Below are 71,604 nucleotides of genomic sequence, written 5' to 3'. Positions count from 1 at the left end.
GATGAATTATTTCAGCTTTTGAATATCTAAAAACATCTTTATTTTGCCTTGGATTTTAAAAGATATTTTCACTGGGTATAGAAATCTTGGCTGTCATTTTTTTTTCAGTACTTTAACTGGGTTTTACTCCAGTACTTGAAAGATGTTGCTGCATTGTCTTTGCATTTGCATTGTTTTTTTTGTGAGGAGGACGAGCCCTGAGCTAACATCCATGCCAATCCTCCTCTTTTTGCTGAGGAAGACTGGCCCTGGGCTAACATCCGTGCCCGTCTTCCTCCACTTTATATGGGATGCTGCCACAGCATGGCTTAACAAGCGGTGTGTTGGTGTGTGCCCGGGATCTGAACTGGCGAACTCCAGGCCGCCGCAGTGGAGCGCGCGCACTTAACCGCTTGCACCACCAGGCTGGCCCTCATTTGCATTGTTTTGGATGAGAAATCTGTTGTCATCCTTATCTTTGTTCCTCTGTACGTAATGTGTCTTTTTTCTCTGGTGCTTTTCAGTTTTTCTCTTTTTCACTGGGTTTTGAGCAATTTCATTGTCATGTGCCTTAGTATCGTTTTCTTCATGTTTCTTGTGGTTGATTTTTCTCCTCATTATGGGTCATATTTTCCTGCTTCTTTGCATGCCTCGTAATCTTCTATTGGATGCCAGGCATTGTGAATTTTAACTTGTTTGGTGCTGGGTCTTTTTGTATTCCTATAAATATTGTTGAGCTTTGTTCTGGGACATGGTTAAATTACGTGTAAATAATTTGATCCTTTGTGTTTTGCTTTTAAATTTGTTGTACAAGAGCAGGGTAGCCTTTAGTCTAGAACTAATATTTTCCACTGCTGAAGGAAGGCCCTTCTGAGTACTCTACTTAATGTGTGAATTACGTGAATTTCCAGAGTGGTTTGTGGGAACGGGCACTCTTCCTAGCCCTACTGGACACCTTGCATTGTACCCTCTAATCGTCTCAGATGATTCTTTTCTCAGCCTTGGGTAGTTTCCTCATACACACACGTGCCAATCATACTCTGCTGAAAAATCAATTAGGACTTTCTGCAGATCTCTCTCTGTGCATCTCTCTTCTTTCTGATATTTTGCTCTTTGAACTCTAGTGGTCTTGTTCTCCTTGGACTCTCACCTCCATCTTCTCAACTCAGGGAATCTGCGAGCCTTCACTTGAATTCCTCCTCCCTGCGCCATGGCCTGTAAACTCTCTCAAGGCAGGAAGATGGGGCAATTGTTGGGCTAACCTCATTTGTTTCCCATCTTTTATGTTTTACTGCCTTTCATTGCCTGATGCCCACTGTCTTGTAAACTGTCATTTCATGTGTTTTGTTTGTTTTCAGTTGTTTCAGACAGGAGGGTAGATCCTGTCTCTGTTACTTCATCTTGGTCAGAGGTGCAACTTTATGATTTACTCTTAAATTAGAGGTTCACAAACTGGTGTATATAAGAATCATTTGGTGGAGCTTATTAAAATGCAGACGATCCTACCAGTGATACTTGGGTCTGGGGCGGGAGCAAAGGATCTGCATTTCAGTGAGGTACACTGACCACAGTTTCAGAAGCCCTGACTTGGGCCTTCTTCCGTTTTCAGCCTGCAGCAGTAGTGTTCTCTGTAGACCTCAAAGTGCTCTGGAGTCAGATTGCTTGGTTCCAGGCTGACATCTACTTGTAACTATCTATAATCTTGGACAAGTGTCTCAACCTCTTTGGATCATCTATCATAACAAATTCACAGGGTTATAATAACTATTTAAGAGGAAAAACCATGTAAAGCTCTAGCACTTGGTAAACACTCAGTTGATGCTAGTTATTATTGTATGTATTATCTCACTTGATGGTTATACGAGCCTATTTTAAAGATGAAATTGGAGTCTTTGATGGAGGTTTAATGACAAAGTCATTTGGCCAGCAAGTTGCGGAGTTAAAACTAGAACCCAAGTCTGACTTCTAGTCCAAATCTCTCCCTACGTCAGTTGAGTCTGAAATACAGGTGGAGGGTCATCAGCAGGGGGAGAAGGACCACAGATATGTGTGAGTGTGAGTGTCTGTGTGTGTGTGTTTGCAATAATGAGGGGAAACTTTGCATTACACTTTGCATGAGGGTCAAATCAGCTATTAACTTTTGACTTTGTGGGGGTTAACACCAAACTGTAGTGTTTTATATTATGCTGAGTCCTAGACTACATGCCACATTGAAGCCCCACTGCTGGAGTGCCATTTGTGGATATCTCTTGTGTGTCTCTTACTCTGCCTCCAAGATTCAGGGAATTGGACGTGTGTGTGTGGTCGGGGGAGGGTAGGACTCTGGATTTATGATCTGGTTCCTTTGCTGCTCAGTTTCACCCCCACACATTTGCTCTCATACAGCACATTCAGAAACTCTTCAAGTGTAAAGCTATTTATAAACAGAGTAGGATCTATTTATGGATAAGGTAAGTAACAAGCACACAACCTCAGGCCTCTCAACCAGCTTGTTCAGTTCAGGTTTGAAGCATTTAACTACCCCTTCCCAGCAAGCCACCTCTTCAACTACCCTTTCTTGTTTTTCCACCTTAATTCCATCTCCAGACCCTCTCTGAGTTCTCTTTGTGTGCTTCCTTGGTTTGTGCAGAAGCAGGGTATTTTTTTTTTTCTGTTCATTCCCAGATCTACGAAACCCACTTCAATAGTTATGCATAAAAAGCATGAAGACTTCCTGACTTGGTGGAATTCGGAATTTGGGAAGGAGAACAGTGGAAATATAATTATTATAGATTTAATGTAGAACTATATGGTTTAGTACATTTGTAACTAATCAGGGCTCTTTCCAGTTGGAATCACTTTGGTACAGGGCGTGGGGGGTGTGTTTTGTAGGTATCCACCCATAGTGGTGGCTGGTCTAAGTTCACTTGCATAATTGACCCCTGACAGTTGGTTTATATCAACTGTAAATGATAGGAAAGATAACTGGATTTTATCTCAGGAACCAGTTTCAATGGGTTGATAGTGGCTCTTACGGTCTTGTGTGAAGGTCATGGTGTGCCCAGCTGCACAGTTATATGAGCATTAATTGATGTCCTCCATTGGCTTTGGAGGCAAGTGTTGGGGGGATGTGGTTCATGTGCCAAGTTTCCCCTCAGTATTTCAGAGTCAGTTTCCCAGAGTCCCCCACACTCCACCCATGTGTGTGCTGGAACACTGTAAACAGGGTGAGTGAAGGCAAAAGAGTGGAACGAGCAAAGCTTCATCCAGGCCTTCCCAGCATGGGATCAAGAGCCACCTGCCATTTTTTTCATACCTCTCCAAAGCCCCTTTTGTGTATTACCCAGCATACATCTCAAACAAGCCTCCAGAGTGTATAGTGCTGGCATTGATATTCCCATTTTATAGAAAAGGCACAGAATGGTTACCTGAATATAATCTGACCCACCTGGCTTGCTGACCAGGTGCTTCGTCTCAGTCCTTGAGAGAATCCTTGTTTCACTGCTGGTCCTTTGCCACCACCCAGAGAGCAAGAATGAGATGGCAGAGAGAGAGCAATAGGCCAGGAGTCAGAAATTGTGTGTTCTAGTCCAGGCTTGGTCAGTAACAAGTTGTGTGGCCTTAGGTGAGTCACTTAACAGCATGAGCCTCAGCTTTCTCACGTGGAAACACGGAGCTTGGACAAGAGTAGTGCTTCTTGATCTTGAGCAGGGACGTTTAGACATGGCTGGACTTGCCCAGCCACCTGCCGGGTGAGCTGGCAGACATCCACATGTGATAGGTTGAGGAGCCTCCAGGGAGAGAATTGCTACCAGTCCTGAGAATTTCTTCTCAACTGTGCTGTGTGGCCGTCTGGGGATTTATGTCATTGTGCTGGGGAAAGTAAACCCATGGGTAAAAGATTTGGGGACATATTAAAAGTAGTGAACAAGCACAAATGTGTCATGGAGTACAGTGCAACATTCATACAAATTTTAAAGATAAAAAGAGGTCTTCAAGAAATTCTTTGCTTGCAGCAGGTCTCTCCCAGCTCCATCCCCGGTCCTGCTCCCTCTCTCCTCTGCCTTAAGATTCCTTGGTCAACAGGTATCCTAAGCAACAAAAGAGGAAGGCCTAACCAGCCTGAAGCAGTAGCAAAGCCTTAGTCATTGGAGGGAAAGAGTGATCCACCACTTTACCTACCTTCAGCTCCACTCTCCCAAGAATCTGTGTCTCAACAGGGAGTCCAGAGGCGGGAATGGGAGAAATGTTTTCTCTATTACCTTGCATCCCACTGTGTGCCAAGCAGCTTGGCTTTGAGGTTGCTCTGACCCCTGAGGGGAACAGGGTCTTGCTCTCCCACTCTGCCACAGACCACCATTAGCCTGGGGTCTTGTGGGGGCACTGGTGTATTGAATGGTGAAGACTGAAGACTGACTGGTGTTTGTAGGAGGTGGAGGTGGGGTCTGGGAGGGGCAGTCATGCTGGGAAAGTAGAAGCCACTGGCCACATGCCTCATCCGGTTCACTATTGGCCTGGTTCCTGAGTCCATGAGATGCCCTTTGGGGAGTCCCAGAAACAGAGGGAGGGTGGAGCTCATGGAGGGGCTAAGTCCTGAGTGGGCTGAGGATGGAGGAAGAGCGGCAAGAGCCTGCGAGCATTTGTTTATTGTTTCACTGTTCTCTAGTACAGCCTTTGTCCACATAGGCACTAGAGATCTGGAATCTCTGGTTTCATTTGTTCCCCCTCAGTTCCCTAGGGGTTCATGGCGGTTGTAATGGATTGTTTTAAATGTTTCAAAAACTCTAATGGAAATCATAATACATCTGTTTTCTGCTTTTTGCATACCCATTTATGGATGTGTTTGATTAATAAATCATGGGGAAATGAATTAATTATTCCTTAATGATTAGTCTCTTTGGCAGACAATAGATATCAAGACAAGGGAGATTTGGGAGAAAAATAATAAAGAAGGATCTTGATGTTGAATAAGTTGGGAAGTAACATAGGATCAGAGGCTCCTTGCGGTTCTCTCGAGCCTCCTAAACTTTCCAGGAAGGGGCTGCACAGTCTACAGCTGCCAGAGGCTGGTGCTACCAGTGGAACAGCGGGAGCGATGGAGGAGACAGGAGATGTTACCTCCATCTCTTCCAATCTCTGCAGATTCAGGAAGTCATTAGGTCAAGAGCAAGAAGTGGTATGTGTGAGATTCACATTAGGGAGATCCCAGTCTCTCTCTTCTGAGTCACTATGCCTGAGGCAGAAATTCAAAAACACCCGAGAAACCTAGGATCAAGGGGCAGCATGCCTGCTTAAAATAATAGAACTATTCAGCCCAGTGGTTCTCAAACTGTAGTGCACATCAGAATCACTGGGAGGACTTTTAAAAACTCAGACAAATGGGCCCAACTCCCAGAATATCTGGCTCAGAAGGTCTGAGGTAAGACCAAAAATCTGTACACCGAGCATGGTCCAGGTGATGCTGCTGCTGCTGGTCCAGGGACCACACTTGGAGAAGCACTTTTTTCTCATTTGCTCCCATCTCAGTTTCTCTCTTCCATGCCTTTTCCATCACCCTTCCCCATCCCAGCCACCCCTCCCACCATCTCACTCCCTCCACGCCTCCCACTCTTTTTTCCCCTGGACTCTTCTGCCTCCTCCCTCGTTTATTGTATGCCAGCTCCAGCAGCCTCTTGCACTTGACTTTCTTTCTCAACAATGGGAAACGTGATTTTCTTGAAAACCAAAATGCAGATGAGACAGGAGGAAAAATCAGTCCATCCCCCTGGCCAGCAAGGGACACTAGATGTAGGTGATTTGGGACAGTACGGGCTGGCCAGGACGTGAGGTTCCTCACAGCCGATAAAGCCGCCTGGGGCTGGTGCAGCCTGGCCAGGACTCCATCTGACAGTGGACAAGGTTTGCTTTCCTGTGCCCAGGGAGATGGTAGAGAAGACGGGGTCACCTGGAGGGCAGCCTCCAAGCACAAGTTCGGCATCAGAGACTCTTTCCAGTAGAAGTTCCAGGACTTGAGCCTGCATGCATCAGAACCCTCTGGAGGGTTTGGTGAACACGATTGCTGGGCCCCACCCCCAGAGCCTCTTATATTGTAGGTCTGGGATAGGAACCCCCAGGATGGAAGTGGGCAAATTGGAACGAATTGGTCACCCAACCAGGACCAGAGATTTTGCCCTTCTGAGCAGTTCCCACTTGAGGCTGATGCTACTGGTCTCAGAATTGTGCTTTGAGAATCGCTGCTTCACTGTTCCCAGGCAACTGCAGTGGTCCAGAGCTGGGTGTTGTCAACTGGACTCTTCAGAATGAGACGCTCTGGGCAGAGGCCAGAATTCAGACCCCAGAGAGCTGCAGTCAGGGAGATGGATGTGCACTTGGGTACTTTGGCCACAGAGTCCCATGTTGATGGGGGTGAGGAGGGTAGGTTGGAAAGATGGGGTCAGGGGAAGAGGACATCCGAGCTGAGGCTGTGTGTGTTGGGGGCATGCCGCAGTGAACAGAATCCAGAAAGCCTCACCCTGCTCACTGTGGGCTAGGCCTGTGGCTTGGGCTGAAGTGAAGTGGTTGAAGAGGAAAATGGCTACTTAGCGGCTGGAGGCTAATGTGGGAGCTGTCAGCTTGGGGAGTGAGAAGCAGAGAAGGAAAGACATGGAGATGCTTGTCAGTGAGTGCCTGTATTTGGAAGCAGAGTCTAAGTTGTTGACCTGTAAAATATAGCCTGTCTGTTAAGTATTTCTTTGCAGGCTGACTCGGGGATTTTTGGGGCACAGAACTCAGCACAGTGTGGGGCATTGCAGAGATGGAAGATGGGGGTGGGGATCTGTACCTCACCTACCCTGCTCTCCCCTGAAAGTTACCAACCTCAAATGCTAGGGGATCTCCCAGTAGGGGTAGTGGGATCCAGGAGGAGCGAGGCCAGAGGTGACTATCTGTTGAATAAAGGAACGAAGGAAGGAAGGAGAACGTGTGGCCGCTGTGAAGTCAGAGACAACTACCACTGTACGTTTCATGGTCGTCCTTGGATGTGAACACTGTACTTTCTCCCCCAGTGAAACCTTGGCCTTCCCAGGCTGGCATGCAGTTTCTGGCAGTCTGAACCTTTCATGCAAATGTCCCCCACAAGGAGTGATTTACAGTTATCCACGTTTTCTTGGCTGGCCCCTCTCTCCCTTGTGTGCCTACTCTGCCAAGAAACTTCTGGGAGTCTTGGAAGAGCCAATTCAGCTCATAAACTAGTTCAGTCAACTACTAGCACTGACTCTCTCTCTTTTCTGCCAGATGTCATTGTGTCTACCAGGAACTAACACAAGTCTGTGCTGGAGGCTCCCAGGTGATAAGATGTGGACCCCAACATCACATACAGTTTTTTTCTAAAAACTGCCTAATCCTTCTTACAGCCCTTCTTTCCTGAGAACAAATAGGGGTTGCTGTAAGATGAAGTCAACTGAGCATACTTGCCTTGTCTCTGTTACCAGGCCAACCTTGTCTGCTTGACTCTCTTTCCCTTAGGGTTGGTTTTTACCCAGAAGGCTCTTTGGTCTCTCATGCAAATACATTTCTGAGCTGGCCTCAACAGTGGTGGATTCTGCTTGTGATCTGCTTCCTCCACCACACTATAATCACACCAAGAGGTGAGTTGAATCTAAGGAGCTTCAAGGCTACTGACTGGGGGTGGATTGCAGAGCCTGGGTGGACTTATCCTAGTAAGCCCATCTGCCCTGGGCTGTGTGGGTCCCTGTTGGTCGTCTGTGCAGTAAACCTTGAGGATGAGGTTTGTGAAGAGTGGACTTGACTTTAAATAGCTTTGTAAATGACAGGTCTTATAGTCCTGGAATCACTAGGTATCTGAGGAGACGACCTACACTTGACAGCTCTACATTTTGATTTCTATAAGGAGAAACGATACACTCTAAGGTATTTGTCCATTGAGGAGGTTGTGGGAGTCTCAGAAGGCCAATGCTGAATCATGTTTGATCCTTGTGATTGTGAAGTCATTATTATTATCCCCTCATAAGTGAGGATCACCTGTAAGGTCACTCAACCTGTGAGTAGCAGAGCCAGTAGCATGAGTTCAAGTCACTGAAAAAGCCCAACTGCCTTGCATGGAAAAGATGGAGGGGCCACAGAGAGGGCCCTGGAGAGCGATAGGAAGCTCCCCATGCCCAACCACTTGGGAGAACTTTCTGGGAAGATGAGCCCAGATCAGACTTAGCCTGGCTCCATGTGGCCCTGCCTGGTGGAAACGTGGCTTCTGTTTTCTCCTCCCTCTCCACTCTGCCTTGCCTTGTGTGATGGGCGCTCAAGTGCTCATGGCTCTGGCATCTGCAGTGACGCAGAGCAGCGTGGAGGCCTGGTCAGGACCGAGTTCCTGGTCACATGGCACAGCCAGGTTGAGGCCTGAGGCGTGATAGTTCATGACTCACCTGCAGCATGAGCATGCCTCACCTCCCCTGGCCGCTGCCCTGCGTGCTTGCTCACTCTGCCCGAGGTTCAGCAGGGCTTGAGAGAAGCCAGTTTATGGAGGGGAAAGAGGACTTGACTGATAGCCCGGAGACCTGGCCCAGTCCTGGATCTGCTGCTTTCCAGCTGCTTAAACTTGGGAAGGTCACTTCACCTGCTGGTTTTAGTTTCCCCATCTCTAAAATGATGAAATTACTCAAGACCCTGGCTCTTTAAGGTGTCATAGGTACCAGTAGCAGTGGTATTGCCTGGGTGCTTGTTAGAAATGTAGTCTCAGGCCCCTCCCCAGACCACGAATCAGAATCTGCATTTAACTAGATCCAGGGTGATCTGCGTACCGTTTGCTAAGTGCCGCTCTCAAGATCTCTAAGATTAAGTTTGGTGCTTGTGGCCTCCAATACTATGCCATAAGGTGTTCCCTCGAGCACTGTCCTGGCAGATAGTCAGTTGCGGACCAAGTCGTGCCCCAGAGGGATTGCCCCTAGTTTCCATATATTTGCTTAGGTGTGCCTTCTCAGTTGTAGCTCTTAACCAGGGTTCCCAGATGGTTGATATAAGTTCCAGGAAGCCCTCCTATGTGGACTTCCCTTTTCTTCCAGGGGGCTAGTGCAAAGGCCAGGAGGTAATCAGCTGAATTGCATTCAATTCACCCCCTCCTTTTATGATCACCGATTTACTCTACACATTCTCCAAAGCTGTGGTCAGATGCCCACCCTGCAGAAGCATGCCCCTTAATTTGGGAGATGATTCAGGAGTTGAACAAGTGCACCACATGGAGAACCATCATACATGCATTTAAATTGCACATTAACAGCCAAACAAAGGAGAAAGAGAGGAAGAAGTAAGCAAAGTGGGAAATTCCCTGGAGTGCGTGTGATGTGGGAGGTTGGAATCTGCAGCTGCTCAGCCAATCTCAGTTCCTTCAGCCTTGCTCAGACATGAACATATGCTCTGGGCTGAGTGTGATCCTAGTTTTTCAAGATTTGTGTATTTTGAACAATGTGGCTGCTGTGAATTAAAAGCCAACTATTGTGTTTGGTTCCCAGCCAAAGAAAGGGAAACCTGTTTCATTTCTAGAATAAAAAAACAACTGTGCTGGTCTCATGAAGAGAAGTTATGTGGCCTCCAACACAGTGTCTTCCTAAGGAACTGTTCAGAGTGCTTTTGATTATAGGTGACTTTTCCTTCTATGCTAACATTAGAACTTCAAGTAAGAGGAAATGCTTCCTCACTGTATGTAGTCAGGTCAGGCACACAAAGAAATTTCCATTTGGGAAAATCAATTGGATTACAAGTGAAGATGTTCAGGGAAGGTTCTGAGTAGGAGGGGAATTTTTCTTCATAGTGCCTTATCTAGAATGTTCTTTCATGATATCTCTTCAGGTTTCTGAGTCCAGCCTAATTCTGAGAAGCCAGACTGGTGGCTGAGCACAGAGCTTCCAGAAGATTCCATGGTGTCAGGGTAACCCATGTACTGTCTTCATCACACCAGGTTCCATGCATAGCTGGGAGGTGTTCCTGAGGTGCTGTACCGAAGGTAGAGTTCCAGGATTTGCACAGAGAGAGGTTAAACTAATGGGAAGAGGATGCTATAAAACTGGAAGTTTGAGATTTATTTATTTATTTATTTATTTATATCTGCCAATCCTCCTCTTTTTTTGCTGAGGAAGACTGGCCCTGGGCTAACATCCGTGCCCGTCTTCCTCCACTTTATATGGGACGCCGCCACAGCATGGCTTGCCAAGCAGTGCGTTGGTGCACACCCGGGATCTGAACCGGTGAACCCCGGGCCACTGCAGCGCGCGCACTTAACCGCTTGCGCCACCGGGTCGGCCCCGGAAGTTTGAGAATTATTATGAGACCATGCAGACTCTGACATATGTCATGTTAAAACAAAAGGCCAAATCTATTTCTTTATTTAAGTAAATACCCCACGCCATAAAAGATCTGAGGTAGCTTGTAAGAAACACATACACTTTTAGGGTGAAATATAAATAAAAAGTACAAAATTAGTCTAGGGGAAATATAAATTAGCGGAGCAGGGCAAGCACAGGTGACGGGCGTGAGCACATCTGATTAGTCTATGAAGGCTAGGCTGACTCACAGTTGCTCTAGTTGGGCTGCGTTTGACTGGATGCAATTGAATGAAGATAAAAATGGAGTCCTGCTTGTAGAATCAAGAAATGAATGACACAAGGACAGTGCAGCAGAGGCCTCGCTTGCTTGTCAGAAAATGCCCGGAGGGTGTCAGTTGACTGAAAGCTCAATATGAGCTGCCCACGTGGCCTGGCTGTGCAAGCGAGTGGGGCTGCATTAGCAGTCCACAGTGTCCAGCACCGAGGAGGAGGCCTCTTGCACACAGCATTGGCTGTGCATTCGCCTTTGCAACCAACATGTTGAAATATGCTACCATGTGCCAACTAGACGGTACCAAGAGGTGGATGAGGTGGAGCCCTCCAGGGGCTCACACAGTCTGTCCAGAGAGCTGGAGAGCAGAAGTAGCAGCAATACCGTGTGAAACGTACACATAGGAGATCCCATTTGGACTTTTGCGCTTGGTTCCAACTGTTAGTTTTTAAAGGACATTGACCAGAGGAGCAGCAGGGTACAGGACTTCTCTTCTGGTGTCTGAGCCCACAGGAGGTTTGCTGCCGTAAAAGATCCACCGTGAGAACATTAAGGCATCCCGGGCCCTCACAAACAGCTGGGGCACTGGCAGCAGCATCAGTGGCCTGGTGCAGGGATGCTGGACTCTTGACAGAGCCTGGAACCTGCTGGAAGCCTGGCATTCGAGGCCATTCATAGGCATCCTAGTGGGTGCTTTGAAAGCCTCTACCTTACAGCCTCTGGTCCCTCTTGGATACTGTTAAAGGATGTGCTGCAAAGAGAGAGCTTCTTCTTGCTTTGATGCTTCTCCATCGGACGGGACCTGTGTTAAATAAATGAAGACAAAATAGATCAGCCTAAGACTTGAATATGTCATTTCAAGGCTGTGTGTGGTGAAACAGGTATTGTTCTTGGAATCAATTGGACTTAGGTTTGAATTCTAGTGCTGCCCCTCAGTAGCACTATTACCATGGGCTAGTCATGAAACCACTTCGAGACTCACCTGTAAAAAGGGATTTGAATCCCTAACACAGAGTTGTGAGCATCAACTAAGGTCATGAAAATAAGTGATTGGCCCAATAAATACTGAGGCGCTGATCAAATCTTAGTTCCCTCTCCCCACCCTTCCTTGCAGGCAAAACTAATACCTCTCTCTGGGATCTGGATTCCAAACCCCGCTCCACCTTGGACACAGCCAGACATCTGTCTTCATATATAACTTCAACAACCTCTTCTCCTTCTGTTGGCTTCCTCTCCTTCACTTACCATCCTGCTCAATTTTCTGTATCCTCCTTCTCTGAAAAATTCATACTTCAAACCAGCTATGCTGTCACAGCTTTACCCCCATCATTTCATCACCAAATATTTTGCAGACTACCTGCACTCACTCCTTTATACAGCTTAGTGCCACTCCGTAAGTAGCACTCATCTGATTTTTGCCCCCACCATTTATTAGTAAAGGCTCATTGCCAAGTCCAATCACCTTTCCTCAGGCTACAACCTTCTCGAAGGCTCTGACGCATTTGATGGCCAGTTCCCCTCACTCTTCATATCGTGTCCTCCTCCATCCTCTTTGCCACCCACATGGTGTCACCCCCTTATTATTACTGGGAACTTCTCTTTGGGCTCCAACTTGCCTTCCTTCTCCCATTCCCCCAAAGCAGGCTTGGCTTGAGTTTCTGACTTCAGTTCCTGTGGGAAGGAACCATGGCTAAGCCAGGGGTCGGCAAACTATTTCTTTTTCTTTTTTCTTTTTTGTGAGGAAGATCAGCCCTGAGCTAACATCCATGGCCAATCCTCCTCTTTTTGCTGAGGAAGACCAGCCCTGAGCTAACATCTATTGCCAATCCTCCTCCTTTTTTTTCCCTTTTTCTCCCCAAAGCCCCAGTAGATAGTTGTATGTCATAGTTGCACATCCTTCTAGTTGCTGTATGTGGGACGCCACCTCAGCATGGCCCGACAAGCGGTGTGTCAGTGCGCGCCTGGGATCCGAACCCGGGCCATCAGTAGCAGAGCACGCACAGTTAACCGCTAAGTCACGGGGCCAGCCCCCAAACTATTTCTATAGAACGCCAGATAGTAGTGATTCTAGGCTTTGCAGGCCCTACAGATTCCATTGCAATGACTCAACTCTGCCGTTATAGCATAAAGCAGCCATAGACAATACATGAGTGAATGAGCCTGGCTGTGTTCCAATGAAACTATACTTACAAAAACAAGAGAAGGGCCAGATTTGGTTGATGGGCTGTTGTTTGAGAATCCCCAGTTTAGTAGAAAGAGTATGAGCGATAGGGTTGGATACACCTGCTTTCACAATCTGGCTCCATCACTCACTAGTTTGATTATGTTGGACGAGTTACTTAACCTCTCTGCTCCTTAATACCCTTATCTGTAAAAGGAGAATAATAGTAATAATAATAATACTTTCCTCACAGCATTGTTGTTAGGTTGAAATGGGATAACGTGCAGGGCTTCTTTCAGTGAGTCTCAGGGTTCCTTCCTTCCTTGCTTCTATCCCGCACTCTCCCACACTCCATTTTCTTCCCTCTTCTCTCTACCTTCTCACTCTCTACAGTCTCATCCATAGTCGTGTCTCCAGCCCCTACCCCAATCTCCATGTCTGATCTCTCTCCTGAGTTTAGAATCTGCACATTCAATGCCAATTGAGTAGTTCTTCTCATATACAGATGGTCCCTGACTTAAGATGGTTCGACTTAGGATTTTTTGACTTTATGATGATGCAAAAGTGATATGCATTCAGTAGAAACCGTACTTTGAATTTTGAATGTTGCTCTTTTTCCAGGCTGGTGATCTGTGGTAGGATCCTCTCTGTTGTACTGGGCAGTGGCAGCGAGCCATACCTCCCAGTCAGCCCTGTGATCACGAGGGTGAACAACCAGTACCCTTACAACCATCTGTACCCAGAGAGCCGTTGTGTTTTTCACTTTCAGTACAGTATTCAATAAATGACATGAGATATTCAATACTTTATTATAAAATAGGCTTTGTGTTAGATGATTTTGCCCAACTGTGGGCTAATGTAAGTGTTCTGAGCACATTTAAGGGAGGCTAGGCTAAGCTATGATGTTTGGTAGGTGAGGTGTATTAAATGCATTTTTGACTTAACGATATTTTCAAGTTACGATGGGTTTATCAGGACATAACTTGATTGTAAGTCGAGGAAGATCTGTATGCCATTTGCATCTCAAACTCCACATGTTCAAAGGAAAACACATCCTTTTAACCATTCCCATGCCTTCTCCTGACCTCCCTCATTCCATGAATGGCAATGTTTTCAGGATCCTTTGACAGTGCCATCCCCCTTCAGGAGACTAGGACAGGGGGTCAGCTGGTCCTGTCCTCCACTCGTGCTGTCTCTGTCCTTCTCCTCTCCTCTCCATGGCCATCCTTTCAGTTCTATCCCTCTTTATCTGCCACCTGAGCTTCCTGAGTGGTTTCCCTGTCTCTGTGCCTCTCCTCACCAGCGCATTCTGACTCTTCCTCAAGCAGAGCCTACTGGTGTCATTCTCCAAGTCTGTAAAGCCATCGAAGGCTCCTCCTTGCTTTCCAAGTGGCAGAATCCCCATCTGGCTTTTGATGTCCTCCATGTTCAGCAACGAGCACCCCTAGCCCCAGTCACACGTGTCTGGTCACGCTTTCCGGGACACTCTTTAATTCTTTCCTTTCTGCAGTCCTTCTCTCTGGTTCTTCCCAAGTGCCGTCTCTGCCTGTCACGTCCTTACCTGTTCCTCAGGACCCAAGGTATCTGAAGCCACACGCAGCCCCCTTCCCCACCCAGGAAGAAGGCTCTCTTCCTCATCTCGACTTTCAGAGCCCCATGTAAGATTGTGCTTATTTCATGGAACGCATTTTCCGTGTACCTTTGTGAGGTATTGTGTACTTGCTTTATCTCTCCCTCTAGAGGAAAAATTCCTCCAGGGATTAGAGAAATGTTTTGCCCTCCACACAGCCCCAGCACTGTGTCTGCACGTGGTATGGGTGTGTTGAGCGGGCGTGCAGGCCATTTTACCTGGCTCTCCTCTGATCCCACTTGGCAGCTCCACTGGCCCCCTCCGTGGGCAGAGAGGAGAGTCTACGTGTTGGAAAAAGTCGATGGTGAGAAACGAGATCTCGGGGTTGTGAGCCTCCCATGCCTTGTGGCTTTCGTTGCCCGGGAGTGGGTGTGTTGTGTGGGTGTATGTTTGTTTCTGTGAGTGTGTATTTCTGGCATGTGTGTGGCAGGTGTGAGGATGTGTGTGTGTGAATAGGGTAGATGTGGTGTGGAGGATATATGAGTGGGAGGATTTTAGGTATGTGTGGGGGTGTGTTGGTGTCTGCATGAATGTGTGTGTGCAGTGGGGAGGAATGCATGTGTGTGTGTGGGGTACGTAGGTGTAGGTGAGAGGAATATGGTGTGTGTGTGTGTGTGTGTGTGGGATGTGTGTGTGGGCAATGGGAGAGGTAGGTGTGCGTGTAGGGTGTGTGTTTGTGGGAGTGTGGATGTGTTTATGAGGTATATGTGAGGGGAACATGGATGTGTGCACATGAGGGGGATGTGTGTGGAGGGCGGGAGCATTGATATATGTGTATGGTGTGTGTGTGGGGGTGCGGGGGAGTGTAGTCTTACACCCTCTTGTAAAAGGACAAAAGTCCTCACCTGACTTTCCCTGGGGACTTATCTCTATCTACAAGAAATGCCCAGCAAGTGGAACGTGGAGCAAACAAAGCTTCGGAAAATACAGCGACCGAGTGATAAAATCAAAAGGCAGCATATCTTGCGTGGTCCACAGTTGGGCTGTAAAAACAAGCCACTCATCCTGAAACTCCTGGGGGGCCTCTGAGGTTTAGTGGCCACGTGCTCCCCAGAGAACAGTGCAAGCTACAGGCTGAGGGCTGCGGGCGGTCAGGCCCTGCCCCTTCCTGCCTCTGGTTCTGTCCCAGACATCACACCAGGGATGTGACCTGCTTCTCTCTGGGGAGGGTGGGCTGGGTTGTCCTAGCAAACTCGTCTTACTGAGACTCTGAAGGACGAGCTAGGAACGGCAGCATCAGGCTCTGAATTCAGCCAGCCAGTGCTCTTTGCTTTGAGTCCCCTCTGAGCATTAGGGACTGGCAGAGCCAGTTAGACACCTCCCATAAATCATGAATATGGCCAGAGATTGCGCCCTGGCCAAAGGTCAGAGAACATAAGGGATTGAGCCTAGTCATTTTCAGAAATATCTTTTAGCATCAGAACTTGTATTCACAGGAAGCCTGATGTGAAAGTTCAGTAGATAAAACCACTGAGAGCCCAGCGCTCTGGGTGCGTGTGTATTGTGGGTGGGTGGGGCTGCTGGATTCCTGCCTGCTCGCTCTCCCCCGACCGCAGCCCCCATAGGCTTTTGCAGAGCACAGTTTGAAACCTCTCCTGGGAACCACAGCTTCTACTCTAAGGGAAGTAAAATGGCTTGCTCAAGGTCATCCGGTGAGTGGGGGCAGCCCCTCTAAGTGAGCAGCCCCCTGAGCTGCAGGTCCCAGCCCACATTAACCTGTCACTCTCGGTCAGCGTCAGACACTGCAGGGGATGGAGGGACTGAGGAGGCTAGGTGAATGGGCCGGCTGGCTTTGAGGGTCCCGTGTAACATGGCGTCTGGGGACTGAAAAGGTGAAAGTGGTATTTGCATGACTGTATTCAGTGGAGAATACACAGATATCACAACTTTTGAGGTCCTTTGAGCCTGGACAAAAGGCTGGCAGTCTGGGTACCTCTCACTTTCACATCGACTGAAAAATCTGAATGCGATACACGGTTTGAAGAATTGATCACAATGCCTCAGGGATGTCTATCTTGGAGGAAGATCTCACCCTCTGTAATGCACTGGCTTCCTGCATTGTGACAGAGGTTTAACGGAATGCCCCTTGTTTTATTTAAGCATCACCTGTATAGTGCTGTACACGTATTAGCCCACTCAATCTCTGCAACATCCTTACAAGGTAGGGGCTATTTCAGAGACAATTAGCATCGTCTCTGAAATAGGGGCTTTTATTAGCACCATCTCCTTCTTACAGATTTAGAAACTAGGGCATAGAGAGGTGAATTGACTTGCCCCAGTCACATAGCTGGTAAGGAACAAAACTGGATTCGAACCAGATGGTCTGGATCTTGGCCCATGCTTTTCACCACTGGGCGATTGAACTTCTTTCTTTTCAATGAGGAAAGGGTGCACAGGGCAAGGAGCCTCACAATAGGGACACTTTGTTGTTTAGGCAAGTGACTTAGCTCCCCAAATGGGCTTGAACTGGTAATCATCATCAGCATCATCATCAGCATCATCATCATCATCATCATCAGCATCATCATCATCAGCATCATCATCATCAGCATCAGCATCAGCAGCAGCAGCATCATCAGCATCATCACCCATGCCCTGGCCAGGGTGGTCATTTGGAAACGTAGATCCAATTATGTCAAGCCCCAACTCCTGCACATCTCTTTAATAGCTTAAAATAATGATCAAAATCCTTAAGAGGGCCTTCAAGGCTCTGCCTGATCTGGCCTCTGCCTACTGCAGAGCCTTAAACTTTTTTTTTTATAATGCAAAAGTGATTTATTTGTACACACAACAATGATTAGAATACTAGATGAAAAGGAAAGCAGGTTTCTGTCAAATGGAAAAGATAAGATTCTTAAGTAGCTGACTTTGGGACCTACTACAACCTCTTCTGCATTTGCCCTCTGCCCTTCAATCTCCCAGCTGCCTTTTATTTCTTGCCACCCCAGGACGTTTGCTCAAGCCATTGCCTCTCCCTGAAAGACTCCACCTTCTGGGTCAGTTTCTCTACTGAATGTTCCTGTGGAACAATGTCCCTTTTCTTCCTAGTCCTCACCTGACTGCTGTTGTACCTCCTTTAGTGAGACTATTTGGTTGACGTCTGTCTGTCACCTGACGGGAAACTGCCCAAGTTTCGTGTGTCTTATTCTTCATGGCATCCCCGGTGCCTTGCACAGTGCCTGACATGTCCTCGTGAATGAGCAAACAAATTGGGGTCCCTTCTTGCTTTCAAGTTTTATGATGCAAAGTGTAAACTGACTCCCACCACTACCAATTTGATGTACACCAAGGCACTCCTGATTGGGACTCTGGCTCAGTTTACTCACCCCATATTCTATGTCCAGTCACAACACTTGACATTTGTAAGAACCACACGGTGTGCAAAGAGCCTTTTCCTGCCTTCTTACCTCTTTTTGTCCATTGCAACCACACGGGCAGGAAATATTACGCTCATTTTACAGATGAGAATACTGAGGCTCAGAGCACTATGCAACCTGTGCAATGTCACCCAGCAAACAAGCAGCGCCACTCGGAGTGGGACCCAGGCGCCCTGACTTCTCATATCTTTTCCTGTCGTCTGCCAGGGACAGGTTTATCCTACCCTCCTGAAACCTCTTCAAGTTGCTGATCTTGTCTCTCAGTTCCAAGGGCCAGACGGAACCCTCGAAAAGGCACCAATGTTATTTCCTCCTTCCAAACCAGCAATGACCTTTGCTCCCACATCCAGCACTCACCAGGGAGTGCCTGGCTGTGCCTGAGCGCAGGTCCCTGCCCACCTGGGGAGGAGGAGATGGCGATCATCAAACCATCCAGGGCTCCAATTTCAGTCCCCTGGGAGAGCTGCCCAACTATAACCCAGGGTTGTGGGGGCTGGACCGGCTCTATCTTTGGTCATCTTTGGTTACATGCAGTCAACCAAGCCGCTGGCCCGGCGGGGAAGTGCAGTTTGGCTGATGAAATGGTCAGCCGTGGTCTCTCGACTGCTGGGTCTCCCAGGCAGGGAGAGGGCGGGGGCTGGGGTGGGGGGGTGTTGGCTGCATGGGAGTGTGCGTGAGGAGGGTGGGGTGGGGGCGCTGTTGACAGAGGAGGCAGGTGCACCGAGAGTGGACACGGGGGCGGGTCCTGACCCCGTGTGAATGTCCTGTCAGCAGGTGCAGGGAGCAAGCAAGGGAGAAGGGCTGTTCCGGGTGTTCTGCTGTTTCCTCCTGCCGCAGCCTGGCTCGCACCCTCCATCCATGCAAGGGCGCAAACAGCCATTGGGGAACTTTCCATCCTTTCCTAGTGCTAAAGGCTTTTCTCCCCAGCAGAGATTCTCCCTAACAGAGCAAGATGGGCTCTTTTCTCTCCAGTTTTTTTTTCCCCTGAAGAAGATTCTCCCTGAGCTAACATCTGTGCCAATCTTCCTCTATTTTGTATGTGGGTCACCGCACATGCATGGCCACCGAGAAGTGGTGTAGGTCCACACCCAGGAACCAAATCTGGGTCGCTGAAGCGGAGTGCGCCAAACTTAATCACTAGGCCATGGGGCCAGCCCCCTCTCCCAAATTTTAAGCTGAAGAGATAACATCCTGTTCTGCGTGGCGGGACAATTCCTGGAGTATCAGAAGTGGAAGGGGCTGTGGAGACTCTTTTTTTAGTCTCCATAAGTATAAGGGTCCCCAGGGGAGAAAATACACTCTCCTGGCTGGTCACCACAGTCCAGCCAGCACGTCCAGGTTGACAGAATCCCCAGCTGGGGTGCAGTCATCTGGCCACTTGCACATTCAGCCTCAGGAGGTTCCAGCCTGCCCCTGCTCATCCCAGCCTCCCTGGCCACCTCGCCAGGCAGGTCTCGTGTGCACTCACCTGGTCCAGGTGGGACATTCTGGGTGGGAGTGGCAAGATGTCTCTGCTCCTCCAACTGCCCAACGGCCGCAGGTTGGCAGGTGACTGCATGCGGAGCCTGTGTCCCTCCTCCTCTGCCCAAGGCCAAACTACAAGTCCAGTTTCTCAAGGGCCACCTCGATGTTGAGGGAATACCAGATGACCCAGAACAGCAGGCTGAAAGCCAGGATCAGGGCCCCTGTGTAGACCAAGAAGTCCCAGTAATCGAGTGAGGCAAAGATGCCCAGCAGCAAAAGGACCAGGCCCACAGCGTCGAACAAGAGGGCCAGAACAAGGAAGGTTGCACACCGTCCAGGGCTGCATCTTCCGCACAGCCTCGGCCTGCCAGGGAGCATTGCCCGGGAGGAGCGGGAGGAGCTGGGCTGCGCTCCCGAGGGGTGATTTGCATGGGAGTGTGGCAGTCCTGCCTCCTGCTGCCTTCTCTACCTGCTGGGTGTGAGCCGTCAGTCTGGATCCACAAGGAAGTACACGTGGATCTACCTTTATGAGCATGGCAGCCAGTGGGGCAGGATATTTCTTAACTGTTTCATGACTCAAGAATGATCCTGACCAAAACAGCCTGACATCACTGCTAATGGGACTGGTCATTGCTGGAGCCAACCAGGTTCCACGGCAGAGGAGGAGTCAGGGTGCCCTTGGATGGATTTGCAATGTCAATTTGCAATGTCACAGCACTCGGGATGTTGAGCCTGTGGGCCTGGAAGAGGCGCTGTCTTGTGCCTTGTTCTCTGGCGCTCAAGTCTTGGGCAGGTCCCGCCAGGTTTTTGAGACATGGTTTCTTCAGCTCATGTGGTGAGGTGGGGCTTTCTTCCCCCTTCCTCCTTCTACCCTCCTCTTCCTGGTGGGGAAGGGAGGTTTTATGTAAAAGATATGGAGGAGAGTTTGTTGACTTAAGTAGGTTTTGAAATTATACTGTCAGAATTGGTCAGCATTAGCAAAAGAAGGTTGGTGTGTCTAGTAGATTCTCCACTCTGAAGACCCAAGGACCTGCGCTTCCTGCAATGAGGCTCATTATAGCCCTTCAAGATAGAGGCAGGCTCCAGAAAGGGCAGCCATGAAAAAGACTGAGGGGACAGAGGGGAGGTCAGGGAAAGAAGGGACTTGTGGCCTCTGTCGGCAGTGGACTGGGCGTGGACTGAAGGGCAACACCAGGCAAAAGTCAAGAAATGTTTACCTGGTTCTCTGACTGTGTGTTTTCTGGACTGACTAACATCACGTTTGCTTTCTGTCTCAGGGACACTGCTCGCACCCCTGAGGGGTTATGTATAAAAGGGTGGTCTTATCCCCATGGGCAAACACAGGGTGTGTGGAGTGACAACCAACTGAGAAAAACACAGCGACAGTCTTCAGCCACCTCTGCAGGGCTACACTCTTAGACGGCCGCCCCTCTGTCCCCGATTCACTGCGAGGCCTTGAACCGGGTGCCAAACCTCTCTGGAACTCAGTTTCCCCACACAACTGAAAGAAATAATTTCCACTCTTTCTTTTGCCTTCCCCAGTGGGTGAGAATAAATAAGTGGTTCAAATTCAGTTTGGTACATGTAAAATAAGCCAGGATGCATGAGAAACTTTCAGAAAAAAGTATTGGGGAGGGAGAGAATTATAAAAGTTACAGATTTTTAGGATCTGAAACACCACGAGACCTGACTCCAGCCAGGTAGCTGATCTGGAGCATCTCAAAGTGAGAAGTAGTGGAGGCCAATCCCCCGCCAGTATTTGCATCCTTTTCCTAGCACATCCTCAGGAACGGTCAGGTGCCTACACAGGAACACCTCTCAGTGCTGGAGAAGCCAGGAGTCTTCCGAACTGCTGCCCCCAGCTTCGACTAGGAGAGAGTTTCTTGGGAAGGACAGTTGATGGACAGCCATGGCCTCTGCAGGGGCAGGTTGAACACCCCCACTGTGGCTGTGCACGGCCAGGCTGATGTGTCCGCGCCTGGCTATCTGCAGGTTCCTGGGTACCTTTGTAGAGTCCTGTGTGTGTATGTGTGAACAACAATCTTAGTGTTAAAATTTCTGCGTGCCGGGGAAGTCTCTGAGTCCTGGGCCAACTGGGACGGCCGGTCCCCATCCTCGCATCTGACATCAGATGATGTGCCAGGGAGAAGCCTCCCCCCTCCACCCCACTTCACGTCAGCCTCACTCAACTCTGGCCCTCAGCATCCCAGAGAAACACTGGTTCCTCATGCTCTGCATTTCCTCAACATTTTTATTTCTACTGTTTTCACGCACACATACACACACACACGCACACACACATATGCTTCCAGCTGAAAAACAACTGTGACAGGTTCACCGGCAAAAGGAACAAAATTGAAACCACTCACAATTTTGGTCTCCAGAGCCGGTCAGCCTCCACTCCTCGGTATTCATCCTCCAGAACCATAGACATCCCTGTTCCTTCTTATGGACATGGGCTGCACTGTGGACTCTGTTCCACAGCCTGCCGTTCTCTTCTCACAATACGTGGCCATTCTTCCCCACGGCTAACTGTGGGCCCGCAGGAGACAGCCCAGGCTGTGAGGAGCCCTCCACACTGGCTCCTGTTTCCTGACGCCCCACCTCCTGTGTGTTGAGGCAGTCGAGATATTTACGCAGCTGGGATAGACGGATGGGACGGTAGATGAAAAGCCAGGTGAGACTTGAGCCCTGGCACGGGACAGGCTGGAAGAGGAGGTGGGAGACAGGCAAGCAGAGAGAGTGACCAGAAGCGTGGGCAACAGAAAAGGCCTGGGGTGGAGGTTGGCCTACACCAGGCGCAGGTCATTAGCAAGAAACATTCACTTCACTTGACAAAGCACAGCTTGCCGTGCCCAGTATTAACAAGGCCGCCACCACCCTCTTCCTCCCGCAGAGAGCTTCCATGACCTGTTCACCTGTCCAGTCTAGCATTCACTGTTGGAAATAGCTGTATGAGGTTCCTGGGGCTGCTGTGACAGACAATCCCAAGCTGCGTGGCTTGAACAGCCTCGCGGCTTGAACAGGAGATTGATTGCCTCCCGGTTCCAGAGGTCAGAAGTCAGATCAAAGTGTTGGCAGGGTTGGTTCCTTCTGAGGGCTGTGAGGGAGAGGAATCTGCTCTAGGCCTCTCTCCTTGCTTCTGGTGGTTTGCTGGCAATCTTTAGCATTCCTTGGCTTGTAGATACATCACCTTCATAATCCAGTATCATTCTCCTTGTATGCGTGTCTCTGTGTCCAAATTTCCCCTCTTTATAGGGACACCAGTTATGTTGGATTAAGGGGTCACCCTACTCCAGTAAGACCTCATCTTAACTAATTACATCTGCACCAATTTCCAAGTAAGGTCACATTCCGAGATACTAGGCCTTAGGATCTCAACATATGAATTTCATAGGATACAATTCAATCCATAACAATTGCTGAAAGGGTTTTTTTTGTACATCTTTCAACTTTAGCTGTAGTATATACAGAAAATTTAGACTCTCAAACCAAGCTTTCAGAAACAGACTTAACTACAAAGTCAGCACCCCATTAAAGTGGCCCACCATGCCACCAGGCACAAAGAAGAGTGCTTCAGCCCCTGGGACACCGAGATGCCCTTGGTTGTCCCTCTGTCACTGGGAGAGAGGCTCAGGAGGCAGGGCCTGCCTGCCTGCCTGGGCTCTGGCCGGCTCTCCCTGCTGTTCACCAAGGCAAGGAGCTCATCCTCTGCAGGTGGGTAACCCTGAGTGACCTTGACATATTTAGAAGCTTGATTCCAAGTGGGATTTAAATTAGACCAATTTTATTGAGCACCTACTGTGTGTCAGGCAGAGGGAACGGTATCAAGTTCAGCACCTACCATCACAGAGTTAACATTCTAAGGGGGGAGACAAATAATTAATAATGAAGTCATACATAAATAGTATAATTTTCAGAGGGTGATAAATACAATGGAAAGAACGACAAAAACAGGAAATGTAACACAGTAGGCTTCTGTTATGCTTTCTGAACCATGAACACGGTGTGTAGGGCACAGCTGGATGCCCAGCCCCTGGCCTGTGACTTCCAGGTTTGGTCCTGTAGAGCCCCCTGCCCCTCTACTTCTGAGGCTTCTCGGAGCTGTTGGCACTTAGCCGTCCCCGTGGCTCAGGGAGATTTGTCTTTCTGCTGCTGCCTCATAGCTCTGCCTCTTCTTGGCAACTGACACCTTGTCACTCCCTTGGCAAAGTCATCATGACCTGTCATCTCCATGTGATGTCACAAGGATGATGGCCTCTTCATGACCTGGATCCTAAAGGGCAGGCCAAGACCGAGACAGGGACAGGCTAACCAGGTGCTCATCTGACCCAGAGTCACAGTTCTCAGGCCTGACCATATGAATGACCAAGGCCCAGTCACATCCTGAGTGGCAGGTCTCAGATGTTGGGTGGGTCTAGCCACACCCGCCTGGGCCACTCACTAGCTGTGTGACCTTGGGCAAGTCACTTGCCCTCTCTTTTCCTCATTGCCTTGATTTCCTCATTGCAAAATAATCCCTTATGTCACAAGGTTACTGTGAAGATTGAGTTCATAAGTGTAAAGTGCTTAGAACCTGCACACTGTAACCTAGACAAGTGTCACTGTTGTGGTTGTCACTGCTTTTATATTCTTTCTGCCAGAATGCTTTTGTATGGAAAACCCCAAGTTGGAAGGGATCTGCCACTGACTCTTTTGTACCATCATTTTCTCCCCTTTATCAATCTTGGCTTTACCTAGTTGCAGCTACCTGTCCCTCTGCCTCCTCTGACCCCCATTAGATCTAATTAGGACATGCTGAGTCCTCTCCATCCTTGATAGGTACAGATCTGCCGTTGATGAGGACAAACCCCTTATTCTCATGAAATGCTTTTCCAGTCCCCAATCTCTCATCTCTACTGAAGCTGCTCTTTATCTTCATCATTTTCAAATCTCTTGACTTTCCCTACTCTCATAATCCAATGTTTATCAAGCCTTGGTATATATGTACTACCCCCAGGATTCTGCCGCAACTGTAGTCTACTTCTATTATTTATTATATAATATTATTTTAATTTGTGAATATTATAATATTTTGTTAATTTTTTCTTTAAATGGATTCTCTTTTTAATTTCAATTAATTATTGTCACCATCAGTGGAAAACTGATATCACTTGTAATAGACAGTAAATGTTTAAGAATATATACACAGAAAACAAAACAAAGTAATTAAACTAGACCAGAGGTCCTCAGACTTTTTCTGTAATGGGCCAGATATTAAACATTTTAGACTTTGTGGGCCCTAAGGACTCCGTTACAATCATTCAATTCTGCCATTGTAGCAAAGGAGCCATAGATGATGTATAAATTAATAGTGTCTCTGTGTTCCAATAAAACTTTATTTATAAAACCAGGAAGTGGGCCAGACTTGTCAACTCCTGAATTAGACACTGTTGCCTATTGAAGTTGCTGAACCCGAGGCTTGTTCTCTCTTTCTCAAGTTAAGGCCTGAGATTCACAGATTTCAGGGGGGGTAGATTCACAGCACCAATGGGCGATTTTGTCCAGGAAGTCATAGGAAAGACTGGAGGAGAATTAAAATGGCTATGCCTTTGAATGTGAGCCTGTATGCTGGCCAAAATCATTTCACATATCCCTAGGGATACAGTGCCAGACTTTGGGAAAATATTGACCATTATCAATGATCTCCAATTAATCTTCATGTACTCCTCCTTTTTCCCAGGCTGGGACCTAGAGTCAGTATTTTAGGAAATATATTCACTCTTATCTTAGGAGCATCTGGCAATTTTCAGAGCTCTTCATTCTTCCTATTAGCCTACCGGGGGGCTTAAGACAGTTCTCCAAAGTGTCTTGCCTGGGCCTCTAGAATCCATCTACTTGCAATTCAGGGGGCCCTCCCTGTGCTCAGAAACCTATTAACCCTCTCCCCTGGTCTTCCTTATTCCCCACAGGGATGAGCTAAACCTTCACCGCTTTCATCTAGACCTCAAGAGGGTCCCCTCATCCCCACCTCCCCCTTCTCATCACCTTCACTCTCAGCAGGTTGATGACGCTGCCCCAGATTTAGTAGAGAATCATATTTCTGTGCACTTGTGTTGAACTTTCACGTACAACAGGCATCCATACACATTCAGCATCAACTTGTCCTCCCAGCAGCCCTATTCCTGCTCCAGAGTTGAGAGCCACTGATGAATTCGCCCACGTTCATCCAGCAAGTAACAGAGCTGCAGTTACAGCCTGGTCCTTTGGTGGATATGCACTAAATACAACCACACTCCTCCCTCTTTTTCTGCTCCCAATCCCCAGGCCAACTCTTTTCCCAACATCCTTAGAGAATCAAGTTAGTTTCTTATTTCTTTTTAATTAAAAAAATTCTTTTTAAAAAATTTACTTAATTGTGGCAAAATATACACAACATAAATTTGTCATTTTAACCATTTCAAGTATACAATTCAGTGGCATTAAGTGCATTCACATTGTTGTACAACCATCACCACCATCATCTCCAGAACTTTTTCATCCTCCTCCAGTGAAACTCTGTACCTGTTAGAAGATAACTTCCCACTCTCCTCCTCCCCCCAGCTCCTCCTTGGCAACCACCCTTCTACTTTCTTCCTGTACAAATTTGACTACTCTAAGTATCTCATATGGGTGGAATCATACAGTATTTATCTCTTCGTAACTGGCTTATTTCACTTAGCATAATGTCTTCAAAATTCATTCATTTTATAGCATGTGTCAGAATTTCCTTCCGTTTTCAGGCTGACTATTATTCTACTGTATATATAGACCACATTTTTTTTGTGTGTGTGAGGAAGATTAGCCCTGAGCTAACATCCAATGCCAATCCTCCTCTTTTTGCTGAGGAAGATTGGCCCTGGGATAACATCCGTGCCCATCTTCCTCTACTTTATATGTGAGACACCCGCCACAGTGTGGCTTGACAAGTGGTACGTAGGTCTACCCCGGGGATCAGAACCTGTGAACCCTGGGCTGCCAAAGCAGAAAGCACGAACTTAACCACGATGCAACTGGGCTGGCCCCTATATAGATCACATTTTGTTTATTCGTTCCTCTGTCAATGGACACTTGGGTTGCTTCCACTTTTTGGCTATTGTGAATAGTGCTGCTGTGAACACGGGTGTACAAATATCTGCACATGTCCCTGCTTTCAATTCTTTTGGGTATATATCCAGAAGTGGAATTCCTAGATCATAGAATTGCTAATTCTATTTTTAAGTTTTTAAGGAACTGCCACGCAATTTTCATTAGCAGCTGCACCGTTTTACATTCCCACCAGCAAAGCACAAGTGTTCCAATCTCTCCACATCCTCACCAACACTTGTTTTCTGTTCTTTCGATAATAGCCATCCTAATGGGTGAGAAGGGAATTCCTATATAATTTGATAGTTATTTTTATAATAGTACCTAGTACATTTGTGGAAGTAATTTGTTGAGTTCTCCATCTCCCTTAATAGTCTGGGCATCCCTTTCAGTCAGGGAGGGGTTCTGCCTCCTTTTTGTAACCCAACACCCAGTGTTTATTGACTAGATTCATTTTCTAACCCCTGGGCCCTCCCAGCTGTTGGGAAAGTTGAGAGCGTTTCACCAGAGTTCCTCCAAGTCTGCTCAGATCCATCCCAGTCCCTGTGTATCTTTCCTCTCTTCCTTTCTCCCTGTTTCTGAGGTGGTAGTGTGCCCACAACTCCCTTTCCAAAGCTTTCACGATAATACCTGTAAGTCGTACCACACAGGAAAATGGTCTTCTGCACTTCTAGTTTTTTCCCCACATCCTTTTATTTTGTTCTCTGTTTCTGCGGGCACTCAGCTCTGAATTAATTGCTGGGCACACAGGAAGAGGTATCAGAGATATAAATCCTAAGGCACCACTACCACGATATCTGCTGGGTTTGGTCTAGAATCTATCTTTCTGTTATCATTTTTCTTACCATTGTCACTCACCTGCCTCAAGCTGCAAAGCCCATTTGCAAGGTGCTTGGGTTAAGCTGCCTGGGGCTCAGCTGTCCGTGACCCCCTTCCTCTCTCAGCCGGGCCCAGGGCCGAGCTCTGGGGTCTCTGCTTGGGTGCCTCCACGCACAGGCTCAGGGCCTGAGCTCTAGGCCTAACTGCCCCTCCACCCAGGGGCTCCACCAGCGGCCGGGGCTCAGCTCTCTGGAGCTGCTGAGACATCTTCAGATGCAAAGTCAGCTATAGGTGAGCAAGAGAAATGCGGCGTCTGCCTTCAGGGCATGGGGAAGCAGATGTTAATCAATCATGCAAATTAATGTGTAAATATGACAGAGATCGGTGGTCTACCTGGTCCAGTGAAGGACCACTATCCTATGAGAATGGGAAAAGGAGGATGCAGACCAAGGCTTCCCTGAGGAAGTGATGCTGGAGCAGAGATCCAAAGGATGAGCAGGTGATGCTAGGTGAGGAGGAGTGAAGAGGAGGTGAGTCCCGTGACCCTGAGACCAGCCTGGTTCCCAGAAATCTGGGGTGCTGGCCTTGAGGGAGGTCTCTGAGGAGCTGGAGGGGAATCCAACAGGTGCCCACATTTGGATTTGCCTTTGCTGGAGGATTTGAAAAAATATAACAACAATTATAGTGAGATATTTAAAAATACCTCTTTACTGCAATAAGAACACTTAACCTGAGATCCACCCTCTTAATGAATTTTTAAGCGCCCAATTCAGTATTGTTAACTATAGACACAGTGCTGTACAGCAGATCCCTAGAACATAGTCATCTCACGTAACTGAAAGTTTATAATATTTTAATTTGCAATCTTTATTTAAAAGGTACTATGCGTTATAAGAAATTAAAAAAAAAGAAAAATAGCAACATGAACCAAAAAAAGTAGGAAGAAGGAAAAACTAAAGATAGATGCTAAAATTAAAAAAAAAAGAGAAATAGAAAAACAAGAGAAAGAATTTTATTTTTCCAAATTCAGGAAGGCAATGAGAAGAACATGGCATAGGAACTCTGGATAATGCACGTGTGGTATAGTATACAGTATATAGTATATGTATAATATAGGAGAAGAGTCTGTGTGGAGGCCCATTCCTACATGGGTTCTTAACTGTGTCAGTATAGACCAACACTGTCCAGTGGAACTTTCTGTGATGATGGAAATGCTCTATAATCTGTGTTGTCCAATATGGTAGCAACTAGGCACATGTGGCTCTGGAGCATCTGTAATGTGGCTGGTGTAACTGAGGAACTGAATATTTGGTTATATTTAACTTTAGTCAATTTAAATTTAAATGTGAGCAGCCAGATGTGGCTACCATATTGGACAGCTCCTTCCATCTCTTGGAAGGGCTGGGCCTTCCTTCTTTGGCCACGTCCAAACTTGCTCTCCTATGCACGCTGGGCCTCCAAAGAGGGTGCTTTGGTATTAGGATTAAGAGACCCAGCTTCAGGCCTGATTCTGCCCCTTATTAGCGAAGGGACCAGCATCCATCCCTGTGGCTTACACACGGCACTGGTGCCTGTGTGCTCTGAGAGACTACAGAGCTCTACGACGGTGATGATGTCCAAGGACAGACAGGAGGTTCCCAGAGGGGAAGTTGGGAAAGCAGGAGGAGGGAAGAGTGGGGAGCAGAAGGGGACCAGGGCCTTTACTCAGGCCCATTCCTGCCTTGATCCTCAGCTTTCCCTGGGCATCTGTGCCAGGCCCAGGGCAAGAGGCCCAGGGCTCGGAACACTCAGCCTTGCATTGGGTTCTTTGAGACCTGCTCTCCTAAACCCACAAAGAATCGTGGCGTGTCTCTCCCCAGGCCCTAAGAGCTTTGTCTTCACCAAGCCAAACTGCTGCTTTCACCTGCTGGAGAAGGAAGGAGGACGAAGAATGAGGATAGGATGAGGGTGGAGGTGGAAGCGGACTTCTCCCTGCGTCCATTTTCCCTCTGTACATGATTGCTCGTAACCCTGGACAAGTCGCTAAGTACCTCTGATTCTCAATTTCTTCACCTGTAAAATGGGTGCAGTAATACCTACCCTCCTTACTCCCACACAGAGTAGTTATAAGGACAAACTGTCACCATTCATTCATTCAACAAGCACTGTGTACCAGAGTTCTTCAATGAGAAGACACACTAAATGTAAAGCTTAGGGAATCAGCAAGGCCTGTGCCAGGGAGGTAATCACAGGCAGAAGCCTTCCTGGAAGAGGTGATGCTTGAGCTAGGAGTCAGCTAGATGGAAAAGGGGATCAGAATAGTCCAGGCTGAGAGAGGAGCACGTAGAAAGATAAAGAGGTGTGATGTAGCAGCTTTAGTAGGCGTGACCTACTAAGTTGTAGGTCTTGGGTGAAGGATGAGTGCCATGGATGTAGATGAGGCTGGGGTAGTAGGGGGACTTGCTGGGATATCCTTTATTGCTAAGTAGAGGAGTGTGAGTTTCGTCTTGCTGTAGGGTGGGGGCAGGTAACGATTCAGGGGCAGGGCCAGGAGTGGCAATATGATCAGAATTACCTTTTAGAAAGATGATCTGACCAAATATGGAGAACACATTGGAGCATCACAAGCCCAAAGGCAGGGATACCAATGAGGAGGCTGGTGACCTAACCCAGGGATGGTGGGGGTGGAGAAAAGGAGAAGGATTATGCGAGGTGTTTAGGAGATGGGCTGGATGCAGAGGGCGTGGGAGAGGGAGGTTGGCCCAGTGTTCTGGATTGATTGGTGGTGTTACCCTTCGCTGACACAGGAGATACACAAGTGGATTTGGAGGGGGCAATGTGGGGAAACACAATGAATTTCTTCTGACACCCGTTGAGTGTGAGTTGAGGATGCTCCGAATGGAGATGCCAGGACCATCTGGGGGGGATGTGCTGTCTGGAGCTCAGCGGAGGTTTCAGCAGCAGCGGCTGATTTGGGGAACATTAAATGAAGCTGGGGATTGGCTATGGGCAGTAGGGTGGCTGGGGGGTGACTGCAAAGGGTGACTCACACAGCGGGTTGGAGGGCCAACTGGGCACGGGAGGGAGAGGATCCTGGAAAGGCCATGTGTGATGAAGAGCAGCCAGAGCAGCAGAGACGTGTCTCCATCACACTCTCATCTTCCCTCCTCAGGGATTCATTGAAGTCTCAATGCAACTGTCCCCTCCTCAGAGGGGCCACGTGTGACCGCACTACCAAGTATCGCCCCCTCCCCCATTGTTTTTCCCCTCAGCCTGTTTCTTGCTTGACTTCATAGCCCTGCTCACTCTCTGACACCGTCTTGTCCACTGGATGTCCTTGTTCATGGGCTGTCTGCCCCTCCCCGGGAGAAAGCTCCAGAAAGTGAGAATTTTTGTCTGTTTTGTTCACTTCCTTCTCCCTGGTGCCCAGTGCAGCCTTCATGAGGTGCTCAATAGCTATTTGTTGAACGAATGAATGGAACAATGTTGTCTTTCATGGACCATCTGGGAAAGGGCTTTGGAAGCCATCTCGTGCAGTTCCCATGCCGGGCCTCAGCCCCTGGCCGTCCCTCCTCCCGACTCAGCCACACCTCATTCTCCAGGGGCCCGTCTGGCCACATGGCGGCCACACCCACCCCAGCCAGTCTCTTCTCACCAGCTCGGGCTTTCCCAGAAGCCGGCCTCACTCCTTTTCATCCTTCTGTGCGGGTGAACCTGAAAGTGGCTGCCCTGGCCTTGACCGCGGGTCACACGCACTCGGCGGTCACTCGTTAGTCTGGTTGCTCTGCACAGTCCCCGAAAGCAGCCACACCCTCTCCCCGAGGACAGGGAGTTACTGCAGCGTCCGCACCTGGAGCTTCTCTTCCGCCTCCCAGGGAACGGGCACCAGCGGAGGGTTTGGCAACTCTTCTCAGAATCACTCACTTGGGGTTCTTACCTGAGTTTTGTGAGGTTCTTACCTGGATTCTAAGTGAGAACGTGCACATGTGAATGAGTCTGGGAAGAGGCTCTCTAAGAATGACAATAATGCTACAGATAGGGCCCTGCGCTCCATTACAAAAATGCTGCACTTCTTTGTTTGAAATCAGATCTCTTGGTCCTACCTGGAAGAGTCTGCGGCTTTACAAGCTGAAGCGTGAATCTGTTCTAACCCGGGGTTTGGGAATTCCTGCATTTAGGTTTGCAGCCTGGAATTCTCACTTCCTGGGACAAAGATAGTAACAATATCTGCCTTTCCTGAACACCAACTGTGTGATTGCACCCTATTAGCACTTTCTACGGCCTTATTTAATCCTGATGTGGACCTAATGGAGTTATTATCATCCTCACACAAAACTGGAGATCTGAGATAGTAATGTAAAAACTCACGCAGTATAGAAATCAGCTGGTGGAGTCAAATTTTGAACCCAGGTCAAAGAGTGTCAAAGCCTCCTATTTTGCCATGACTGTAACTGCTTATTACCAAATAAGTAGTTACTTCTCAAGCTGCATTTGACGTGGGCAATTGTGGTAGAGGATCACAAGCAGTTTGGTGGAAGGAGAAAGTGTGATGGGGAAAAGGAGTGAGTGAGAGGGAGCCAGACAACCTGAGAGGGGGGTGAGAGGGAGAACGTTCCAGGCAGAGAAAGGAGAGCTGAGTGAAGAGCAGAGATGAGAGGGAGCAAGGCAGGATGAGGATCTGAAGGACGTTCAGTGGGGATTGAGCTGGGCTTACTGCTGGGGAGGGCGTGGTAGGAGATGGCTTCATACGAGCAGTGAGGAGCTCAGATTTTGCAAAGGGACAACATGGATGGAAGAGGCTCATTAAGATTTTACGTTTGGGAAAAAGATGATTCTAGTGCAGGATGTAAAATGGATTATAGAGTTGAGCAAGACAGAGGGAGGAGACAAGTTAGAGAGCTGGTAAAGTAACTAGAAAGTTGGATTATACTGGCTCCGATGAAAGACGTGACAATGACAGTAGAGCGGTATCTTAGTGGGGCACTGCTAGCTGCTGTATTAAGTAAACCCCAACATTTCAGTAGCTAAACAAAATAGAAGTTTATTTCTAGTTTATATCCGAGTCCAATGTGGTGTCCCTGGTCTTCATGGGGCTCTCCTTACTGTCCTAGTCAGCTCAGGCTGCTATAACAAAACACCACAGACTGGGTGGCTGAAAGAGCAGACATTTATTTCTCACAGTTCTGGAGGATGGGAAGTCCAAGATCGAGGTTCCTGCATGGTCCAGTGTCTGGTGAGAGCTCTCTTCCTGGGTTGCAGATGGCGGCCTTCTCCCTGTGTGTTCACTTGGCCTTGTCTCAGTACCTGGGCGTGCAGAGAGAGAGAGAGAGAGCACACTCTTGTATGTCTTCCTCTTCTTATAAGTCCACTAATCCTATCATGAGAGCTCCATCCTCATGGCTTCATCTAAACCAAATTACATCTCAAAGGTCCTACCCCCAAATACCATAACACTGGGGATTAGGGCCTCAACGTATGCATTTTTCCATCCTCATGGCTTCATCTAAACCAAATTACATCTCAAAGGTCCTACCTCCAAATACCATAACACTGGGGATTAGGGCCTCAACGTATGCATTTTGGGGAGACGCAAGCATTCAGTCTGTAACACCTACCTTGATGGTGAAGAGCCAGGCTCCTGGCACATTGTGGCTCAGCACAGAGCTGGGAGAGGAGAGCATAGAGAAGAACAGGCCCACTTCCTACAAGGCCTGACCCAGCAGAATCACATACCACTTCTGCTCCTGCGAGCCTGTCATTGTCACACTTGGACCAAGGGGTCCTGGGACATGTGGACCTGGTAGGACAGCTACTTCACTCCTCACTGTGGAGGGAAACATGAATTTTACTGAATAGTGAGTTGCCTTGCCCCCAGGAGGAATGACCATCCTTGAGAGATATTCAGGAGGTAGAAATTACAGGCTTTGTTTATTGTTTGGGGGTGATTGTGAGGCAGAGGGGGAGAGAGGAGTCAAAAATATTGGAATAAAACCATTGGTTGGCGGCTGGCTCCCATTTGCCAGACTGCCCAGTACACAGTGATTCCCTTTCCAAATTCTCTTTTCTAATCAGCTCACGCTCAGTTGTACAGACTTGTATTCCTTCTTTATGTAAAATCATTTAGGGGAACAACCGAATCTTGCTTGACTGCCTTGTGTAGTCCATTATATTAATAGTAACTAATATTCAGGGCTTAATATATAAAGGCCTTATGTGGATTATCCCAATTAATGCTCAGAGGGGTAGGCACTTTTATTAACCCCATCTGCAGTTGTGAAGACGGGGGTTTGGGGAGGTGAAGTAAGTTGTCCAGGGTCAAGGAATGGCAAGGCCCGGATGGGACGTGAGCCCGGGGGGGCTGTCTCCGGAGTCTACACTCTCGACCAGCGCACATACTGTGTGTCCAATAAGTTTAGGTTCCCTTAATTTTGACAACTGCGGAGATTGAAACCTGGAGAAAGAGAGCTGAGCATCCAGATGTCCCCTCTAGTTTTCTGCAATCAGTCCCTTCCTGCGCTCCTCTCCACCCACCATGCCTCGGCTCTTAGAATAGATGGGACAGCCTGATAGGTCACAGAGGAAGACGGGCACCCTGTGAGAACCCTGCTCTTTTCCCTGTCTACCACCTGGACGGCCAGTCTGAGGAAAGTCCCTGTTATCTCAGAGATGGGAAGCAAGAAGTCTAGGACCATCATGGTCACACTGCTCTAACTTTTTCCGTCCCTTTTCTCCCTCCTTAGAGACTTAGAGAATGCATTTTGGTGGAGGACAAACAAATTGCACTGATATGGAACTTATTTATGATAGTCTTTGTTCTAAGTAAATTGGTTCTGGATCTAATCAAATAGCATCTGGGCTTAGAGGAAGAAAATAACTCTTTCCCAAGACTTGTCACCAAATAAGTAGGAATTGCATTTGGCTGCAAGTAACAGACCCAAAATAATAGTGACTTACATAGGTCAGGTTTTATTTTTATCTCCTGTAGGAGGTGGTGTTAGGCAGTCCAGTGGCACCATGGCTGTCACCAGTGTTGCAGGAGTCTTCTGACTCTCTGCTCTGCTATCCTTGGCAATGGCTTCCATTCTTGAGATCAGTTCATTGTCCCAAGAAGGCAGCAGTAGCTCAAACCTTCAGGTCTGCATTCAAAGAAGGAAGAGTAAAGGGAAACGAGCTCTGGCAGATGAAGAGCTTTTCTTGCCCCTACCTAATGATTTTTGTATATATCTCATTGGTCAACTCTTATCATAAGAGAGGCGGAGGAATATCATATTTTAGCTGGGCACATTGCTGCCTCTAATAAAAATAGAGATTTTATTACCAAGAAAGATGGGGAAAAGGATATTGGATAGGCAAGTAGTAGTTTCTGATATTTTTCTCAGAACATCAGATTTCTGGCTTGGGCAACTTGCTGAATGATGGTGAATGGTGTGTCATTCTCTGAGACAGGTGACATAGAAGGAGGAGGATGAATTCAGTTTTCGGACATGTTGAGTTTAAGCTGCTGAAGGTTTTGTTGTAGGCGGAATAATGCCACCCCAAATATATCTATGGTCCAATCCTTGAAATTTGTGAATAGGTTACCTTACATGGCAAAAGGGAATTTGCAGCTGTGATGAAGTTAAAGAGTGAATTGTGTCCCCCTCAAATTCATGTTGAAGTGCTAACCCTAAGTACCTCAGCATGTGACTGTATTTGGAGACAGGGTCTTTAAAGAGGTAAAGTTAAAATGACGTCATTAGGATGGACTCTAATCCAGTTATAACTGCTGTCCCTATAAGAGGAGCAAATTAGGACAGACATGTAGAGAGGGAAGACCGTGTGAAGACACAGTGAGAATGCGGCCATCTAAAAGCCAAGGAGAGTGGTCTTAGAAGAAACCAACCCTGCTGACACCTTGATCTTGGACTTCTAGCCTCCAGGACTGTAAGAAAATAAATGTCTGTTGTTTACGCTACCCAGTCTGTGATATTTTGTTATGGTAGCCTTAGCAAACTAGTACAAGGATCTCAAAAAGGGAAGATATATCTTGGCTTAACCAGGTGGGCCCCGGATATATCACAAGGTTCTTATAAGTGAAAGAAGGAGGCAGGAGAGTCAGGGAAGGGGATGAGATGACAAAAGTAGAGGTCAGACTGATGTGATTTCTAGCTCTGAAGATGGAGGAAGGGGCCACAAGCCAAGGAAGGTAGCAACCTCTAGAAGCTAGCTAAAGAAAGGAAGAAATTTTCCCCTTGAGCTCGCAGATGGAACGCAGCCCTACCAACACTTTGATTTTAGCTCTGTAAGATCCATTTTGGACTTCTGACTTTCAGAATGATAAGACAATAAATTTGATTGTCTTAAGCTATTAAATTTATGATTTTTTTTTACAGCAGCAATAGGGAGCTAACACATTGTCCAATAGGCATTTAGACATACAGGGATAGATTTGGGGAGTCACCAGCACACAGAGAATAATTAAAGCCATCGTCATGGAGGAAGTCATTCAGAGACATGTTAGAAAGAGGAGAGATGCAGGCTAGGGAAGAACCTTCAGGGAGACCAACATCTTAGGAAAGGACAAACTCGCACTGCTGTTTTTGTGATGGCAGGCTCTCGGGACAGAAGTGCAGTCAGATGAGCAAAGGTGATGTCCCTAAGCATATTGTTCAAAAGTGGTGCCTTTACAACACATGTGAAGGAAGGGTCTCAGAGAAAGCCGTGAAAAGCAAGACCATGAAATAGAGCAGTGAATATAATCAAAGGGGAGTGGCTTTTTATGTTCCAGCCTCCCCCTACTAACCAAAGGTCACTCCCAATCCACTATTGTTTCTGTCCTCTGGTTCCAGGCTCCTCCTTCCCACCCCTGATGTGAAAACCTGGCACAGCCGTGTTCCAGAGGGCTGGAAAGGTTGACTGGGGCTGGACTGTCCTCCCGCAGGGCCCACTGCATCCCTCCATCCCTGTCATACTGTATCACGATTTATTCCCTTGGCTCTCCCTTCTGGGGACGAGCCTGAGTGCTTCCTGAGGTCAGAGCTCATGTGTTCATCACCTTACGCCCAGTTTAGGTGTCTGGCACATGGTCAGTGTTCTGGGATTGAAATGCTGGGTTAGCCGCTATTCCCAGAGACTGTGTCTGAGAAAGGATCAGAGAAAGGAGGGAGGGCCAGGGAACTGGCGAATGACTTAGGCAACTGCTACCATAATAGAATCATGCTTCCCTTCTCTTTCAGGTTTCTTCCTGTACAACCCCATGGGAAGATGACCATTATTTATGTCGACATTTCTTTATTGATCTAAGATGAACCCAACTTGGTCTACATAATGATCAGAGGGACCGTTGGCAACTGCTCCTCCAATTCTGTGCAGTCACTTTGGTGGTTTTGCCAGGGGTTTCTGCTGGGCAGTGGGAGATGGTCTTCATTTGGAGGGTGACCCTTGCTGGTCCCTCAAGTACAGCAGGCCCCCACTGGAGACCCAAGGGAGCTGACTACATGGTGCCAGGGCCTGGCTCAGCTGTTGTGGCCATCTGCATAGATGGAAAACTCAGATGGGAATACAGTACTCCCTGTGGGTGCTGGGAGCACAGGCTCAGGGCTCCAGGGAGGGGTGGGAGGTAGGACCTGGATGGGCAAGGACCTGATTTAGCAGGTTCAAGGAGGGGCCAGGCCCAGGCTCGTCAGTGACTCCTCTCTAGTCTTGAATGAGGGAGGGAGGGTCTTTGAGAAAGGGGGAACAGGCCCACAGCACCTCTCCCTGCAGGAAGGCTTGGGGTTCGGCAGTTCTGCTCCCGTGAGAAGTGATATTGGATCTTGACTGCTCCTTTGGTTCTGAGCATTCCTGTGGGAAAGGGTCTTGAACTTCTGAGGGGGTTATGAACTTGGCCTACCATGTAATGTGAAGCCATAATAGCCAGTGTTAGCCGGTTTCAAATCCTCCTGCTCATCAGCAGGAGAGCCTGGCCTGTGGGACAAAGGCTAGATGTACCAAAGCCATCCAGCTCTGACAGTGTCACCTTGTGCTGGCGGTTGGGGACCCCCCATTTCTGCCTCTGAACACTCACATGGCACAAAACTAGGAGGTCAGGGGACGAGAACACGTGGGCTCTGGAGGTAGCTTCGGGCTGAAATCTCTGATCTGTTGCTTATGGGCTGTGAGACCTGGGACAAGTAACTTACTTTTCTGAGGCCCATTTGTTTCTTTGTAAAATGTACTACAAAGGATTAGATGGTGGGAGACATACAAACAAAAACTATGTAAACGCCCCAGCATGGCGCCTGGCACTGAAGGTGCTCAGAATGCTGGGTTCTGTTTGGCTGGTGGGTCCTGTTGTCCTGTCCTCCTGGCTCCTGGCTGCTCTCATGGCTGGTGTTCTGGGTTCCTGCTTGGTTTGTCCTGCCCGCCTGTCTACCAACCCCAGGTCCACACCTGCTTTTCCCGCTTTGCAGCCCAGAGCCCGTCACGGCGACTCTGGTGCCTCCTGCTGTCCCTCAGAGGCCTTTGGAGAGCTGAACAGGGTGGGGATAATGGGTGTCGCCTCTGGAGCCAGACCACCTGGATTTCAGTCCTGGCTTGATGTTGTCCTAGCTTGGTGTCCTGTTCCTCAATTACCTCACCTGTAAAATGGCCATGCAGTAAGCACCCAAGAAATGTTCCCTACTTTTAGCCCGGGGCCTTCCTCTGCTCTTCAGACACCGCTGCAGAATGTCCTTCCCAACTGCCGCTTATCTTCTCTCCCTCGCTCCCTTCTCACAGCCCTCCCCCGCCCCCCCACCACCCCAAAGCCCCCACAGCCCCCAGCTAGTGTTGCGCAGAAGCCTCACCAGGTGCGTGCTCAGGTGGTTCCCTTGCACACACTGATGTCAGACCCATTTGGGGCTCTGGATTTTAGTTTTCCAGGGACCTCTGATCTCTGAGGGCTGCAGATAGTGATGAGGTGATGGGGGTGGGGAACAGGGGGGGATGAGGCGTCATGACTCTGGCAATGCTGCAGGCATTGGAGGAGGGATGAAATACTGCCTGCTTGGCCAGACCCAGCACCATCCTCTTTCTTTTTCCTCTAGGGACAGAGCAAGCCAGAGCAAGCAGAAAGCCAAGGACATGGTGAGTCTGGTGGGGAGGAAGAAGGTCAGGACTAAAGACCTAGAGGAGCAGAGAGGTTGGACCAGGAGAAAGGGAGAAGGGCTTAGAAGGAAGAAGGAGGCCATGGAGGTCCTGGGAGCTGAACTGCCACTCCTTCTTGTGCTTGCTCTCCTGAGTTCATGGGGACATTGATAGGCTGACCCTGAAGTAGCTTCCTGCCTCACCCTAGACCACTGATTGATTCTGGATTTTTCCATATCCCTTTTTTGGTCTTACTACTAGGCTTGTGGGGATGGAAGGAGACAGGAGCTTCTGCTCTGTCTGCCCCATCAGCATGTCAGAGTAGGGCCATCAGCTCCTATGAGGCACCTGAGGAACCATGCATGAAACCCACACTGTCCCCTTTCTCCCAGACAGCTCTCAGGGGAGGGGGTGTGCTGATGGGGGAGGGCCTTTCAGACGCATGAATAAGTGGATAGCCTTGGAATTCCTGATGGAACAGAAAACACAGCAGACATTGTTAAATAGAATACAATTCAATATTATATCAATCCCTTTAGGACTCAGATTAAATCGGACTCCCCCAAACAGAGTAGCTGTGGGTGAGATAATACAATCCAGTTAGCCAAACACGTGGATGCTGGGCCTGTCCTGTGATCCATGAGAATGAAAGGAGTCATGGCGGTGATGCTTTTTTCCAGAAATGTGGCATCTGGCCTGGGCTGCATTCACAGAGCAGGCACATTCATACCCCAGGCTTCTGTGCGGTGACAGTCTTCTGCAAAGGCCCCTCAGCATGATGTTGGCATGCTCCTAGGCCCACACTCACATGGGGAATCCCAGTGGGATCGAACGATGCTTGGGAATCTTTCCTCAGAGCCTTTCCTCATTTTTCTTTCTGAGCAACGTAGCTTGAGGGGCAGAGAATGTGGGTGAGTACTGCTGCTGACTGCAAGGTGAGTCCAGAACGTGGACACCTTCCAGAGCCATGGCTGTTCCCAGACTTCCGTCTACTAAGACACACATGGTAGCAGCGTCCACTTGGGCCCTGCTCCTACAGCTGTGCCCGGACTACAAGCTTCTGGGCAGATGAAATGGGACGTAGGAAGTGTGGATTTCCAGTGAGCCAGCTGGGAGTCCACCCCGTTTGCTGCCATGTAAGACAGCATCGAGGAATGTGCGAGTGATGTTATAAGGCCAATATTGAGTCTGCATTTATGTCAGAGAGAGGGAAATGATCGGCAAGCCTTGTCACTTGAGGCACTAGAACTACAATTAGTGACATAACACTTGCAACACCCCCAATATTGGTCCTGACCTCCTGTGTACAGGGCACTGGTGGGTGAGAGGACCCGGCCACACTGTCTGAATGAAAGACATGGCCATCTGGGTGAGGCTCAAAGTCCACAGCCTCCCCGAACTCTGGCTCCTTAGAGGGGTGAGGCAGGGGTGTGTACCCATGTCACAGGTACCTGCTTCTGTGGAATTTCCCATGATGCAGAGGGAACAAGGTGAGGCTCTGACTCTGCATATGGAACCACCATGAAAGACAGAGATACCTGGAGGCCTGTTAGAGAAAGGTTGCCATGGTGACCGGGGCAGGGCAGAAGGTTGAGGAGTGAAGGGAGTCAGCTCAAGCCAATGATGGTTACAGTGCAGGATGCCTTCCTTTCACACCTTATTATCAAGTGTTCCCCACTGGGCCTCAGGCCTGGCCCAGGGCAGCATGGTGGCTAGCTTTCTCAAAAGTACCCCTTCTGGTCTGCCATCTAAGGGCCTCTGGTTGTTACAGGAAGCCCCAGGTTTGGGGAGCGCTTACCTCACTTGGTGACCCCTCTGGAAACCCTTCCAGTCTCTACCATACATGCCAGGAGGCCCTCAATGTGCCCTGAGAAGCTGCACTAGGCACTTGGGGAAGCAGGGAGAAAGCAGGCTGAGAGGGGATGAAACCGAACATTGGAAGGTTGGGAAGTTGCTATGCAATTTCCTAATTTTATCATGCTTCCCTGTTCCTCTCCCCAAGCTTTTGCATAGGCAGTTCCTGCTGCTGAAATCCTTTTCCTTTCCCCTCTTTGCTCTTATCTTTCCTTTTGTTCTCAGTTTGGATTAGACAGCCTCCAGCAATCTCTCTGTCCTCTGCCAAGTCTGCATTAGGTGACTCCTCCGTGTTCCCACACCCACCCACATTTTCCCAATCAAGGACTGAGCACAGGGTATTCCAATCACCTGTTGGCCTGGCTGGAGCTCTTACTTTGGAAAGAAGATGAGAGCAGGGACCGTGTCTGTCTTGCTCCCAACCCCTGGCCTGGCGCAGAGCAGGGCACTCAATAAATGTTTGTTTGTTTGGTGGGTGGGGACAGGGATGGCAGAAGTGGGGATTTTCGAAAGCGAATTCCATCTCTGGAAACCTACATACTATTCAAATGTGGAATTTGATCTTCTTGGTTTTGTTTCTCAATGGTGGTAAACGAGAGAACAATCCTACAGAATCCCTCTGCAGTTTTCTATCTTGCTGTTCTAGAACTGCAGATGGGGGCAAGGAGGAAGTTAGGGCAACGTGCACTTGTCCTTGGCTAATTGGCAAGTTTGGTGGAGAGAGGAGTCAAGGAGAAGGAGTAGAAGGTCAGGGGGAAACTGTGACACCTCCTGGCCCACTCCACTGCCTCTGGTGTAGATACTATACAACTGGGAACTGAACTTCCTCTGCTGGCTGACTCCCAGAGCCAGGTCTAGGGGAATGTGCATTCTTGGAAAGTGTTTTTCCCCAGCCATCTTTCACTGTCACTCTTTGGAATGTTTCATACTTGTGACTTGCCTGGTCTCTTGTAATGCAAGTCAGTATTTTGCCCACGAAGGGAGCTGGACTGGCAAACCCAATGGGTCAGAACTCAGCCTCCCCTCTCTTTTGTGAAGGACCTCTGTTGGTCAGTTTTGGTTCTAGAAGGATGCAAATGCGGAATCCAGCTCAGGCACTCAGATATGTAAACATGAGGTTCTCCTTGGGGCACAGGGCACCCCAAGGAATTTCCCAACGTGCATAGCGCTTGGCAGAGAGAGTTAGATGAGTGATGCCTGGATGCATGGGCAGGGAATGAGGGCCTTAAAGGGGATGGCTGTGGCCAGGATCTAAGTAATAACAGAGAGACTAAATGAGATACACCCAGCAATGTTCCCCAGCCACATGGAGGGTGGAGCCCTGAGCTCTCTTGCCCACAGGGCCAGGAAGAGGGTTTGCCAGGATCAGTTTTATGGCAAACCCCACCAGGGAGACAGGGATGTTGAATGTTGGTCAGATCTCCTTCTCCGGGTTGAGGTGGTAGGGGGATGGGGAGGACAGAGGGTGAGGCTGCCATCAGCGATTCAGGAAGAAGGACTTGAGACTCTGGAAGAAAACCGATTTCTGTCTCTGCCTCTGTTTCTTTCTGATGATGGGCACCCACACCAGCCCACACACCAGCATCATGAGTCCCAGGGAGAGGAAGGCAGGCCCTATCATCCTAAGGACCTTAAGGCTCTTGTCACCCAGGTTCAGGGTGTAGGCCAAGCAGGTGATGACCACACCGAAGAGGAGGATGGCACCGCCCACGGACATGATGACGACGGGCTTGCGGTAGATTTCCCAGTTACTCCGGGGGGTGGTGGTCCAGACAGACTCACTTCTGGAGCTGATGCACAGGGAGCTGGCGGTCTGGCTGGGCAGCAGGTCCTTGGATTCTGGAGACTTCTCGTCGACCTCCACGACCTTGGGGAGAGCCTCCATTGTCATGGCTCCTCAGGCCCCGGCACCTGGTAACCTGCAACAGTTAGAAGCAAAGGCGAAGTCTGAATACTCACACACCCTTCCTGTTTTCAGCATCCTTCTCCAGCTAGCTCTCAGGGGAGGGCAATACAAGGTTTTTGTGCTGAAGCCAAAAGGAAAATCAGATGAGATCCACATAAGTAAGAAACTACTCAAGCTGGTGTGTTTTTTTTCTTGTGAGAAATAAATATAATATCATTCTAATCAATTGCTTTTAGTATTCTAAACAGGGAACAGTGGTGCCCTTTAAAAAACTAACAAAGGTTTTAGTTTATTAAATGGCATCTTATTTTCAGACTCAACCACTTTCTCGCTGTGTGATCTTGAGTGAGTTACTTAATGTCTCTGTGCCTCAGTTTTCTTATCTATAAAATGGTGATAATAATACTACTTATCTCATAGGGTTTTCAAAAGGGTTAAATGAGTTAAGACATGTAATGCATTGAAACAACGTCTGGCATATTGCAAGCAGCCCAGAAATGGCATTGTTTGCCTATCAGAGTAGTGATATTTTATACAAAAATGTGTGTGTGCGTGTGCGTGTGTGTGCACCAGCCACTGCACTAAACACTTGTGTGCGTGTGTGTGCACCAGCCACTGCACTAAACACTTCCTTCATCACACTGAAACCTCACAATGACCCTGTGAATTAAGCATTAGTTCTATGGGACAGAGGAGACAGCTAAGGCTCAGCAAGATGAAGCAGCTCATCACAGGGCAAGGAGCTGCCGGAGGTTGGACTTGAACCCAGTCCACCCTTGCTCTTAAACCGCCAGGCTGTGTCTGGGCCGGAGAACATCTTCTAGTGCGGCCTGGGATTTGATGTGCTTTGTCAGCACAGGACAGTAATGACATTCCAATATCTAAATGCCTCTCCCCACCCACCACATGAATGACATCAAGTCAGATTCCCACCCTCCCGTTCTTAGGCCTGTAAAGATATGGCACCAAGCCTGACTCCCTGTTCTGATCTCTCATCTAGAGCCCACCTGTGCATCTCTCCATCACTGGAGCTCTCTCATCCCCTGGTCCCCACATGGGGGAGGTAGATGGTCACCCACTCGGAGCATCTTCAGAGCTGCTCACCTGCCAAATACTTCTCCACCAGAGCTGAGTTAGCTCAAAGTCCTTTAATGTGGGATGAAAACCTTTCATTCCATAATCGGAAATGTGGGTTCAAGTGCAAATGCCTCTATATTTGCAATAAGGCAATAAGATATGAATGACTGATTTTAGATACTGTCCTGATATTAGATACTTTTGTGTGTGTGGAAGGAAGGGGAAGCCGAGAGCTCAGGTGCCCTGCCTGGAGGTTTTCACCAAGACATTGCTGATTCATCTTGGAGTTGTCTCCAAAGGGTTCAGTACAGTGCTTTGGACCCTAGAGAGTCTATGTACATTTAATTGAATGAGTAAGTGAGTAAACAACTTCCTTTCTGCTTCCTCCCTCCCTCCTTTCTCCCTCGCCCTTCCCTATCTCCTTCTCATCCTCCCTCCCTCCCTCCCTACCAATGGTCGCCAAGGACAAACCCAGCTTTCTTCACAACACCCCTTTTACAAACTCGGTTCTTCCCAGCGGGAGCCTGGTGCCTCCCCTGCCCTAAGCACAGGTGGTCGGTGCTCTTTGGGCCCATGTTGGCCGCCCTCTCCTCCTGTATCCTGAATCCAAAAGCCCTCCCACTTTTCTCTGCAGGCCCTGCCTGCCTGGGAGAACCTTCCTCCAGCAGCCTTTCTCCAGCCTCTGCTCTTTCTCCCTCTGACTAACTGCCTTTGGTCCTTGGCTTCCACTCCCTTCCCTCCTCCAGGTAGCCAGGGTTCTTCCTCTGACCTCTTCTTTTGTGTTTCCTGCCTGGCAACCTCAGACCCCACAAATCAGCATTTCTAATATCCTTCTTTATGAGAGGGATGGGAGAGATTTCTTTCCATGGCAAAAGTTTATTGGGAAGGTGGGCTATTCAGCCCAGTCACGATGGGTTCCCTCTCCCCACCCCAAATAGATTTTAGTCAGACCCAAATATGGAGGGGGGTGCATTTTGGGAAAGATAGCTTGGGATAAGGAGATGCTGTCTCAAGCTGGTGGCTCCCAGGCCCAACACTCGAACCTGCCGCTTCTTCTTTACTAGGGCACTTCTACCCACAGAAGGGTCCTTTAGTGGATGGTCTCTCCACCCACACTTCCTACAATGTTAATATCAAGATTAACGCCCTCAACCCCCACCCCTCCAGCCCTCACAGCAGCTCACTGGACAAGTGCTCCCACTGTCCCACTTTCTAGAACAAGCAGTTACAGATCCCTCCCCTTTGACAGGGAGGAAATAGGAATTGAAAAGTTACCGTGCCTTCAGAATACAGATATTAGCATCCATGTACACTCATCTAGAGAGAGGATATTTGGATCTCTGCTTCCAAAGACTTTGAAAAATGTGATGGATGTGCTTTTGTAAGCACAGGCGCACAGGTGTTCACTTCCCTTTCCATCCTGTGGTATATTTGCATAAGCTATGTAGTCATTTTTAAAGTGATCTTTACCCCTGGGCAGGGAGTAGGGCAGAGATTATAAATCATGTTATACAATCCTGGCCGGGAAGCTTGTGTTGGTGTCTGCACCCTGGTTTCTTATGTGGATCTTCTCTCTGGGTAGCCATGTCCACCACTTTGCAGTGAAGACTCAGGGCAGGAGGGCTTGCTGCCTTCAGGTGCTGGAGGTGTTGTGATGGAGAAGTAGGAATCCAGCGATTCTCATTTGTGCCAGAGGAGAGCTGGGCTGGATGGGGGAAGGACCTGCTCCTGTGAGAGCTGCTGTCTGGTATAAGATGGCCACCGTGTCGTGAACAGGAAATGTGCAACTAGAGGCGGGGACCACTGCCAGGGATAATGGACACCTGGATTCTGAGAGAGGGAGGCGGGACTAACTGGGCCTTGCTGGAAGCACCTAACACATACTCTTTGGCTCTGAGAGGAGATCATTCATTTATCTCCATCTTACAAGGGCAGAGACTGAGGCCCAGTGAGATTCAGGAATGTGGCCCAAGCCCCCCACCCCCACCCTTTCACATGTGGCTGTGCTGGGATTCAGATCAAGCTCCTCGCACTAGACCAGGGGTGGTCCCGATGGCAGGACTCTGAGGGTTCTTCAACTATGAGAATCTCTGCATTTTTCACTTTGGGGCTCCACCCTGCAGTAAAGTAAACTCTCATTGAATGTGGAACGTCAGAGATAAGTAACTGTAGAGTGATTCACTATACAATACAGAAACAGCACTGTTGTAGCTTTTTCATAATGTTATATTTATTTGTAAAGTTAAAGGACTATTTTTACTCTGGGATTATGTCCTTCCTTCTTTTTTTGGCATTGGAATATTCTTCATTTTGTGAAATGACCATGATGGAGGATGATCACTGGTTTTGTTAGTATCTGTACTTGCCAAGATAAAAAGTTGGCATCCTACATAGATGTCATCTATCATCTGTCTGTCTATCTATCTATCTATCTATCTATCTATCTATCTATCTATCTATATCTATCTATCTATCTATCTATCTATCTAACCTATCTATCTATCAATCTATCTATCTATCTATTACCTATCTAATTGTAATAGTCCATGAAATCCCACAGAATGGGAAGATTTAGTTTAGTTGACTTACTTAGGAGGAGGAGGGATGGGTCTTTGGGAGAGCAAATGGGCTGGTAGGGCTTCATTTTCTGGGCAGTGACGGAAGGAAAAGCAGTTCTCCTCCCCGGAGTAAGGGAGAACCTTCTTTTTCTCCCCGCCCCCCCCCCCATGAGGCAGGAGGCTGGAGCAGCTGTAAACAGAAGGGGGCAGGCAGGGTTGGGCTGTGGAATGAACAGTACAGGGAAGAATCACTCCTCACAGTTCTAGCAAGTCACTAAACTTACTTGCAGTGTGTGTGCGTGATGGAAAGATCCAGGTCTTTGACATCATAGGGAGCACTGTTTGAACCCAGTTTGCCACTTATAAGCTGTAGGACCTTGGGCAGTTTCCTTAACCTCCCTGAGACTTACTAGCCCCATGTATAAAATAGGGATAATAGAGTATCTGCTTCATAGGGTTGTGGTGATCATCAAATTTCATAAAACACTACTACACTGTGTGACACATTATAAATGTTCAAGAAATGGCTCTGGTTGCTATTATAATTATTTTCTTTCTCAGTTCCTGTTTCCTCATCTGTAAAATGAAGAAGTTGGCCTAAGGAACATCTTAAGCTATTTTAGATAGGTCCATAAGTGATGAATCAAAGTTGAATTCTGAGAATCCAGGCCTGAAAATCACCAACTCAGGGGCAGTATGAGTTTTATTATAACATTTTATTAAAGTCCTAAAAGATTCTATTTTTCTCCTGTACCAGAGTTTCTCAACACCAGCACTACTGACATTTGGGGCCCAATAATTCCTCATTAAAGGGGGCTGTCCTGTGCATTGCAGCACATTTAGGAACATCCATGGCCTCTACCCACTAGATGCCAGCAGCACATTCCCCCCTCCAGTCATGATACTCAGAAATGTCTCCAGACATCACCAATGTCCCTTGGGGGGCAAAATTGATCTGGGGGAGAACTACTGCTCCATGCTGGCCTTTCCCTCCCTCCTAGCTTGCAAACTGCCTCAGGGCCGAGGCTGGGTTTACTCATCTTCTGCCCCACAGTGCCTGGCACACCGCCTGGCCCTTGGCAGCTGCTGAAGAGACTTAGACCCACTGCTGCTGCTCTGTGAGGGATGAGGTAACACCTGGGGAGCTGCTCCAGTGAGAAGAACCATGTTTTCAGGTTTGGATTGTGTCTGGGACTTCGTTTGAATGCCTCAGAGGATCCCTCACTCCCTGCAATGGGTTCAATTGTCCACCCAGAACCTTAGAATATGATGTTATATGGAATAAGGGTCTTTGCAGATGTAATTAAGGTAAGGCTCTTCAGAGGAGATCATCCTCAAATAGACTAGTCCAATGACTCGTGTTCTTATAACAGAGAGGGACATTTGACGCACAGAAGGGAAGACCACGTGAAGAAGGAGGCAAAGGTTGAAGCGATGCCTCTACAAGCCAAGGAATGCCAAGGGTTGCCAGCAGCTGCCAGAAGCAAGGAGAGAAGCATGGAACGGATTCTTCCTCAGAGCCTCCAAAAGGAACCAACTCTGCCGACACCTCGATTTTGGACTTCTGGCCTCCTGAACTGAGAGAACGAATGGGTTTCTGCTGTTTTAAGTGATGAAGTTTGTGCTAATTTGTCACAGCAGCCCAATAAACAAACACACTCACCTTCCTTTAAGGTCCCTGACACCTCAGAAGTGGACAAGGCCTGAGGCCTGAGGGGCTGGGCCTGTGGAGGAGACAGTGGAAGGCTGGAGGCGCCAGGCCTCCTGGACTGACCACAGATTTGAATATTGGCTCAGCCCTCCAGCCAGCAATTTGAGAAGGGAGGATAGGTCTTTCTCCCCTGGAGGCCACATTTGGAGTGTCAGGACGATGATTTAGTGGGCACAACTAGGGATGGGCAGGCTGCAGGCTGGTGCCACTGGTCTGGGACTATGCAGCAATGAGAAGGAAAGAATGACAGCTCCACAGACAAACATGCATGAATCTCTGAATATGATGCTGACCAAGAGAAGCCAGACACATCTCCACTTACACAAAATTCAGTTTACATAAAATGAGACTCTGTTTACATAAAATTCAAAAACTTGTAAGACAATCATTGCTATTAGAGGTTAGGAGAGTATTGTCTTTAGTGGGGGTAGTGACAGGGAGAGGGGCACGATGGAGACTTTCGGGGTGCTGGTAACGTTGATTCTTGATTTGGCTACAGCTGCTTACATGGGTGTGTACTATTTGAGCTGTATACTCATGATATGACTACTTTTCTGTGTGTACTTTAAACATCAATAAAATATTTAAACAGAGATAATTAAAATATATAACTAAATGCAATATGTTCCTTTCTTTGGATTCCAACTAGAACAAACCAGTTGTACAGACATTTTGGGATAATTTTAAGGAAGTTTGAACATGGATTGGGTATTAGATGACATTAAGGATTTAAAATTTGTATTCGGTATGATAATCATATTGTTGACACATAGGAAAATGTCTTTTTAGATATGGAGATGCATCTTGAAACAAATAAGGATGAAATGTCATGATGCCACGATTCACATGAAAACATCAAACTCTCAATCAAATACGACAAAATGCTAAAAATTATTAAATCTAGGTGACGGATGTATGGAAGTTCATTTTATGACTATCTCTATTTTTATTTATGTTTGCAAATGTTTATAATAAATGAGAAACTGAATATAAAGATGGACAATAGCCAGACCATATGTAAAAATAGGACTCCTACCCACAATCTGGGCAGCAACCAGCCCAGAAAACCAACCCATTATCCTCAGCTACCAGACCAGGAAGTCAGCATGCTATCTATCAGACAGACTTTTAAGAAGTCAGACCACTATCTCTAGCAACTAGCCCAGCAAGCCAAAGAATAACTGAGAACAACTGATTTTTGAAAAATGCACCAAAGCAATTCAATGAGGAAAGGAAAGTCCTTTCAACAAATGGTGCTGGAACAACTGGATATTCATATGTAAAAAAATGAAACTTGACCCCACTTCACACCATCAACAAAAATTAATTCAAGAAGGATTATGGACACAACCTGACCATAAAAACTAAAACTTAAAATTTTTAGGAGAAAATATAGGAGAATATCTTTGTGACCTGGAGGCAGGCAAAATTTCTTAGGACAGAGAAGGCAATGTTCAAGAAAGAAAAAAAAATTCATAAATTAAATTTCATCATAATTTAAAACTCCTGCTCATTAAAAGCTACTGAGAAAAAATGAATAGGCAAGCTATAGGTTAGGAGAAAAATTCTGCAAAATACGTATTTGTCAAAGGGTTTGTATCTGGAATATATAAAGAACTACTACATCTGATTAATAAAAACACAAAGAAACAGCCCAGTTTTAAAAATGGGCAAAATATTTAGACAGATCCATTATAAAGGAAGATGAATAAACAAGAAACCCATGAAAAAATGCTTGACACTGATGTTCAACAGAAAAATGCAAATTAAAACCACAATGAGATGCAGTCACACATTCACTAGAATGGCTAAAATTTAAAAATCTCACAATTCCAATTGTTGGTAAGAATGTGAAATAATCAGAGCTCTGCTACGCTGCTGGTAGGAACATAAAATGGCACAAACACTTTAGAAGAAGGTTTGGTAGTTTCTTATGAAGTTAATACACCTACCCTTTAATCCAGCAGTTCCACTCCTAGATATTTATTTGTCCAAGAGAAATGAAAACCTATGTCCACAAAAGACTTGTTTAAGACTATTCATAGCAGCTTTATTCATAATAGCCCAAACCAGAAAACAAATCAAATGCCTATGAACAGAAGAAAAGATGAAGAGTTGTATATTCACACAACAGAATAGTACTAAACAACAAAAAAGAACTTCTGATACACACACAGCATGGATGAGTCTCATAGACATGCTGAGTGAAAGAAGTCAGATATAAAAGAGTACATATATTGTATATTTCCATTTATATGACATTCTAGAACCTTCTAAGAACTAACATAGGGTGATAAAACTCAAAACAGTGGTTGTAAGGATGAGAGGAACTAACTGGGATTTTCTGGGGTGGATGGAAATGTGTATCTCGTGGTATCGGTGTGGGTTACATGGGGGATCTATTTGTCAATGTGGCACACTAAGATTTGTGCATTTCAATGTGTGTAAATTACACCTCACAAAAAAGGACTGCAAAAATCTTAAGAATAATAATCAAGTGGGTCAGGGTGGGGAGCAGATGGAAGTACAGCTAAACCAAGAAAGCCAGAATATTGATAATGGTTGACGCCGTATGATGGAACATGGAGATCCAGGGTGGGGGTGTGGGCAGGAAACCATTATCTCAGAAAATAGGGGTGTGGGCAGAGGCGAAGTGACCCCAGAGTAGGGCAGAGACGTTCAAGGAGAATCTGTGAGGTGAGAGAGTCACCTGGCTCTTACAGGAGAGACTGTGACACTGATTCTGAGGAAGAAGAGATCCTGCGAGGAAGAGCAGGTGCCTCTTGGAGAAACTGGGAATTGGGGACAGGAGATGCACATGGAGATGGACATGGACCTGAGAGCTAGAGCTAGAGATGGGGAGACAGAGAGGCGGAAAGACAGAGAAAGAGAATGAACAAGAATTTCACCTTTTTCACCTTGTTTCTGGAAAGATACCATCCTTTGAAGGAAAACACAGACTTTCAGGGGAGCAGGAACCTGGGCAGAGCAAAAACTGGGTTTGGTTGGCCAAATGCATGTATCCAGAAGGGACTGTCTCTTAATCTCGTTAGAACTGGTCTGCTTATCTACTGTGTATTTGTAATTGTCCACTTGTTAGAGACCCCGCTTACATATATCTTCTCAGTGTTTGGCTTTTGGTCTTGTATCCCCAGGTTGTATCCTCAGCTAACAGTGCTCACCAACACTGCAACACACACTTTTTGCGCAACTCCTGTGTTTTGTCCTCTGGTAGGCATAGAGTTACAGACTCGACTGAGACAATGTCCCTCTCCCTGAGCAGAGGAGCTCAGGGAGGGCACGTTTCCTCACTTGGTGTACGTGTCTGCTCGCTCAGTGGTGTCGCTGACAAATGAAGTGAAGACATGTCTCAAATGAGAGTGGGGAGAACTGACAGGAACATTATGGCTTTTTCTCACGTGCTCAGATATTCATCCCCCAACATATGGTTTTGTGGGGTGTGTGGATCATGCAAGCTGGTGAGCAACGATGAGTGTCCGAGATAATAAGCACTAAATACTCTGAGTCCTCCGGGAGATTCCCGAGTGTCTGAAATGCACCACTTAACGGGAATGGTGGTTGAAAGGGAAATCAGTGAATGATTGTCCTGGAGATGAGCAGATAGGGGTCCATACTTACAGGACTGGAAGCTCTTCATTCCCTCCCAGATTCCTGAGGGGCTGGGGCTGGGCCTCCTCACCTTCCCATGCTCTCCAGCTAGTAGCTCAGCACTTTGCTGAGACTAGGGACTCAGCATGTGTTTGTTAAATGATTCAACAAACAGGGAGCTATGGCAGGAGAGGCAAGAGAGGGCTTTGCAGGTGGTTTGTGAAGTAGAGCTTACTCCTGTGGATTTGTTTTCCTTCCAGTTTCCGGTTGAGGTATGGCGGGGTAGAATCTGGCCAGCATTGCAACATGAAGTCACCATTCTGGAGTGTCTTTTTCATCCTCATGGTTCTACGAGGGCAGTACTCTTATTATCATTCCCTCTTTCCAGCTAAGGGCACTGAGGCTCAGCGCTGCCTGCCCGGAATCCTGGTCTTTTATATATTGCACCACGCTTTCTCAAGGATGGAGCCCCGGCCTTTTCCCTCTCTTTTTCTTCACTGCCCTACTTCCTAGCGTCCCACCGACTCTATACGGGCACATCTTTATCTCCACACTCACTCCCCAGCCCTTCTCTGGCTCCATCCTCCTTTGAATGTGCCAGAACACCATCAACATGAACAGGTTGCCAGGGTTAGCCAATAAGATGACCAGATGCCCAGTTAAATTTGCATTTCAGATAAACAATGAATGCTTTTCTCATATAAAAATGTTCCAAATATGGCATGGGACATATGTATACCAAAAATTTATTTGTTGCTTATGAGAAATTCGAATGTAATTGGGCATCCTTGTAATGTACCTGGCAACCCTAATAAGAGGCCCTGCTACGCTTGGGCCTGGAGTTATCCGCCCCTACCCCAGCTTCTCTTCCCCCATGGGAACTGGGCTATTCTGGGAATGGCAAGGACAGAAAGCAGAGAGAGAAGGCACACATTGCCTCACAGCTGGAAGGCTATGCTCAGAAAGCAGGGTCTTCTGGTGGGAGAAGAGGGGAGGCAGGCTGCAAAATGCAAGTGGCAGAAATAACATAACTGATTATTCCTGAGAAAGACCCAAGTGTGGGTTTGTTTTTGAAATTCCTGAGATGTGGAGGATCTTGCTCTCTCCCCACTGGAGCCCCCACCAATGCCCTACCCCGCTGTCAATGCTGGTCACTGCCCTTCCCTCAGCAAGACACTCAGTTGGTGAGCCCATCCCTCTGATAAGGTGAGTGGGGCCCAGTGCCTGAGCTGATAACCTAGAGGCCAGAGAGTTTCTGAATATGCTGCTGCTGTCACCACGGCACAGCCACCCATCTGTCACCTGCTCCTAGTGCTTCTAGGAAGGGAAGTTCCCCAAAGGTCACACTCAACCTAGACACTGCCACTCACCTCCCTCTTCACACCACGCAGCCGGCACCCAGGCCCTTCCCAGGAACAAGGTGGAAAATAGCTCTGCTTTACCCTGGATGTAGGGTCCCGTGGCACACGTTCGCCCTACGTGTCTTGTCCATGTTTATATGTGTCTGCCTCGTTCCCCTTTCTGAGATGAAGCCTGCTCCAGCCAGCCTGCTGCAGCTCGTTTTCCTGGCACCTGCCCTGGGCGCTGGCCACACCTGCAGCAGGGAGGGATCGCCAGACGCTGAGGTCTGACATGGGATGCCCAGGAGGACCTTCTGGGTCTGAGGTCCCGCCCATGCACTCTGAGATCTGAGGGCGGCCTTGGGCTTCCCTGTCTGGCTTTTTCTTCTTGTCTCGGCCCAGGTTTGGGAGTGTGGTCCCCTGCCCAGCTCTTCCCTCCAGTGGCTGCCAAGGGTGAAGGCTAGATGCTATACATGCAGGGCTGAAGCAGCTGTCTGCACACAGATTCCCCTCTCCCAGGTGCACAGCAGGGGCAGCCCCCTCCTCCCCTGCCACCACTCTCTGCCGCAATTCTCACCAGGCTGTCCCCCCCAGCTGGTTCACCCCCTCTCAAGGCACAGCCCCATCTCCCTGCCTGTCATTCTCATTTGCCTTCCAATTCCAGTTCAAGACTCAACACACTCAAAAGCAAAGTTAAAACCAGCTCGTTCCTCCAGGGAAATGGAAGGAAGGGCCGAGGGAACAGATCCTTTCCTTACTTACTGTCCTTGATGTCCTGGGGGAGGGTGGTGGACCAGGGAATCACACACAGCTCACACAGGGAGGAAGCCGGCAATGAGTTTCTGTTCAAGTTCTTCATCCCAGCCAGAGAAAGCCTCCCCGGCCCCATCCAGGAGCTGGTGTGTGCAGCAAATCCAGCCACTGAGCAGACTCCAGCGAGGATGAGCTCACCAGGATATGGGCTAATTGGTTAACCCCTTGCAGGCTGCTGGCACAGGCACTTGGAATGTGGCTTTGTCTCAGCCTTGCTCAGCCACTGTGAGACGAGTCTTGTGAAAAATTAATGAAGCTCCTCTGCAGGCTGTCTTCAAGTTTTGGTGGAGACGTGCATTAGGTTGGTCTGGGCAGGGCTGCTACTCCTCACCCAAGCGCAGAAATCAGAAGACCTGGAGTTTCTGGGGTGGTGGAATGTGCAGTGATGATGGTGGTGGTGATGGGTTGTCAAAGGGTGGATTGCTAAGAGGCTGTGCTAGCTCTGTTCCATGCAGGCCTTGACAATAAGGCCTGGGAGCTCTACTTGTTCTGGATGTTGGGGAGGGCACGAGTAGACTTATTCAACACCTTTGGGTCCAAGACGGCAGGGATACCTCTGGGAACTTCCCAATGCCTGCGGGTGGGCACCCTATGTGACAGACTGCCAGGATCCCACGCAGAAGGTAAGACAAGCACACAGGGCCCCGCCCCACCCCAGGACCAGACATCTCTGAACTGTAGGCAACACAGCATGTTCACCCTGCTCCTCCTGTCTCTCCTGATGATGCCCCTGTGGCTTTTCCTGGGACGCCTGCTGCTACGGTGAAGAGAAGAGAATGATAAAAATCACTATAATGGGGGGAAGGGGTTTCTACCTCCATAAAATGCTTAGCGAATTGTGCTTGGGAAGCTGTGTGTGACGTGTTGAGTTGCCATTTTCACGATGCTGATGGGTGGGTACCCTGAAGCCCACAAAATTCCCTAAGAGCCTGAAAGCCAGACTAGCCCTGCCCTTCTCCACACTAGCTTGAGAATTCGAGAAGCCATTGCTTCTCCCTGGTTGTGAGCCACCGGGTGAGGGAGGGTCTTTGCTACTGGTAACAGACACTAGGGGGCTTCCTCTGTGGTCTATAGGGGAGGATCTCCCACGAGTGAACGGGGAAGCAGAAGGCCAGGGCAGGAGTGGGATTCTTCCATTTCTGGCATCTTGATCTCCATACCTCTGAAATGAACGAGACATTTCCAGACTGGGAAGGCTCTGCAGAGGTTGATGTGTGATAAATGGCCAGAGAAGCAGAGAGCTAGGAGGGCCAGCCTGGCCACTGGGCTGCTGTGAGGGGATCAAGCTGACCGAGCTTTTCCCATGTCCTCCTCTGTGAAAGCTGAGCATTCTCTGCTCAGCCAAATGGGGAGGAGGAGGTGGCGATGAACCTCCCAGGGAACCTGACTTGGATGGCTTTTGAGGATGTTGCTGCTCTGCTGTAGATGCCTCTGCCTTTAGCTCAAATCAGTTTGTTAAATCAAATGGCCTGGCTTGTGAAGAAACCCTAGGGTGAACTATTTTGCAATGCAAATAGTCAAATAATTAATTTTTTCCTAAGTTCAGACTTCTGTGCTCTCCCCGACCTTCCGCAGGGCAAGGCAGTGTAGTGTAGAAATGCCCACCAGTAAGACAAATCCTTATTTCATATTTTCTGCATTTCAGGCACTAGTCTAAGTAGTTTATGCATACAATTATTCATTTATTCCCCCACACAACTCTTTGAGGTAGATATGTGAGGTATGTTGCTATCCTTATATTTGGCCTTAGACAAATTACTTAACTTCTCTGAGTCTTAACTTCTTCATTTAAGTAGATTGATCCTTGCTACCTGAGAGAGTTTTTGTGAGGATTAAATAAGAAAATGCAAATAGGGCCGGCTCCGTGGCTTAGCGGTTAAGTGCGCGCGCTCTGATGCTGGCGGCCCGGGTTCGGATCCCGGGAGCGCCCCAGGGCACCGCTTCTCCGTCCAACGCGAGGCCGAGTCCCACGTGCAGCAACTAGAAGGATGTGAACCTATGACATACAGCTATCTACTGGCGCTTTGGGGGGAAAAAAATGAATAAATAAAATCTTTAAAAAAAAAAAAAGAAAATGCAAATAGCAAGCGCTTAATGAATATTTATACATATATACACATTCCTACACATAGTCTGTATGTATATAACATACATTTATATTTACATATGTATATATGCAAATTAGGGGGAGGATTTGGGGTCCAGGAGAAAGCCTCCAGGGTAGAAGCTGTGCTGCCTGCAGGCTCCTCCCTCCCAAGACTTAGCAGGAGGAATGAGAAGCCAGCTGGGGCCCTGGGCAGTCACTCCAAATGTCCTGGGGGGAAGGCTTCTGCTGCTGCTGTGGTACGGAAGGGGCAGTAAACACTGCCTGGGGGAGGCTTTTGGCCCTCTTACTCAGAGTGGCCCAATTCCCCATCCTGTACTCGCAGCTCCTCCAGCTCAGCTCTGCTGCCCTTTACCGGGCGAGTCCTATGTTCCATGCATCAATGGTATGACAGGGTGACCGGCCATCTGGGTTCGCCCGGGACTTACAGGGTTCCGGGAACACGGACTTTCAGTGCTAAAATCAGTTCCAAGCAAATCAGGATTCATCGGTTACTTTCGTAGAAACCTTGGCAGCCTCTGTGCCTGTGCACAGGCGTTCTCTCCGTCTAGAATGCCCTTTCTGCCCGTCTTCATTTCACTAACCCACCCAATCTGGCCTCACCCCATCTGCAACCTCCGTGAACCCCCCTCTCCCGGGTTCAAAGCCCCTCCTCTGGGGGGGTCGGTCACAGTGGCTCTTCTGCTCTATTACACTGCTTGATGATTGTCTACCCCCCTCTCCACAGTCCCCAAACTCCTTGGAATGCTTTTTTTACATAAAAAAAATTATTATGGAAAATTTTAAACATATGGAAAAATAGAAAAAGAAGTTATCTAATGAATCCTCACGTATCCCCAATTCAGCTTCAACAATTATCAATGCTCATTCTTTTTCATTTCTCTCCCTCCTACATTTTTTTTGAGAATTTTAAAGCAAATCTCTCTTCTTCAGTTAATCCTTGCAAGTGGAGATGAGTATCTCCAACAGACAAGGACCTCCTTCCTTCCTCTTTTTTAAATAACAACTAAAATGCCATTATAATCATACATGAAATTTAAACATTCTTTAATGTTAATACCCATTCCACATTCTTGATACCTGTTCCACACTCTCATGTCCCTGATTGTCTCGAAAGCATCTTTTTTATGGTCAGGTTTCCATAAAGCAGGATCCAAACATGTCCAGCCAGTACTCCTAGTAGCCGCGTCTCCCAGCTTCGTTCCATCCGTCACAACCACTCCCTCCTCTGTTCACACCATTTAGTTATTGAAGGTACCAGGTCATCTGACTTAGAGAACTCCCACATTCTGGACTTGGCTGGCTGCTTCCACATGGTGTCATTTAACATTTTCCTCTATTCTGCAAGGGCTGCGTCTAGATTTCCGCTGTAGCCAGGATCCTAGTACAGTGCTTTGGTCCAGAAGAGGTGCCCAGTCACTTGGAATAAACGGCCAAGTGAACGTTCACAAGGTACCTGACAATTTATAGAAGCCTTCTGTCTGCCTGCCATTCGGTCCTCACAGCAGCCCTGTGACACAGGCAGGGCCGTATTGTACGTAGGCTTCTCAGTTGTAACGCCAGCACAGATCACCAAGACTGAAGATTCCGAAGGCAGGGATCACTTCCATCCTTCCTTCTCTGCCTCTCACATCAAGTCCCAGGGATTCACAAATAGGGATGCTCAGATGAACTGCCGAACTCCGAGTCCTCTTCAGAGGGGGTCTCCCTGAGCAGGAATTTCCACGGCGCCCTGGTGTCTCCTGCCAGTGCCAGTCCAGAGGGGATCTGGGTGCTAACCGTGCAGATGGAGCCTGGGCTGGGTGCCAGCAAGGGAGGGGAGCAAGTAAGGGTGCACAGTGGCTGTGGGGACTACAAGTCTACGGAGAGGTGCTATGTGACACCTTTGTCTTTCACACTGTTTGCTCCAATGTCTTTTTTATCATAGTCTAATAACCATCCTGGCAGCTCATTATTTAAAAAAGAAAACACAAAAAAATCTTTTGCGACTTCCCCTTCCCCCGCAGTGATGCTGCTTCTGTCCCAGACTGTGCCCAAGGGTAGAGCAAGATACAGAGACAGAGGAAGTAAAGGGGGATTCCCATTCCCTATTGGAGGGAGGGGCTCCAGCCCAGGGGTCCAGGTGGATGTGGGGGAGAGGAGGCCCCCTTGGTTCACAAGGCCCTACGTGCCCTTCTAATGGGGATGAGCAGCCTTTTGGTTTGCCAGGGCCCAGGAAAGTCATGCAAAGCAGTTAATCAAATCAGGCTGCCCCAGGGAGGAGCACCACCTCCACCTGCTGCCCTCCGTGTTAACCTTTGCCTCCTTCCTTTCCTGTCCGGTGCCATGGCCAGGAGAGGGCTCTATGGCCCTAAGTCTCTCCTGGTCTGGCCCTGTTGGTCCTCTTGACTCAGTTAAGTAAGGGTGTCTCCCTGACTGGTCTCTCTGGCTGGGTCCAGCGTCTCTTCTCTAAGCCACACGGGTCCTAGCGTTACATTCTTGAGGCGTTTTCTCCCACCACCTCCATCTTTGCTTTTCTCTTTCTTCTTGTCTCTTCTGACTCTTTTTCCTTGTCTCTGTCTGTCTCTCTTTCTCTTTGTCTGCTTCTGCCTCTCCTACGTGACAGTTCTCAAGATGTCCTAATTTTCTGGGGGGACACTCAAGGAGATACTGCCCCTTTCTTTCTCGGCACATATTAACTGAGCAGATGGTGTGGAGACGGCAGCCGGGCGGGGTCCTGTCTTGGGGAATCGCGAGCACCACGTGGGCCACAGGAATTTTATAATGTGGGGGTGGGGGATGGGGAGCTGGGGACGTGAAGGATGAAAGGACGGATAGATTTTACAGGGACAAGTGAGAGTGGGGTAGGGAGAAAGAACGTCTTTTTGGGGGGTGGTTCCAAGGGTGATCAATGCCTGCCAGGACGGCCCTCCTCCTCGGGTGGTCCGAGTCCCTGGAAAGAGCTGAACTGGGGCGGGGTGGTCCAGTGGTCTTCTGCCCAGGACCTGCACTGCCTGGGGTGGGGTGTGGTCAAAGGGCAGAAGCCGCCTGCTCCTTGGGTGAGGCTGCCATCTGGTGGTGAGTTTTAGGTAGTGTTTACTATCTGAAGTGGACTCTAGTGATTCCTCCTCACTCCTTGCCCAGCAATCGGTCTCTGGCCTGGTAATCAACACTGGACGTGACGTTGGAAGAGTCAACTTCACACTCTTTGCTGATAAATACGATATCGCAAAAATGGTCACCACAATTCAAAATTTCCAAGAATTAGGTCTTTCTAGCTTTTGAATAATTTAAAAGATTTATGTTTTCATTGCTTCATCAAATATTTATTGTGGATCTATTATATGCTAGGCATATTTTAGTCTAGGCACTGAAAATAAAGGGATGACCTCGATGAACTGTATGATTTATATGGCAAAAGGAAGGCAACTAAACCAACAATTCCAGTCCAGAAGGAAAATCTCTTCATAACACAGATATGTCTGTGCTATGCTTTGAGAATACAAAGGAGGATCATCCTAAAACCGATTGGCCTAGAGTGGTAGCTAGGATGGAACGGAGAGGCTTCCGGAAGGAAGTGATGGATAAGATGAGCCTTGAAGGGCAGAGAGGAGCCAGAAAAAGAAATGATGGAGGAGATAGAGGTTTTGGCAGTGGAGGTGGAGGTGGAGGTGGAGGTGGAGGTGGAGGGGTGGTGGAGGTGGTGGTGGAGGTGGTGGTGGAGGTGGAGGTGGAGGCGGTGGTGGAGGCGGAGGTGGAGGTCGAGGGGTGGTGGAGGTGGAGGTGGAGGTGGAGGTGGAGGCGGAGGTGGTGGTGGAGGTGGAGGTGGAGGCGGAGGTGGTGGTGGAGGTGGAGGCGGAGGCGGTGGTGGCGGTGGAGGCGGAGGCGGAGGTGGCGGTGGCGGTGGCGGTGGAGGTGGAGGTGGAGGCGGAGGTGATGGTGGAGGTGGAGGTGTAGATGATGGACGTGGTGGTGGTGAAGGGAGAGGTGGAGGTAGCAGTGGTGGTGGAGGTGATGCAGCTTTAAGAGGCACAGTTGGTGATGGCGGTGTTGACCAAGAGACAGAGGGAACAGGCTATGGGAGAGCGTACAATTTTCAGTTTCTCCTTTTATGAATTCCCAAGCTTTTGGTAGTGAATATAAGGAATCCAATCTAAAATTTGTGTGTTCTAACCAAGTATTCTATTTATAATACTAGTATTGTAGAATTTTGGAAATGGAGACTATTTTAAAGAAATGATATCTAATGTATTTAAGCAATTCTCTTGTTAATATTTACACTGTGTCCCAGTTTCTCTTGCTAAAAATGGCAGTACCTTCTTGTGCCTTGGGCGGTTAGGATGGGGCCTTGATGAAGTCTAGTGTGGGCTTGTGTGGCAGGGTCTCCCTGCCTTGCTTGGTTCCCTCGGCTGACCTCATCACCACAGGGAGAATCAGATGTATTTCTTTCCTCCCTTCCTCTCTCCTTCCCTTTTTTTTTAAAATTCAAAAAACAGTTGTGACTACCTGCTGTGTGCCAGGCTGGGCATATGGGTAATTCAAAGGTGAATAAGATCTTGCCCTCGGGGGACTGACAGTCTTGTGGGGGAGATGGACAGATAAATAGGTGTAAACAGTTGTCAACAGATAACCCCTTCCAAGGGGACAGAAGGATCTGGTCCTTTTCCCTTCTCTTTCAGGAGTCACCTCCCTCTAGAATATGTGGAAAGAGGGGCTCCCGGGCTGTCTAGTCCTTTGTCACCTTTGCTGCTACCTGGCTTCACCTTCCTTTGTCCCAGGACCATCTCAGGCCTCCAGTCTGCTGCTGGTCACCCCCAAAGCTCCACCAACACAGGACATGTGTGTGTCTTATAGATAATTCCTCCACATTTGAGGGAGCAAAGGATTTCCAGGCAGGCAACCACTTAACTTTTTTTTCCTGATTCAAAACACTTTTATTTAACACAAGCTGGGCTGACATAGAAGGTTAAATCCTTTCCAGGGATATCTGCATTAAAAAAGGGTTATACAGTAAAATTGGGCTGTTTTTCTTTTGATGTATAGTTTTATGACTTTTAACACATGTATTGATTTGTGTGACCACCACCGTAATCAGGATCCCTTCACCCCAAAGTGTCCTCACATGCTATCTTTCTCGAGTTCCTCTCTTTCCTCTGCCAATCCTGATTTGTTTTCCATCTCTATAGTTTTGTCTTTTCAAGAATGACATATAAAAGGAATCATACAGTATGTAAATTTTTGAGACTGGCTTCTTTCACTCAGCATAATGACTTCAAGGTTCATCAGGGTTTTTGCATGTATCAATACTTTTGTCCTTTCGTTGCTGAGTAGTATTCCATTGGATAGATGAACTAGCTTGTTTATCCATTTACCCGTTGAAGGGCATTTGAGTTGTTTCCAGTGTTTGGCAACTGTAAGTAGAGCTGCTAGAAACATTAGTTTCTAGGTTTTTTTGTTAGCATAAGTTTTCCTTTCCCTAGGAGTGGGACTCCTGGGTCATATGGTAACTATGTAATTAACTTTACAAATGCTAAACTGTTTTCCAGGGTAACTGTACCATTTGCATTCCCACCAGCAGTGTGTGAGAGTTCTCATTGCTCTGCGTCCTCATCAAAGCTTGGTACTATAAGTTTTTTTTTTTTTTTTTAATTTTAGCCAATCAAACAGGTGTGTGGTGGTATCTCATTGTGTTTTTCTTTCACATTCCTTCATCACTAATGATGTTGAATCTCTTTTCACGTGGTTATTTGCCATCCTTATATCCTCTTTGGTGAAGTGTCTGCTGATGTCTTTTGCTCATTTTTAAATTGGATAATTTGGCCTCCCGTTGGATTTTGAGATTTTTTTTATATATTCTGGATACAAGTCCTTTTTGGATACATGATTTGCAGATATTTTCTTCCAGTCTATAGCTAATCTTTTCATTCTCTCAAGGAAGTATTTGTTTTTAAGTCATGGACAACAGCCCTCCATGATGTTCCATTGCCCTCTGACTATTGTTCACCCTTCTTGGCAAGGTGTCTACGACTGTCTGTGACCTGCACCTAATCCACTGACGTGGGCTTGGATCTCAGTCCGCTCAGGAAGCCAGAACTACCACCGTCCTTTTATTTCTTTAAGATAACAATTTGATTTCTATTTTGAGCCACCATTGTGTTTGGGTGACAGAAACTTAATTTCAGTCAATTTGGTTTTCGCCTCCACTTTTTTCCTGGCGTTGCTCTGACTTTGGGGGATGCCGGGGCCTGGAGAAGGGGCATCTGACCTTCAAGTCATCCACATCCATATCTGCTGTTCCCATGAAGATCATTGCTGAGCCTCTGCTGGTTTCCCCTTCATGGCCTTGTTGCGTTCGAGGACCTCATCTCTACTTCTCCACTCTTGGGTCCCAGAAATCCTACTGCTTCCACACTGGCTCGGGGTACAAAGAATTGCCCAGCAGCCAGCTGAGGCCATGTTTCTCTAGATATACAAACAGCCACCTCTCATTAGCATCTGGTCACCCACCTGCCCCTTTTCTGGACCTCCACGTAGAGGAAGGACTTTAGTTTCCCCTACTGTATTTTCTCCCCAATACAGCTGAGTTATGCATCAATATGGGCCTCAGGACAGGCATTAGGGTGCAAGGTCCCTACCTCCAGAAATCACCAGTGTCTCTATTTTCTTCCCTTACCCCTGTCATGGATTGAATCCCCCCAAAATCATATGTTGAAGCCCTAACCTCCAATGTGACTGTAGTTGAGATAGGGCCATTAAGGAGGTAATTAAGGTTAAATGAGGTTGTAAGGGTGGCACTCTAAGCCAATAGGACTTGTGTCCTTATAAGTAGAGGAGAAGACACCAGGAGCACATTTGCACAGAGAAAAGGCCATGTGAGGACACAGCAAAAAGGCTTCCAGAAGAATCCATCCCTGCCAACACCTTGATCTTGATCTTCCAGGCTCCAAGACTATGAGAAATAGATTTCTATTGTTTAAGCCACTCAGTCTGTGGTATTTTATTACTGCAGCCTGAGCAGACTAATACACCTCCTGATTCCCTTCCTTCCTCTCAACCCAGGGAATCCTGTTCCATTGTTGTGTGTGGGGGTGGGGAATGATGCAGATGGCGGTGAATGGTGGAGAAGCCTTTCTCCTTTTGAGACTTTTTTCTTAACTCTGTCCTCTAAGTGAATGCCCATTTGTTCTTGTTCGTGCCTTGGCTAGTGCAGCCTGGCTTTTCAGTAGGCAGAGCAGAAGAACATCAGCCAAGATGGGTTCTAACCAAGAACAACAGTGAACATACCAAGCGGAAGGGGTCACGTCAGTAGAGGGTGTCCTCCAGTGACTCCTGATACTTGTTAGTCTGAGCATGCACTCTTTGGAGCATTGTGGGCATTATATTTGCAAAAGGAAGAGTGTTAGGCTCTTTCAAAAAAGCAAAGCTGTGGACCAGGATCTTAGCTGGCGAAAGACCTTAGACCTCGGTAACTCGTCAAAGTTCCATGGGTGTGAGGGCCAGTCAGTGACCACAGAAGGAGTATGGCCAAGGGAGAAGTGACACCCAGAGAATTTCAGAGAAGTGGAGTGGGGAGAAGATCATCTTGCCCTGGAGCCAACCTACCTCTGGACTTCTTGTGTGAGATAATCCATGTCCTTACTGTTTAAGCCACTCAAAAGGGCACTTCTAAAACCTGCAGTGGAAATAAATGTGCCCCTGTCTCCCAGAACCCTGAATACTGCAGTGTAGCAGCAGGTGTAGGCTTCACTGAGCCACCAAACACCACCAGCACCAAAATATTCTATTAACTCATTCCCTCAGGACGATGATTTCCTTTCTAAGTACCACATAGAAGTCTCTCTTTGCTGATTCTTCCCCAAAGGTCTGCGCCATGATTTCCTATGGATCCTACCACTAGAAATAAACATGGCTGGTAAGTTGTACAAACAGGTTCTATCACTAAAAATTAATAAAACACCTTCATTAGACCCCTGCTATATCTCTAAGTAGATACTGGGAGGGGGAAAGAGGAGTGCATGATTATAATTAACAAGGGCATGTCCTTTCCATCTGAGTGGAATATAAGGAAGGCTTCCTGAAGATATGGTTGCTAAGTGATCTGAGTTATAAAATAATTTTCCCTAAGTCAGAATCATTGAAAAGAGGGCCTTTAAGCCCAATCTAAGGATATATAGTTCATAAAATATAACACTTTATGGCACTAATTTTTCCACGTTTTCCTTCCTTTCTAGTCAGTTTCGCTCCTCAAGGGCACGGGTGGTGAGAGATTCTACCCCCACCTCCCCCACCTGTAGCACGTGAATTCATTCAAGGAATGTTTCCTCATTACTTGCTCTGCTCCAGATTCCAAGATGCTCTGTTGCATGATAAACCAGAAACACGTAGTCCCTGCTCCCTCCACGCCTTCGGAATAGTGGTAGGCATTAAATAAGTTATTATGCCAGTAATTAGTTAATTGTGATAAAGACTAGAAAGAAGTACAGGAACTATGAGACTATGTCATGTAGGGGCTTGACCTAGTTTGGGGGATCAAGGAAGTTTCCCTGAAGGTGAAAAACTTCAATAGACACCTGCAGGCTGAGGAGACATCATATGCCAAGACCCAGATCCTGAGGCTCCTGACTCATTTGAGAAGTAGGTAGCAGGAGAGCAGAGAACTGGGGAAGAGTGACTCAGGATGCGGCTGGAATTGTAAGCAGGGTCAGATCTTTTTGGACATTGTAGGCTGTGATAAGGCCATGATAGAGTCTTAACAAATGTTAGCTTCCGTGTATGAAGAAATGAAATATCAGAAATATGGCCTTCCTTAGGTAGCCCTGTGTGGGTTCCAGGATAACAATAGAGTGGTGGTGACGTTCCAGTGTGGGTGAGGTAGGAGATATTCCCACGTGATCCTGGGAAGGAGGCAGGAATGGGCAAGGGCAGGTTGTAGGATTCTTGATAGGTCAGGGACACTCCAGGATGGAGATAGGCTGAGTTAGACTTCAGGGTTTGGTGCCTCTGGGAGTGATAATGAGGCAGGTGCAGGCCCCGAAAGCTCAAATTCCCCTCCTTCATTTCCTGAGATATAAGCCTCAAATTCAGGGTTCTCACTGAGTGGAAACCCCAAACAAAGCTGGTGAGACAGGACCTCGAAGTCCACTGAGGTCAAGCGTTGCCCCACAACATCTTGCCATGTCTGGTTCAAGAAGCCTTGCTAATGGACACAGGGTGCCCTCTCTTTTTCCAGCAAGGGGTTCCCAATAGAGGTGGTGAGGGTTTAGGGACTCTGAGCTCAGGTGATCACGCTGTCTCTCCATACGTTAGTGCACCTAGAATAGTCTTAGAGACAGATCTCCCTCTGCACACAGGCCAGTAGACAATGTGTATATTCATCCACTGGGGGAATCATTCCCAGACTATTCCTGTGGCAAAAACTTCTAGGGTCTGCTGACTAACCCCTCTTCCTTTCTAACAATTGCAATTGTGTTTGGGCAGAAATATTTCTGTATTTGGTAGAATAGTCTAAGCTGAGATAAGAATAAAATTCCAAAACTTCAGTGGTTCAACATAATAGAAATTTACTTCATGCTCTCATGACCATATTTGGTAAGAACTTAGCTTGTCAAGGCAGCTTTTTTCCACTTGGTTACTCAGGGACACAGGGTCTTTTGATCTTGTGGCTCTGCTATCTTTCAGGGCCTTGTCATTACTATCTGCAATGAGCTGGCAGAAGGAGAAGAGTCAGTTTAGAAGGGGAAAATGTTTGGAGGAGCATGTGTAGGCTTTGTTGGTCAAGCGTATATCACTTCCTTTCTCATTCCACTGGATAGCACTTAGTCACGTGGCTACATCCAACGGCAAGAGAGGATGGGAAATGTAGTCTAGCCATGTGTTCAAAGAAGTGGTAAATGGATTTTTGTGGAAAACTAGCAGTCTCTGCCACAGTTATGACCAAAATCTGTATTTCATGGTCTCCCTCTGTACTAGTCATCTATTGTTGTGTAATTAAGTATCCTAAAACTTAGCAGATTAGCACAATAAAAAATTACTACCCCACACCGTTTCTGTGAGTCAAGACTTTGGGAACTGCTTAGCTGAATGTTTCTGGCTCAGGGCCATTCATGAAGTTGTGGCAAGATGCTGGCAAATCATCTGAAGGCTTGCCTGAGGCTGGAGAATATGCTTTCAAAGTGGCTCACTTCTAGCTCCAAAAGACTTGGGAGCTGATGCTGGTCATTGGCAGGAGGCCTCAGGTCTTCCACACATGAACATCTCCTTAGGGCTGCTTCCGTGTCCTCACAACATGGCAGCTTGCTTCCCCCAGAATGAGTGATCCCAGGGAGGAGCCATGATGCCATTTGTGAGCTAGTCTCAGAAGTCACACACCATCATTCCTGCCACATTCCATTTATTAGAAACAAGTCCCTAAGCACAGTGCACACTCAAAGGGAAAGAAATTAGCCTCCACTTCTCAAAAGGAGGTTTATCCAAGAACTTATGGACATATTTTAAAATTATCACACTCTTGAAGAAAGTTGTGGTCATGAGACATTTCATTTTAGAATAACGAAATCCGGAGAAGACACAGGGTCAGGCTTCCAGATCTTCTTAATACACTTGGCTTGTTGCCCTTTCACCTTCCTCTTTCTGACTGTGTGGACTGTGAGTGGGACTATTATTGCTGGAGTGGCCATCTGGGGGCAATGAAGATGTCTTGAGGATGAAACCAAGCAGTGAAGAGATCAGAAGGGAAACAAAAGGAGCTCGGGATATTGAGGAGGATCGTGGATTGAGGATATTGTGGAGACACTACTACAGCGCTGTACTTCCTACTTCTGGACTAAGTAATGGGAAAAATGAATCATTATCTTATTTAAACCGGTGTATTTTTTGGGGTAGGGTCTCTGTTACAGCCAAATTCAGTTTCTAAATGATGCGACTTCTGTGTGCCAGGTGCTGTCCTAGGCACTGGAGAAACAAATTGGAATGAGAAAGGATCCCGTCCTCAAGTTCAACAGGGGTAAATGCTGGGTAGCAGATGACAGAAAAGGGACACTTCCTCATAGAAACGAACAAACACTCAAACAAGGTCATAGAAGAAACTCACCAAGTGGACTGTAAACCCCATGGAGCTGTGACTTTCGTTTATTATATTTACTGCTTTATCTCTTGTGCTTAGAACAGAGTCAAAGGTAACATGAACTCAATGAATAAAATGAAAATAGAGCATGTCTTCAAATAAAAAGAAAATATATCCTGTAGGGAGAAGATGATGATGAGGGAACTTCTTGGATTTCTCCTGGTGTTGGTGGACAAAGCCAGCTGGGCAGGGCTCTTAGGAGTTGGGCTCACACAGGGACCCCCAGGAGGTGGAGACCAGCTGGGTAGCACATCCTGTGCAGTTATCTTTGTAATCGCTTTCAAAGCACGCAGGGCTTATTGTGGCATTGATTACTGGAGGCTCTGGGTGCTCAATTTGGCTTGAAAATTCTTCTCCTGAAAGTCAGAATAGCAGTTAAGGAGAGCATGGGGAAAGTATTAACCCATTTAATTAACGAGGTCATTTATTGTGCTGAGAATCTCATGAGGCCTTTGAGAAGGACTGCTGCGATGGATTACATCCCTAAAGGATGGACATTTTCTGCTTAGCCCATAAAGTCCCCATTCCATCCTGCAAAGCCAATTGCTGGTTTTAATTGACATTCACTTGTCCTTTTGCACCAATTTCTCTGTGGGCCTCTTTGAGTCAAGCTGTCCTCCCTGGTGAGGTTCTCAAAATGGATTACACAATTTCAGCCAGTGTTGGTAGCATCCTGGACCCCTGTCCTAAGAATAATGATGAAATTAAATAGCTGTGACGTTCTGCATTTTCTCCCTAAATTTACAGAGGACATAACCTTGGAGCCTGACCCCTGCCTTTGCCAACAGTGACTTTCCCACACCGTCTCTTTCCATCCAGTCCAGATGGGTGGATTTTAGGCGTTGTAGATGCATGCCCAGGGCCTTCCCCTGTGTCAGGGCCCTGCAAGATTTACCAGGGCCTGCAGAAATCATTGAGATTTAAAAAAATGTCTAAAAAAAACACAGAAAAAATATATGAATTAAATCTTTGCCAAGGCAACATTAGGTCATGGAGTATGCTAAAACACAACTCAACACTTACACCATTATATTTAAATGATGTTCAATGTGGGTATAGTTTAAAATGTTTAACATAATGTGAGATTGGGATTCTCCAAATCTAAAGATAGCTAGTGCCTTTGAAAGTCCCCAAATGGCCTTCGATCTCTTTGCTTCTTGATATCCAGGTAAGATTTTTCTAGACTCCTGTGGAAATTCAAAGCCTTCTCTGCAATTTCTGCTATTTGCTGTGTTTCTGCTTGGGCATGTTTTATAATCTCACAGCTGCCCTGGCTCTGGGGATTGCTCTAGCTGAACTAATGCGGTTTAGTGATTGCCTCGTAGGTGCTCTCTCTGGTCCTCCCTGCACCGACTCAGCTCTCCCTCAATTTCCACCAATCCCCCACCTAAAGAAGAGGTCTGGAGAAGCAGAGGAAAGATGTTACGTAGAACACTGCCGATGACTTCATAAAGACTTCGACAAAGCCAACAACTTCAGACCATTCTTACAAGTTCTTTAGCTACTGTGATAATGTCTATAACTTACCTTCAAATACTTCTGAATTAACAGTGTGAAGCAGATATGTTATACATTAATTACCCCTGGAATAATGTAGATTAAAGTTAACGTTTGAGGCAACCTCTGAGGAGTTTTCCAACATCAGTTCTCCAGACACCCAACTGGGTGTCCAACAATTCAATTCAATTCTGACACTAATTACTCCACGACTCTCTCCCCAGGTTCAACAATTTGTCAGAATGAGTCACAGAACTCACACAAACACTTTGCTTTCATTTCCCCATTTATTGTTTTTTTTTGTGAGGAAGATCAGCCCTGAGCTAACATCTGCCAATCCTCCCCTTTTTGCTGAGGAGGACTGGCCCTGGGCTAATATCTGTGCTCATTTTCCTCTACCTTATATGGGATGCCACCACAGCATGGCTTGACAAGCGGTGCGTCGGTGCGTGCCTGGGATCTGAACCCCTGTCCACCACAGCAGAGCACGCGCATCTAACCGCTACACTCCTGGGCCGGTCCCTCCCCATTTATTGTAAAAGATACAATTTAGGAAAAGCCAGATGGAAGAGATGCATAGGGCAAGGTAGGGGGAGGGGCACAGAGAACCCATGCCCTCTCTGAGCCCACCACTCTCCCAGACCCCCAAGTGGTCACCAATCCAGAAGCTCTATGAACCCCTTCATTTCAAGGTTTTTTTTTTTTTTTTTTTTTTCATTTTAATTTTTTGGTTTATTGCAGTAACATTGGTTTATAACATTGCAAAAATTTCAGGTGTACATCATTGTACTTCTATTTCTGCATGGACTACATCATGTTCACCACCAAAATACTAATTACAACCCATCACCACACACACGTACCGAATTATCCCTTTCACCCTCCTCCCTCCCCCCTTGCCCTCTGGTAACCACCAATCCAATCTCTGTCCCTATGTGTTTGTTTATTGTTGTTATTATCTACTACTTAATGAAGGAAATCATACGGTATTTGGCCTTCTCCCTCTGACTTATTTCACTTTGCATTATACCCTCAATGTCCATCCATGTTGTCACAAATGGCTGGATTTCGTCGTTTCTTATGGCTGAGTAGTATTCCATTGTGTATATATACCACAGCTTCTTTATCCATTCGTCCCTTGATGGGCACTTGGGTTGCTTCCAAGTCTTGGCTATCGTGAATAAGGCTGCAATGAACACAGGGGTGCATGTACCTTTACAAATTGGTGTTTTCAACTTCTTTGGATAAATACCCAACAGTGGAATAGCTGGATCATATGGTAGTTCTATCGTTGATTTTTTGAGGAATCTCCATACTGTTTTCCATAGTGGCTGCACCAGTTTGCACTCCCACCAGCAGTGTATGAGAGTTCCCTTCTCTCCACATCCTCTCCAACACATGTTGTTTCCTGTCTTGTTAATTATAGCCATTCTGACGGGCGTGAGGTGATATCTCATTGTAGTTTTGATTTGCATTTCCCTGATAGTTAGTGATTTTGAACATCTTTTCATGTGTCTGTTGGCCATCTGTATATCTTCTTTGGAGAAATGTCTGTTCAGGTCTTTTGCCCATTTTTTAATTGGGTTGGTAGTTCTTTTGTTGTTGAGATGCATGAGTTCTTTATATATTTTGGAGATTAAGCCCTTATCAGATGTATGGTTTGCAAATATCTTCTCCCAATTGTTAGGTTGTCTTTTCGTTTTGTTGATGGTTTCCTTTGCTGTGCAGAAGCTTTTTAGTTTGATGTAGTCCCATTTGTTTATTTTTTCTATTGTTTCTCTTGCCCGGTCAGATGTGGTGTTTGAAAAGATGTTGCTAAGACCGATGTCGAAGAGCGTACTGCCTATGTTTTCTTCTAGATCTTTCACAGTTTCAGGTCTTACATTCAAGTCTTTAATCCATTTGGAGTTAATTTTTGTGTATGGTGTAAGGTAAGGATCTACTTTCATTTTTTTGCATATGGCTATCCAGTTTTCCCAACACCATTTGTTGAAGAGACTTTCTTTTCCCCATTGTATGTTCTTGGCTCCTTTGTCAAAGATTAGCTGTCCATAGATGTGTGGGTTTATTTCTGGGCTTTCGATTCTATTCCATTGATCTGTGTGTCTGTTTTTGTGCCAGTACCATGCTGTTTTGGTGACTATAGCTTTGTAGTATATTTTGAAATCAGGGAGTGTGATACCTCCAGCTTTGTTCTTGTTCTCAAAAGCGGTTCTAAGAGGGAAGTTTATAGCGATACAGGCCTATCTCAACAAACAAGAAAAATCTCAAATAAACAATCTAAAAATGCACCTAAAGGAACTGGAAAAAGAAGAACAAACAGAGCCCAAAATCAGTAGAAGAAGGGAAATCATAAAAATCAGAGCAGAAATAAATGAAATAGAGACCAAAAAAACAATAGAAAAAATTAATAATACCAAGAGCTGGTTCTTTGAAAAGATCAACAAAATAGACAAACCTTTAGCTAGACTCACCAAGAAAAAAAGAGAGAAGGCACAAATAAGTAAAATCAGAAATGAAAGAGGAGAGGTTACAACAGACACCTCAGAAATACAAAAGATTATAAGAGAATACTATGAAAAACTATATGCCAACCAATTCGACAATCTGGAAGAAATGGATAAATTCTTAGAATCATACAACCTTCCAAAACTGGATCAAGAAGAAGTAGAGAATTTGAATAGACCAACCACCAGTAAGGAGATCGAAACAGTAATCAAAAACCTCCCCAAAAATAAAAGTCCAGGACCAGACGGCTTCCCTGGTGAATTCTACCAAACATTCAAAGAAGACTTAATACCTATCCTTCTCAAACTCTTCCAAAAAATTGAGGAGGGGGGGAAGCTCCCTAACTCATTCTACGAAGCTGACATTACCCTGATACCAAAACCAGACAAGGACAACACAAAAAAAGAAAATTACAGGCCAATATCACTGATGAACATCGATGCAAAAATCCTCAACAAAATACTAGCAAATCGCATACAACAATACGTTAAAAAGATTATACACCATGATCAAGTGGGATTTATTCCAGGTATGCAGGGATGGTTTAACATTCGCAAATCAATCAACGTAATACACCACATTAATAAAATGAAGAACAAAAATCACATGATCATCTCAATAGATGCAGAGAAAGCATTTGACAAGATCAAGCATCCATTTATGATAAAAACTCTGAATAAAATGGGTATAGAAGGAAAGTACCTCAACATAATAAAGATCATATATGAGAAACCCACAGCTAATATCATCCTCAATGGTGAAAAACTGAAAGCTATCCCTCTAAGAACAGGAACCAGACAAGGATGCCCACTGTCACCACTCCTATTTAACATAGTATTGGAAGTCCTAGCCAGAGCAATCAGGCAAGAGAAAGAAATAAAAGGGATCCAAATTGGAAAGGAAGAAGTGAAACTGTCACTATTTGCAGATGACTTGATTTTATATATAGAAAACCCTAAAGAATCCACCAGAAAACTTTTAGAAGTAATAAACGAATATGGTAAAGTTGCAGGATACAAAATCAACATACAAAAATCAGTTGCATTTCTGTACACTAACAACGAAGTAGCAGAAGGCGAAATTAAGAATACCATCCCATTTACAATTGCAACAAAAAGAATAAAATACCTAGGAATAAACTTAACCAAACAGGTGAAAGATCTGTACACCGAAAACTATAAAACATTTCTGAAAGAAATTGAAGAAGACACAAAGAAATGGAAAGATATTCCGTGCTCTTGGATTGGAAGAATTAACATAGTTAAGATGTCCATACTTCCTAAAGCCATCTATAGATTCAATGCAATCCCTATCAAAGTTCCAACAACATTTTTCACAGAAATAGAACAAAGAATCCTAAAATTCATA

The 71,604-nt window shown here is 47.1% G+C and overlaps 2 protein-coding genes across 2 annotated transcripts; both read right to left on the bottom strand.

Annotated features, from left to right (window-relative positions):
• Positions 1–19,303: 19,303 nt before the first annotated feature.
• TMEM238L (transmembrane protein 238 like) lies at positions 19,304–19,555 on the bottom strand. Its single transcript, XM_087440164.1, has one exon. It carries the CDS (start codon positions 19,547–19,549, stop codon positions 19,304–19,306), a length of 246 nt encoding a protein of 81 aa, XP_087296290.1. The 5' UTR covers positions 19,550–19,555.
• A 19,138-nt stretch (positions 19,556–38,693) lies between these two features.
• Positions 38,694–53,111, bottom strand: PIRT (phosphoinositide interacting regulator of transient receptor potential channels). Its single transcript, XM_014789498.2, has 2 exons — positions 52,976–53,111; positions 38,694–41,931 (listed from the first exon to the last, which is right to left on the bottom strand). Exon 2 carries the CDS (start codon positions 41,901–41,903, stop codon positions 41,490–41,492), a length of 414 nt encoding a protein of 137 aa, XP_014644984.1. The 5' UTR covers positions 41,904–41,931; positions 52,976–53,111; the 3' UTR covers positions 38,694–41,489.
• Between the last annotated feature and the right edge of the window lie 18,493 nt (positions 53,112–71,604).

The sequence above is a fragment of the Ceratotherium simum genome, chromosome 16 (genome assembly GCF_057802395.1).
Source record: "Ceratotherium simum simum isolate JZ-2026a chromosome 16, ASM5780239v1, whole genome shotgun sequence".
NCBI classification, from domain to species: domain Eukaryota; kingdom Metazoa; phylum Chordata; class Mammalia; order Perissodactyla; family Rhinocerotidae; genus Ceratotherium; species Ceratotherium simum.
The sequence above is the reverse complement of the archived record's forward strand: the minus strand, read 5'-3'. Positions and strand labels throughout refer to the sequence as shown.

What these genes read in the sequence shown, in the direction of transcription:
- TMEM238L (XM_087440164.1), bottom strand. Translation starts at nt 19,549, where the DNA reads ATGCTCCCTGGCAGGCCGAGGCTGTGCGGAAGATGCAGCCCTGGACGG.
- PIRT (XM_014789498.2), bottom strand. Translation starts at nt 41,903, where the DNA reads ATGACAATGGAGGCTCTCCCCAAGGTCGTGGAGGTCGACGAGAAGTCT.